The sequence below is a fragment of a genome, unplaced genomic scaffold (assembly GCF_019419815.1).
Source record: "Pyrus x bretschneideri cultivar Hongxiangsu unplaced genomic scaffold, Pyrus_bretschneideri_v1 Contig4, whole genome shotgun sequence".
NCBI lineage: Eukaryota > Viridiplantae > Streptophyta > Magnoliopsida > Rosales > Rosaceae > Pyrus > Pyrus x bretschneideri.
The window spans coordinates 11,720,053-11,790,356 of record NW_025999723.1 but is presented as its reverse complement, the minus strand read 5'-3'; the positions used below and the strand labels follow the sequence as shown (position 1 = coordinate 11,790,356).

The following is a 70,304-nucleotide window of genomic DNA, read 5'->3' as shown; positions in this document are numbered from 1 at the left end:
GGTGGCAGTATCTCAAACGTATTACAATATACTTATTTGGGAAATTGATGGACGAGAAGACTTGTTGAAATTTAGCATTGGAAGAATGAAAGGATCATCGCAAATCCATAGCACAAGTTTTTTTGAGATTCAGCTCAGCATAAGATGCTTCAATTACCTTCACAAACATACGTTACACATCTTGAGAGACCCCTAGTAGCAGTCTTGCGATGATGGTCATAGTTTACACAATCGGGCGGGGACATGGATCCTCTGAACTAAAACTAAAGAGCAGTAAAATTACCATGAGATGCAGTCCATTTAAAGCATGAAAGAGCTTCAAGTATCACAATTAGCACTACAATTAAAGCATAAAAGAGTTTCAACCATCTTCTGTTACCCTGCATCTTAATTAACAAATACTAGAATCTAGAAAACCAGCATAAGGAGAGCGATTAATTGTCCATACAAGACATAAGAAACAAGACAAAGGAAACAAAAAAAATCTGCTACAACACATACCAGACGGACCAGACCCTAGCTTCTCAGTCAATATCATTACCACTGGACGTGTGGAAGATACAGGTAAAAGCAAACACAATATTTGTGACTTGACTTTACACAGCACAAATGTCCAGGTAATTACTACACACCATCGATGTTAAACGACATATAAGTCCATAAAAAAGGGTTAAGGATTAAGCTTGAAATTCTTAAATTCAAAATAACTAAGGTTAGAAAAAAGGAAATGATAAACACACCCCTGTTGATTTATGTTTGTTGTCTTTGCTTGATTTATTCAAACTGCTAGAGTGTGTGAGAAGTTAAAAAGAGTGTTAAAATCACCACCAATAACAAAGTCTCCGGAGGCTGCAAATCTCATTCGGAGTATCTCTTGTTTACTTACCTTTTCAGGCGTGAGAATGATACCTAGGTGTTCATGTAAGAGATAAACAACTGCCTCTTTGGTAGTGACATCTCGTTAAAATTTGGTATGGTATAGCTAAACGGGAGATTCACATACTTTTTCGTAGTTTTGAGGGTTGTTAGTAAATTCATGACAAATTAGGAGTGGAATGATAAACCATATCATGTTTTGCATAACCAATTCTGATACTAAACATGCCACAAAGGAGCTACCTGCTCCATGCTCGGCGCTGTGCAGCTAACGAGTTTGGTTGGAGCATTTCGTCAAACACAAGGTGTGCCTAAACTGCCAGCAACTCAGATGAACACAGGGTCATCTTCGCCTCTCTTCTCCAGCCATCTTTCTGGTGTCCACGGTTCAACTAATCCAGTTTGACCCTTTTTGGATCCATCCTTGCAATTATGCAAATAACAGAGCTTGATTGAATAAAATCAATGGTATTGGGAGCCGTTTTATTTATTAATCTTCACTTGAAGATCACTCTTACAAAACATTGTTTCAGTCAGAGTATGTATAGAACAAATCGATGGTATAGGTACCAAATAATATATTCATGATGAACGTCTATTTATTTGACACTTTTAGATGATTAAACAATCTTCAGTTCAAATAATTTTTTGTACGGGTGATTTTCAAATGAAGATTAAGAAGTCTTAATTAATTATGAAATTTATACGGTCAAGATACGTTATTCACAAGGAGAGAATGAGTTCATCCCTCCAGAGGGAAATGCAAGTTTATCCCTTCTTAGATATATTGTACTCAACATAGAGGGTATTGTTGCAAGTACAATAACTTTAATGGAAGCATATGAAGTTCTTGAAACTACAGGAAAGAAAATGTAAATAAAACCCAAAACCATAACAGAAAAGTGGAAATTGGCGCCCAAACAAACTCAGAAAATGGAAGTCTGCTGACTCTCAAACCACCCAACCGTCCAAAGCTCTGTTACTTTCCCTCCAAGAAACCTTTCTCTCTCTCTCTCTCTCTCTCTCTCTCTCTCTCTCTCTCTTCACCAAGCAATCATCATTTTGGATTCAGCCTAGAAGCAGGTGCTGTTCTTCTGAGGAAGGCCGTGGCTGCCTTCTTCATTACAGGCTGCTTCAATGGCGAGATGTTCATCTCGAATGACGGCGTCACTCTGACAGCGGCCACATTTCCCATCCCAATGTTCCAAATCCCAGGCCTCCTCGTAACCCTTCGATTGTGACCTCTTATCAGGGAGAACTTATACTGCACCGAAGGCCTCCTCTGGCTTGTCCTCAGCTTTCGTGACTTCCATAACAATCTCAGTCATTACAAGGAGCACGATGATTTTTTCGGCATTTATGGCAGTGCAGGCCTCCGTCGATCAGATTCATAGTCAGTGCCTACGTACCAGATTAATTTAATTAACCCTTTTCGACTTCTTCAGTTCTGATTCGTTTTTATTTTTATTTTTTCCAAGATTTCAAGAATTGGGTTTTTTGATTATTTGACAGTTCTTCAACAAGTTTTCGAAAGTTTTTATATTCAACTATTCAAGAATCAATCTTGTTGATGGGTTTATCAGAAATCCTATTTTCTTGTAAACTCTATTTAAATTCGATAAGTTACCTGCAAATTCGCTTTCTAATTTTGATTTTTTGTTTTCCTATGTTCGGTTTCGAAAATGCTAGGAACTGAGATGTTTGGGGAAGTGCATATAGACTTGTTTAAAATTGACCATGGTCGGATGATCGTTCCTGAGTTCCAATATGAATATGATGTGGTCATTGGAATTCCTTCGGCCATATTTGGAGGTCTCATCATGAATCTAAGCCGTTTTGGGATGACAGGTACTATATCGGTCTTTAATTGCCTGCTGAATTTGTACTGATTGTGATTCATAACATGCCCTGTTTTTTATTTTCTTAATGCTTATGAGAACATGTTGATCAACTTCATTTCACTTTACCGACAAGTAGCAAAATGGCATTTACAAGTCTTCCAAAAGATTGAGTTATTGTCGGAGACTTTGGTTCATACTCTCTAGTTTTAAACAGATTGTGATAAACTTGTGGGTGGCGTTTGTATGCTGAAAGACTTTCAAAATGTTATACCAAGTTACTAGACATAGAAAACTTAAATCCTGAAATATTGACAATTTTTGCGGTTTTTAACCGAGTGTGAATTATATCGTTACTTTATTGTAGTTTCTAAAGGCAGAACTTGGTTTGAATGTTATAAACTTTTAATAGAATCGATCTTGTCGAACATAATGACCGATCCTAGACATTCATAGGTATCTAATGGCATTTCGTTGATTTTTTGATAAGTTGACTTGCTGCTTTTAGCAAACATCTGTTCATAAACATCTTGTATATTTCAACATCATCTTGTACATGTCACTAACTCGACTTGTATTTGTCATCTCAATTTCTGCACTTGTAATAGAAACTCATGTTACTTTCACTGTGGGAAATGCGGATGTTGTTCTCAAGAAAGAGGTGCGTGTGATTCCAAATTTATTTCTACGGTGTTTGATGCTCTGCATTATCAAAACTTACCACAATTTTGTTTTGATGTTCTGGTTTTCATCAGAAAATGCCCTTTCTTTTATTCTATAACGAGCCAAGCTGTGATTGATATTCCAACAAAATAGTGTCTAAGCATAGTTAGGATCGAATAATCACAAGAATCTCAATTTCCTTATCACAAAATATATTAGCATATCTTGTTTTCATGTCGTGCAGCTGGAGCAGTGTATTATTGGGGGATGTTGTGGGCGAAAATCCAGTTTCCTTGGTGTTCCATATCCATTACAGTAACACAATGCTGCACTCTTCATTTCTGTCAAAAAGCGTGTGGTTACTCGGCCAGTCCAATGGTACATCTCTCATGCTCAATTGCCCTGTTGGAACACTCGGTAACCTCATGTTCTACGTTGGCTGAAGCATGAAGGTGGTGATGATGAATTGAGAACTGATGAGAACAGTCGATTAAACCAACAGTGAGCTCTTACTTACTCAAATTAGATTTAACGATTCAAATTCTTTTTCTCTGTTGTCAAGATAACGAGATCTCAACCATAAAAAACAAGCAACCGATGATGTCAAATATACTGAGTTGTATGTTGTACTTGTTTTGACAATTGACATGAATGTTGAAAGATCATAAAATGTGAAGTCATTGTGCTCTGATCCTATTCATCATAACGCTTTGTGAAAAAATGCAGCTTCACATGCAGAATCTAATTGTTAAATAGGGGTAAACATTAAGGTTCTTGTCAACAAAAGTGTGGGAAGACCGATTCCACCACACACTCTCGATGTTACTTCACTGAATCTCATCTTTGTACTTTGATTAATAATTTCTTGTAAATTTCTCAAGGAAATTTATTGAAAACCATAAAGTGATACACTTAGTAAAAGGGGACAAAAAGGACCTAAAGATAATGTAAATATCATCAATGCAAAAGCAAAGTACTATTTTAGGCCTATTTGACTGAAGAATTATAGACATTGAGAGAAAGGTTGCGGCAAAGTGTAGAGAGAATTGCAATAGTCAGGAAGCTTTTCAATTTATGCAGCCTCTCAACCTTCAGACATTACTGAGGCTAGTACATAAATGGGGGAAAAGAAGACAAAAGAAACTTTCGAGCTTCGGCAATTGGACAAAAATCAAGGCACCTCCATCGGCAATCCTCTTCGATTGGAGACTCAAGGGGGACTACCACCATGTGCCATTATGCCTTAGCACTCAGAAGTTTCGTGATCACTTGTTTACTTGGATTTGGCAAGTCCCCGATCGAGAAGTTTTTCCCCACTTAGGAACTTAGGGGGAGCATCGTTTGTACCATATTATATCGACTCCAAACCACCGAGTACCGATCAACTATAACCACCGAAAACTCTCCATTCCTCCAACTTGGAGCTCACTTGCTCAAGATCACGTGGCAAACAATGTTCCTAGAGTTCTACATCCCAGACAAGGATGGGAGACTCTTCTCACCTATAAAAGGAGACTCATCTCCTACAATTAAGGCTCTTGGATCCTAGGATGCCTGTAAACACTAAGTTATTAATGAGAACTTCTCTAATCTCGTGGACATAGCCCAAATTAGGACGAATCACGTTCATCTCTTGCCTACTTCTCTATCCTTATCTCTTTACATTATCAACATGACTTAACGACCTGAGTACCCCCGCATAGGTCACTTCACCAAACATTACGTTGACTTAAGGTCCACTTGATTATGTGCATCAACAAATTTCACTGGATGTGTGGTCCTCACATGGATGCAATGTTAGCACATTAATGGAAATTTTAATGGAATTTAATGGCATGGGGAAAAGTGAGACTTAGAGAAGACACTCAATGAGTTGAGTGACTTTTGAATTTTAGGGCAGAATGAAGGGATAGTTGAGTTTGAGGGGTTGTTAGAGTAAATAAGCCATTAGACAAAGACAGTTGGAGTGGCTAGGTATTGACGTGACTTATTAATTGACTAATTCATAAAGATAGTGGTAACGGGACTTTCTTGGGTGCTTCAGAGTACCCGATGCTTCAGGTGTTCTAACTGTTAAATCTTTGTTCAAAAATATAAAAATTAAGATCTAATGGTTAAAACATACGGAGTATCCAGTACGCCGAACCGCCCAAATTTTTTTGTAGTGGTGATAACTACAGTGCAACAATGTTGAGCTTATTTCTTTTTTTATCAAACGATATCATCTATACTAATGGAGTGGTGTTAAATGATCACCAGATGCAATCCATTTAAAGCATGCAAGAGCTTCAAGTATTTCAATTAGCTCTACAATTAAAGCATAAAACAGTGTAAACCATCTTCCGTCACCTTGGTTTGAATGGTATAAAATTTTAATAGAATCGATCTTGTCGAACATAATGACCGATCCTAGACATTCATAGGTATCTAATGGCATTTCGTTGATTTTTCTTATAAGTTGACTTGCTGCTTTTAGCAACTATCTGTTCATAAATAACATCTTGTATATGTCACTAACTCGACTTGTATTTGTCATCTCGGTTTCTGCATTTGTAACAGAAACTCAAGTTACGTTCACTGTGGAAACTGTTGAGGTTGTTCTCATTGAAGAGGTGCGTATGATTCCAAATTAATTACTACGGAGTTTGAGCTCTGCATTATCAAAGCTTACCACAATGCTGTTTTGATATTCTGGTTTTCATCAGAAAAAAGGCCGTTCTTTTATTCTATAACGTTCCAAGCTGTGATTGATATTCCAACAAAATAGTGTGAAGATCGAATAACCATAAAATCACAAGAATCTCAATTTCCTGATCGCTAATATATAAACATATCTTTGTTTTCATGTTGCAGCTGGAGCACTGTATTATTGAGGGTGATGTGGGGGAAAATCCATTTTCCTTGGTGTTCCATATCCATTACGGTAGCGCAATGCTGCACTCTTCATTTCTGTCAAACAGGGTGTGGTTGCTCGGCCAGTCCAATGGTTCATCTGTTATGCTCAATTATTTTTTGATTTTCCATGTGATTTAATATAGCAATTAGACACTATTTTTTCAACAGAATGAAGGTGGTGAGGGTGAACTGAGGACTGATGAGAACAGTCGATTAAACCATCAATGCACTCTTACTTACTCAAATTAGATTTAATGATTCAAATTCTTTTTCTCTGTTGTTAAGATAACAAGGCCTGATCTGATCAACCGTAAAGAACCAGCAACCGATGATGTCAAATATACTGAGTTGTATGTTGTACTTGTTTTGACAATTGACATGAATGTTGAAAGATAATAAAATGTGAAATCATTTTGCTCTGATCCTGTTCATTATAATCCTTTGTGAAAATTGCAGCTTCACATGAAGAATCTAACTAAGAAATAGGGGTAAACATTAAGGTTCTTGTCAACAAAAGCGTGGGAAGACCAATTCCACCACACGCTCTTGATGTTAACATTTCTGATCTTGGTTGAATTCTGTCTTCATTTCTCTATACTTTGATTATAATTTCTTTTGAATTTCTCAAGAAAATTAATTGAAAACCATAAAGTGATACACTTAAGGGGATAAAAGGACCTAACAACTCAAAGATAATGTAAAAAACTCATTGCAAAAACAAGGTACAAATTGCACTATTCAATCTCTTTCTTCTCCTACTGAAAGGGAGCATCGCAAACCAAAGATTGATGCATGAGCTAAAAAGATTCAGAAAAACCAGAGCATATATTAGTTAGAAAATTAAAGACAAATAGAGAGACCAAAAACTTACAATTTACCCATCAACCATTCTCCGTCGCCTGATCAATGCCACCCTCACATAAAGCCAATCGTATATACAGTTCAAGAACTTGTAGTATGTGTATCTCCATGACCTAATGTGCCTGTGCCCATAGCCCACCAATCGTCATTGCGCTTATTACAGCTCGAGTCTCTCAAGTTGCTAACCTAACACTATAGAGTGGGCTAAAAGAGACTCATTAATAGTGTTACTTTGACTTTTTAGACCTGCAGTCATGCGAAGTTTCAAAGTTGTGCTTTGCTCAAGTGATTGAGGTATTCCCTACATCACTGAAAAATAAAGAAAACACAGACATTGATCATAAGATAAACAAACTTCAAAATTTCTTTATTGAAAAAGGAAATAGGGTTGTTAACAAGGGGGTGTGATTAAATATGAGAATGACTGCCTACATATCTCTGGAAAGGAGAATCAAATCACTGGTCTAAGAAAATATAATATAATATAAATATTACATTAGGGATTATTTTTTAGGAATAGGGCGTTAAGTACATGAGTTTTCCCTGGACTTGCTTCGCTTGGACATCAACGTGGGATTGAGTCCAGAATGGGCGGCCTACATATCCCAAGGATGGGAATCACATCACGTGTAGTTCGGATGGTGCTTGCCTAAGTGATTTGGAGGCGTCTATATGGAGTCTGCCTCTCACTGATGGGGGCTCCCTTTCCTCACATCGATCCTCCAGCTCCCATGCTTTCTTTGACGTTCCGCCTTTTGTAAATTTCGATTAGGGCTAGATAGCAAATAAGTTGTTGGTTGGTTGAGGGGACGATTCCCATACTGTGCAATCAGTTACGGGTGAAATGGCATTGTAAGGAGTTGGGTAGTCCATGACATGGAAGGCCACCAGACAGTTTTATCGTTCCCAAGGTCTGCATTGAGGGCCCATTAAAGGTTTGGAGGGTAGTCCTCTTTTTATTGATGTCATCAAGAATGCTCATTTCTTCGACTGCACCTTTAAAGAGGATACTTACTTCTGATCCATTATCTATGAAGACTCGACTAACCATAGCATTTGAGACTTGCAGTTTGACAACAAGAACACCTTCTCGAGGGAAGGGTTAACAGCTTCTAAACCCCAGTTAAATACCTCAGGGTGTTAGGGTCAACAGGTGGTAGCTCTTTGATTGGAGCCATCGTTCGGGGCTTCCTACATGCTGCCTTTTTCTCCTTTCACATCATTCTTAAGTGTGCCTACTTTCCGCCTATGCGATTGATTCTTGAGAATGGTCATTTCCCGAGTATCGGATTAAGAAAAGGTTATGAGCTTTTTAAGGCTTCTTGCATCGCATTTTGGGAATAGGTAGTTAGGGCCGCGCATCTGAGCTTAGACCAATGATTCTTGTTTGAGTCTGAGTGGGTGATGCTTGGACAGTAGGCCCCTCAAAATGGGAGACGGTGTCTTTGATGTTTTTCACTTAAGTCTTAAGTTTAGTGAGTCTTGCATACTTTTTGGCTTGTGAACTTCTTCGAAGATCCTTTACAGACTCATGTATATTTAACATGCTTTCCCACACCTGGTTCATGAAGAAAGTATTCTCGTCGAATAGGGTGATGACACAGTCACAGTGTGATCGTTTGGGAAAAGCTTCCATAGAGGTAGAGTGATCTAGTTGAAAGGAATATGAGTTCACTCTCAATGAGAGCACCAATTGTTGGAACCAAATTCAAGCACTGATGTGGATGGTGGAGGCACAAATCTGAATACTCAATAAAACATGAAACAACCATGAGCAAGCCTAAGACATCATGGGGGGAGGTGGTGGTGTGTGTTGGCCAAAGGCTCTCTAATGGTCAAGTTAGTAAGCAAGCATAAGACTCAAGCAATGGGCAAGAGAATTAGAATGCAATGATTGTGTTACTAGATGCGGGCCCAATAATGTATTTATACTAGTAGGGGAAGATACCTTTTTAGGGATAGAATTATTGTTCTAAGCTGGGAGAATCCTAGAGGATATCTAGAAGTAGATATTGCATCCTCTTTAGGAGTGTGATTACTTACGGTGCATGCCAATTCCTAGATTGTTGGAACTCCAAGACATATAGAAGATTTGGATAATTCCGCATTGAATCAGATCCTCGCATCTTGCGGAACAAGCATAGCCTTTCTCAACGAAGTCCATGATGGCACAAATGCTCCGGAATAAGATGATGATGGCTCTACTACTCCGTTAATCCATTTCTGCTTAGAGCTGTTAAGTCCATGACCAGACTTCTGAGGTAAATGTATTCAAATCCACTAACTCCAACCCTAGAAAATCATAGTCCCACATGAAGAATTGAAATATTCTAGCAAAAAAAACACTACAATTAAAGCATGAAAGAGCTTAAAGCACCTGATTTTGTCACCTTCCATCTTAATAACAACCAAGAAGAAAAATTGTTTATCCTTTGTTAATGGAAAGTAATTTGGAAGAAGATCAAAGCACAATGAAAGCATAAAACACAAGTACATGCAAATTAAGAATAAAACATTAAAGAGATCTTCCCTCTATTTGAGGGTGATTCTCATCGTTCGTGTGAGTGGTTCCAAATTGCGTCCAATTCTTGTGCTGCCGATCTTAACTGCAGTTGGGGTTCGTGGGGGTTCTTTCCTTTCTTTCTTTGTCTCCTCCTTTCCTCCCTTCCATTCATTTTTCCCATTGCTCTGCAGACAAATTTGCCCTTTTCTCACCCTATAGGTGTCTCTCCTTTTTATTCATCCAAGATTCGATCTTCAGTCAAGTTCACCACGATTTGTTGTGGTTTATTGAGTTGGTGAATAAAGATCCGGTGCTTTCACCGGCTCGGGTGTTCTTAACACCACTACCTTTTCTTTGTTGTCCATCTTTGTTGACAATATTGCTCGTAGAATCACACATGCTTCTTTCACTTGGTCGCTGCGATGATTGGGGTTGGATGATGAGATTTGACGAGATGATGCTTGGTTGGACTTGAGGATTTGTGCAGATCGACGGATATTGTTGTGGTGGTGGTTGCAATGGAGTTCTCGGTTGGCTTTAAATTTCTTTTTGTATTGGACATCTTTTGGTTTGTTTGGATGGCCAAATTTTGCTTGTTTGAGCCTTTATCTTGAAAGTTCTTGTTATTGGTAATAAATTTCATCTTTGTACCAAAAAAATAAAATAAAAGAATAAAACATTAAATTAGATTAGCCGATATGAAACTTTGAACCAATAAGAAAGATCTAATTTCAGACAAAAAGGAATACATAGAGGACCACCATGGTTCTGTTGTTTTTGGACCTTGGTTCCAACAATAAAGAAAGAGAAAATGACTCTCTCTCCATTTCCCACATGACCAACTCTCCATTTTTTTTATTTTTTATGGGAGTTTTAATGAAAAAGGCTTGGGTCAACAAATATTTAACCAAAAACCATCCTAAAATGTTATTTAACCAAAAAGGCTCAAAGTTTTATAAAAAAAAATCCAAAACTATTGTCTACCTTTTCCGTGCCTTTATCCTCATCTTCCTTGTCATCGTCCTCATCCTCATCCTCTTATCTGCACCACGAACAATTTATAGTGTTAGTATTTTATTCCAATCAGATCCAATAAGGAACTACGGTTTCGGTGATGTATGTACATATCAAGTGTTTATAAATTGAAAAAAAAAAAAAGAACCAAAACATAAAACTGTTTCTGGAGAACCTAAAACATAACACTGTTTCTGGAAAAAAAAAAAATCAGATACAGTGTTTGTTTTTTCTATGCACAAACAAACACTGTATCTGGAAAGAAAAGAACCAAAATCCAGAAACAGTGACTTAAATTCCAGAAACAGTGACTTAGATTCCAAAAACAGTCTATGTTTTAACATTTGATTGTTTCTTTTCTTTCATGCATCAGGTGATTATATTTAAGAAAAAAGATGCTTATTTTGCTTTGAATCCAAACACAATGAATTTCACTATTTCTTTTCTAGCTTATATTTAAGAAACAGTGTGTCTGTTTCATTTGGATCTAGAAACAGTGACTTAGATTCCAGAAACAGTAACTTAGATTCTAGAAACAGTTTACTTTTACAGTTCAGAAACAGTGACCTGTCCTTATTATTGAATAACATGCAGATCTCAAATTTATTTTCTGGAGAAACAAACGATGAACTCCACTAACGAAGAAAAATTGAAAAACAGTACCTCGAATACTTTATGAATAATAACGACGATCACGTATCAACGAAATAATAGAAAATATAAATTAAATAGCATGAGGATCTATAGTTTTGTTTCAAAGAAAAAGAAGAAGGTCTGCAAAACAATGATGAACTCCATTAACAACAAAAATCTGGCACTCAACCTAAAAAAGTTAAGGGTAAAATCGATAAATCATAATTTATTATAGTTAGGCCATTTTTAGTTGGACTACTTTAATATGAGTTTTGTATTAATCATTAAACAAAACTTATAACATGGCTTTTTTATGAAAACTAAAACTTTTCAAGCCATTTTCATTATTTTTTTTTTTTAATTGTTGTCCAATCAGGTTGTGACACTAGCATTTTAATTAATAAAGGGATGGTATATTACTGTCACATCCCGGCCCGGGCCCCCACCACATCCCGGGCTCGACTCTACCGTAGCACGATATTGTTCACTTGGGCCTCGACCAGCCGTCACGGTTTTGTTTTTGAGAACTCACACGAGAACTTCCATGTGGGTCACCCATCATGGGATTGGTCTCGTGCGAACTCACTTAACTTCGGAGTTCCTACGGAACCCGAAGCCAGTGAGCTCCCAAAATGCCTCGTGCTAGGTAGAGATGGGAATATACATATAAGGCATAGAGGATCCACTCCCCTGGGCGATGTGGGATGTTACAATCCACCCCCTCAGGGGCTCAACGTCCTTGTCGGCACACTTCCCGCCAGGGATTGGCTCTGAAACCAAATTGTCACATCCCAACCCGGGATGTGGTGGAGCCCGAGTCGGGATGTGACAATTACTCAACCAATACTTTTTATACCATGTTTGTCACTGTTATTTCTTTTAAAATTCACTATGAATTCATACTTCTGAAAATATTTTGTTAAATACTACTAAAATTCTATAACTTGAACTTTCATCTCAAACCATCAAATTCACTAAAATACTAAAGCAAACATTTTGATATTTTTGTACGTTTTTTTGTTAAATAATAAACCAAATTAAAATGTAAACTCAATTTCTCAATACAAGTGTAGTTTTTTTTAAGTATAAATGGGCACTTATTTATATGATATATAATAAATTTATCTAAAGTTGCCTAGTCCAACTAGGCGCATAGAGTCGGCCGCTTGACTAGCTCATAGCGTACATTGATTAAAATCACCCAATGTTAGAATTTTGGATCCACTACTATACCACCGCCTGAGGGGGGGTAAGCAAAAATGCACAAAAAAACTGAAGTTATAACAAAGGAAATGAGAAACACACATCCCTGTTTAATTATGTCAGTTGTCTCTACTTGATTTATAGAAATAAAAAGTAGTATGTAAAAATGACACATTCCGACCCGGATTGTCCACTAGGACTCCGAATTGAGTTGTGTTGGCCGACACCTAGAAAGTGACGAAGCCATAAAGTGTGGCGATGTGGAATATGTGAATAAATTTAAACCTAAAAGTGCCTAAACACGAGAGTGTGCTGTGAGCGGGAATGAACCCATTTCACATGTGACGTCAGAGCATAAATAAAGTATAGTAGAGTGGATTGAAAATCATACCTTCGAAGGTAATCTCCAATATCAAGACTTGCCACGAATCCTCGTCGATACGAAAACTCTGCTACTAGAACTTGGAAAGATAAAAAAAAAAAAAACACGAGTGAGTGGGCCTCATTATAAAGCTTTAATAAAGACCTTCTAAACAATATAACCCCTCGCTGTACTACCTGTATAGTTTCCAGGAAATCATACTATATATAATTATGAAGTCAAGTGTAAATCAACATTAAATCCAAGGATAATCCAAAATCACTACAAATCGGCAACATCATAATAAAATCAGGTGCTCATCAATCTATGATAACCCATGAGTCGGAGTTGCCTAACGCAACCTGTACGACTCATAAATCAATCTATGATAACACATGAGTTGGAGTTGCCTAATGCAACTTGTACGACTCATAGGCGACTTGTACGACAGTGTCGAAGTTGCATATTATTGCAACCTGTACGACAATGTCGGAGTTTCCTATCATTGCAACCTGTACGACAGTGTCAGAGTTGCTTATCATTGCAACACGTACGACAGTGTCGGAATTGCATAAAACATAAATATAGTCATGCCATCAATCAATCATTTCAAATAACACCACAAACTCACATGAATTTACCTACGCGTCTTGCGTTCACCTTAACACTTCAAAGTATTCACAACAATTATATGTAGGTAATATGCATATGGATATGCCATAATGCAATCTAAAACTCAACCATATCATAGTATTTTAGATTATATAAATATCTATATGACATGGCATGAAATGCATAAATCAATTTAAAAGCGTTTATGGAATTATCAATCATATATATACGATAAAAAGGGAAGGACCCACTCACTTGAGTCCGCGCTACGATTCCCTAACACGAATATTGAGACATCACGAACGATCTTCACCTAGAACAATTATTGAGTCATGTCTCAGAACTCTTATCAATAGAACACGTAACTTACATAAAACACATCCCAAGGACGTTCTAGAATGATTTGAGACCCATTGACCAAAAGTCAACCGTCGGTCAAAGATCAAAGGTATGGTCCACAACCCTATGTAGCTCAATCCGGAAAATCTGCATCTCAGATTTCTATTCCGTAACTTCCAAAGATTCACATTGTGCTTCTAAAACATCATACTTTACGATTCAACGGTTGGATCTTCGCCAATTGCCAATTCAAGTGGTGGTCAACATTTTATTTTATGAACTTACAAATCTAATTTGGGAAGATCCGCACGTTAGATTTCCAATCTGTAAGTTTTTAATATCTCAAATATTACGTACTATATTGTATTAAAGTTAGGTGACGATCCAACGGTCAGATCGTCAATTCACATAATGTTCAAGTAGCGGTCTTTATCAAAACTATGTTCAAACGATGAGATTTCATCAATTAAACTTCACCTATGGAATTGAGGTGTCAAACTTAGCTTAGAAAGGTCAGGGGATGACTCGGCTTACACGCTACCGCACACGGTGGTCGACTGCCTCGATTCGTCGGAAAATTCAACTATCTCCAAAAATTCTCAAATTTTACAGAAATGAAAATCTCAAAGAGTAGAGAAAGTTTTATACCTGTGGCCAAGTCCAATTTGGCCGGGAAAGGCTCCAATTTCACTCAAACCCGCCGAAACCCTAAAATAGGTGAACTTCAATTCTCCTACCTCGATGTTCCAATGTCTCTACTAGTGGTTGGGTCATGTTACTGGATCCAAGGGGAGTTGATTAAGGGTAATGGTGGGTGGTGAAACTCACCGGATCAGAGGAATCACCGTCGAGAACCTTTGGGTTCTCCGGTGAAGTTCTATCCAGTTTAGACCTTAAAACCCTTTGATTTTTGGTGGAAATGGTAGAGGAGAGGTTGTGCAAGAGGTTGCAGGTGATGGATGGGTGTAATTGGCCTGAAAAAATGGTGGAGATTGGCCGAAAACAACTCGGGTCACCGGTGAGTTGTGGTGTGTATGGGTTGAAGAAATGGAGAAATGGAGAAATGATGTTTCTCTCTCTCTCCTCTAATTGGTTGCTTCTCTACTCCTATTTTTCTGATTGGTCCTTACCCTTTAATCTGATTGGTCAGTCTTCCCACAAGGTGGGAGTTTAACACTTTATAAACTAAAATATAAATAACCACTTTCAAACGTCTGTAACTATACCGTTATAACCCGAACTCGCAAATGACTTTCGTCTATGTGTTCGTACCAACAAGTACTACACAAATGCGCTAAAGGAATAAGTCAAATTTCTCTAGACGATGCTCCCCGGAAGTCAAAGTCTATGCCTCTAGGGGCATTTCCGTCAATTCTCTCGATTAAAATAAATAAAAATGTAAATTTAGGGACGGGTTGTCACAAAAAAGCTAAAAATGTTGTGAAAATAACCTCTACTCATGAAAACCGCCCAACTCAACTCACCTAAAAAGGTTTTGGGTGGGTTGGTTTGTCCATTTTCTTGTATAGCAACGGATTTGGAAAACTTCGACCCAAACTTATTGGATTGGCCAACAGATTAAAGTACTATCCAACCAACTCACTGATGCCCACTCCTACAGGATCGTTTCTTAATCCGTAATTAGAATAAAAGGAATTGAATTGAGGAGGAGATAGAATGATGAGGAGTTATAATTAGGTTCCTATAGAAGTAGTTTACTAAAGTATTTTGGAAATCGGAGAATGAATGATAATGTTTTCATGTAAGTTGGTTACTAGTATACCTGAATCAGAATAAATAAATAAAAAAAAAACTAATATGATTATTATTTGATGTGGGAGTTTAGACCATCTCCAACCATTTAAAATCTAAAATTTTTTACCTAAAAAATTTAGGTTTTAATCTAAAACTGTTTTTTTGCACCAACTTTTTTGATTAAATTTTTAGCCCAAGATTACTAAAGAATTAATTTAAGATTTTTTTTTTCTTAAAACTAACTTTAAAATAAAAATTATGTAGACTATCATAATTTAATTTAGAACATTTTAACTTGAAAAAATTTGGATTCAGATAAATATTGAAAAACTAATAAACCGGCATCATGAAACTTGTAGAACACTATAAAAGAATATGAAACACGTGAAAGAAAAAAAAATCTTAATTATTTTAGCCATCAGAAAAACTTGTACATTTTAACCGCTAGATTCAATGAATTTATGAATATAAAACTAAAAAAAAAAAAAAAAAAACACACACATATGGTGGCTAGCCCACTAAAACTCATATTTGGTCCAAGAGTTGGAGAAAGTTAAGGTAGGTTTAAAATCTAAAATTTAAGTTTTACTCCAAGAATTAAAGTAGCCGAATTCTCTATTTTAAGGATTCAATTTCCGGAGTGTAGGAAGTTTGATTTCCTATTTTAAGTGGGTCTCACGTATATTTTCATTTCCAAAATGTTAATAAACACTTGAATCGAAGTGCAATTTCCATTCCTTTCAATCATGTAAACAAGCCACGGAAATAGCAAATGACATGCGCCAGATTGATTCGTTAAGCTGGGGCCCACCTAATAAGCTCAGATCTCTATCCTCCGTCGCTGAAGGCCTGGGGATTTTGATGAGTTTGCAGACTTGTGAGTCGTGACGCATCATACAAGTGGCTAAAATCCAAATACATTAATATCACCACTCATGACTCATTCATCCTTCAACCGTATTTGCACAAGATAATTACTAGTCAAGACATAAGGAAAAGTTTTATTCGTATTTTTTTTTAGAGTGGATTTAGCTTCATAATAGCTTAGTAATAATGCGATTTAAATTCATTTTTAGAGAGATCGAACTTAAGATTTTCTTACATAAGGAAAAGTTTTATTCGTATTTTTTTAGAGTGGATTTAGCTTCATAATAGCTTAGTAATAATGCGATTTAAATTTATTTTTAGAGAAATCGAACTTAAGATTTTCTTACTTACAAATATAGAGGAATACCACTAAACTGTAGTATTAAGTAGTTTTAGTTCACATTTAAAACATTAAACTCCTACTTACCCAAATTCCTTTAAGTACACTAGCCAGTCGTATAGAAGTACATAGATGTGTATTTGCATCATACTAATATTGCAAATTGTTAATTTCGCTCTTTTGCTTCTTTCTTTTCTTTTCTTATAATTCTAAGAGAAAATTTGAACATTAGTTTTTCGAATATTGGTCCAGTTAGAGCTTTGGTTCATGAAGTAATAATCCGTTAGCATACAGTCAATGAATTTGTCACAACATGAAACAATATTCATTTTTGGTCGCTCCATCAAAATTTTCAATTCAATTCAATATCTATATGATCATTGGGTATCATCTTATATAATCTATGTTTGAAATTTAGATTTTGAGGCAACTAATATTAATGTTGACCATGATATACCAGTTGGTGGGTTTTGAATAAAATCTATGTTTGGAAAATTAATTGGAACTTAATGAATATGACATTTCAATAAGTTATGTTGTGACATCTCACATCGCCCAGAGGAGTGATCCTTAAATGTATATTCTCATCCCTACCTAGCACGAGGCCTTATGGGAGCTCACTGGCTTCGGGTTCTGTAGGAACTCCGAAGTTAAGCGAGAAAGGGGGCTAGAGCAATCCCATGATGGGTGACCCACTGGGAAGTTGCTCGTGAGTTCCCAAAAACAAAACCGTGAGGGAATGGTAAGCCCAAAGCTGACAATATCGTGCTATGGTGGTGGAGCGGGCCCGGGAAGTGATCCGCCCCGGGCGGGGATGTGACAATTTGGTATCAGAACCTAACCCTGGTCGCGTGTGTGCCGACGAGGACGTCGAGCCCCTAAGGGGGGTGGATTGTGACATCCCACATCGCCCAGGGGAGTGATCCTTAAATGTATATTCCCATCCCTACCTAGCACGAGGCCTTTTGGGAGCTCACTGGCTTTGGGTTCCGTAGGAACTCCGAAGTTAAGCGAGAATGGGGGCTAGAGCAATCCCATGATGGGTGACCCACTGGGAAGTTGCTCGTGAGTTCCCAAAAACAAAACTGTGAGGGAATGGTAAGCCCAAAGCGGACAATATCGTGCTATGGTGGTGGAGCGGGCCCGGGAAGTGATCCGTCCCGGGCCGGGATGTGACAATTTGGTATCAGAGCCTAACCATGGTTGCGTGTGTGCCGATGAGGACGTCAAGCCCCTAAGGGGGGTGGATTGTGACATCCCACATCGCCCAGGGGAGTGATCCTTAAATGTATATTCCCATCCCTACCTAGCACGAGGCCTTTTGGGAGCTCACTGGCTTCGGGTTCCGTAGGAACTCCGAAGTTAAGCGAGAAGGGGGGCTAGAGCAATCCCATGATGGGTGACCCACTGGGAAGTTGCTCGTGAGTTCCCAAAAACAAAACCGTGAGGGAATGGTAAGCCCAAAGCGGACAATATCGTGCTATGGTGGTGGAGCGGGCCCGGGAAGTGATCCGTCCCGGGCCGGGATGTGACAATTTGGTATCAGAGCCTAACCCTGGTCGCGTGTGTGCCGATGAGGATGTCGGGCCCCTAAGGGGGGTGGATTGTGACATCCCACATCGCCCAGGGGAGTGATCCTTAAATGTATATTCCCATCCCTACCTAGCACGAGGCCTTTTGGGAGCTCACTGGCTTCGGGTTCCGTAGGAACTCCGAAGTTAAGCGAGAAGGGGGGCTAGAGCAATCCCATGATGGGTGACCCACTGGGAAGTTGCTCGTGAGTTCCCAAAAACAAAACTGTGAGGGAATGGTAAGCCCAAAACGAACAATATCGTGCTATGGTGGTGGAGCGGGCCCGGGAAGTGATCCGCCCCGGGCCGGGATGTGACATATGTACTTATTTGAAATGTTTAAAAATGTTGAGACCAATTTAAACTGACACGAAAAAATTGAACAATTTTAAGTACTTAATCCAAAAGATTAACATAGTCGCTTTAAAAAGACTATTACTCTATGTTATTAAAAATTCAACACCCATGCTCAAAGATTTTGAATTCATGAACCAACCGATACAATTATCTCAAATTTAGAAAATTTATTTATTAAGGAAGAAAAAACCTCTTTAAATGGGTTCGTAAGGGTAAAATTGTAATTTAACTGTAAGGGTAAATGACAAAAAGCTACCTCAACTATTGGTCTGAAGACACTTTCATACCTCATCTTTTAAAAATGATAATGTCATACCTCATCGTACAAATTTGTGCCAATGTCAAATCTCCGTCAGTTTTTCTGTTAAATGCTAATGTGGCCAGAGACGGGATCCACTCACCAATCCAACAGGATTAAAAAATAATAAAATATATTTTTAATAATTAAATATTCAAAAATTAAAAAACTAAACAAATAAAAAATGTCTAGGGATGCGGGCCTTCCTTTCTTCCATCCGCACCAACCCTTCTATCTCTCTTCTCTTTATCTTCTCTCGCATCTCTCTCCCACTCTAACTCCCTCTTCTCTCTGCAACCACCGGCGTCGAGGAGGAGAGCAGCAGAGAGAGGGAGGAGAAGAAGGGTCTGAAGGCGAAGAGAGCAAAGGTGGGAAGAAGATGAGGTTTTTGACGGCCGATAGGATAAGGAAATTTAGAGGTTGAGAGAAGGAGAGAGGTCAGAGGAGGGACTGGGTGGAGAGAAGGTAGGAGGGTGATGGGTGTGTAGGAGGGGAAGGGGATCTGGGTGTGGGTTTGGTATTTTTGTTTTGGTGTGGGATTTGGATGTGGGCTTGGTTTTTTTGGTTTCTTCAGTAGGGGTGGTGAAGATGGAGGAAGAGAGGCGGCGGTGGGGTGGTAAAGGAAGGTTGGGTTTGGAGGGACTAGGGGAGGGATGGGTCGGGTTGGGAAGTGGTGGTGAGGGAAGGACGAGTGCGAGTGAGGAGAGGGATGGAGGAGGGAGACTGCATCCCAGAGAGAGGAGAGAGAGAAGAGAGAGAGGGTGGTGGAGAAAGGTTGGGGGGACGGGGAAGGGTATGGTGGTTGTCGAAGAGAAGAAGAAAAAAGGTTGGTGCGGGTGGAAGGGAAGGCCAGATCCCTTAGGCCATTTTTTTTTTTTTTTAGTTTTTTTTTATTTTTGAATATGTAATTATTAAAAATATATTTAATTTTTTTAATCTAGTTGGATTAGTGAGTGGGTCCCGTCTTTGGCTACGTCAGCATTTAACATAAAAAGTAACAGAAAAACTGACGGAAGTCTAACATTGGCACAAATTTGTAAGATGAGGTATGACATTGTCATTTTTAAAAGACGAGGTATGAAAGTATCGTCAAATCAATAGTTGAGGTAATTTTTTTATAATTTACCCTAACTTTAAATATTGACAAATTTAACCATTATTTATTATTTTTTAGCGAGAATGTGGTGGTTGTGCGTGTGTGCATACATGGAGACAAAACGAAGTTGTATTTTCCTCGTAGGAAAAAACAAATGTATTTGTTTGATTATTTATTTATTTTTATTTCGTTGCGAGGACGGAGGAGGCGTTTTTACATTTCCGACCTTCCAAAGAGAGAAGAGGCAGTTAGACTACTGGACTGGAAGCTGGGTTTCCATTTCCTTCTCCAGAGCAGACTGAGCGAGCCGAACCAGTACCAAAACGACGTCGTCGATTGCTTCTCGCACTTCTCACTTCCGCCATTTTCCTCTCGAACTCCGCCTTTGGATTTCCCAGCTGTTTCCTCCAATCCGGCTCTTCGTAATAGGTAAGTCCGCCGCATGCACGCACGCACTTGCATACATACACATCTATGTAATACGGTTGGCTGCGTCTGTCTGTAGTTATTGGAACTAATTCGTGTTCCGATTATTCTGTGTGTAAGTGTATTTGTGTGATTAGGTACGTGTGGATTTGTTTGGGATTTTGTGAATGTGAAGGAACTGGCGTGTGTGTGAACTTATGCATGTTGTGCGAGTTTACGGATTTTTGGTGGTTTTAGGGTTTAGAGCTATTCATTTTTATGAATTTATGAGTTGATTTGATGTTATTTTATTCATAGTAGATTGGATTTGTTTGGCCAGGTGTTCGTCGAAAAATCGAGTGAGGAATGAGAGTGTCAATGTGATGCTGATTGCGGTTATAGGCGTTTGACTGTGGTTTTTTAGGCTGCTGTTCGAATATGGATTTTGCGTGTAGTTTTCAGCAGCCAAATGTGTTATATGGCAGTGAAGGGGCTAGTTATAAGAGGTTGAATTGCCTTAGTAGTTCACCGATTATCTTTGGGAGTAAAGATGTTAGTTATAACTTTCTGGGTAATTCGAGGATTGTTGTGAAAGCATGTTCAGGTAAGAAGTTGAAGAGAACTGTCTGTGTAAGTGGTTGTAGGATTTCACGTTTGACCTATAGAGAAAAAGCTGACGATCGTTTGTGGAATTTGAATCCAAAAGTGCCTTTATCTTGTAACTTTGGTAGTGTTTTCAAAGGGTCAAGAACAGTTTGGTGGTCGCGGTGTCAGAGTAATGACTCATTAGAGTATGTTAATGGAAATGGTCAGAATGTGGAATACCCAGAAGGTCATGATGAGAGCTCAGGAGTTGGGTCTGTTCATGATGCCGAGTTGAGTGATTCCAGAGAAGAGGATGGATATGAAGAACAAAAAGAAGAACCAGAGGCACCTACATTGGATGAATTGAAGGAATTGCTGCAAAATGCCATGAAAGAACTTGAAGCTGCACGACTTAATAGTGCCATGTTTGAAGAAAAGGCTCAGAGAATATCAGAAGCTGCGATATGCCTACAGGATGGAGCAGCAAATGCTTGGAATAATGTTAACTCAGCCCTTGATAGTGTCCAAGAGATCGTTCGTGAAGAGACAATTGCCAAAGAAGGTGTTCAGAAAGCAAAAATAGCACTTTCATTAGCAGAGGCAAGGCTTCAGGTGGCAGTAGAATCTTTACAGGTTGCAAAAAGAGAGACCAATTCTTCTGAAATTTCACAAGAGAATGATGGGGAATATGATTTCAAAGAAGAAGAAAAAGCACTTTTGGTTGCCCAGGAAGATATTAAGGAATGCCAGGCGAATTTGGCCAACTGTGAGGCAGAGCTAATGCACTTGCATAGTAAAAAAGAGGAGTTGCAGAAGGAAGTGGACTGGTTGAATGAGGTTGCAGAGAAAGCGCAGCTCAGTGCTTTGAAAGCAGAAGAGGATGTAACCAACATAATGCTTTTAGCAGAGCAAGCTGTTGCTTTTGAACTTGAAGCTGCAAAGCATGTCAACGATGCAGAAATTGCATTACAAAGAGTAGTCAAATCTATCTCCAACTCAATTGTTGACACCACAGAAAACAACCAAGGACAGGTGTTGAGTGATGATAATGCTGCTCTTGAGGAAGAGGAGACGGTAGTCCTAGGAAGTTCTGCTGATATCATTGTTGAAAGGGACAGAGATGGGGTAATTGATGGTGATTTGTTGGCTGTCAAGCCTTTGGCAGACAGCCCTTCTGACAAAATCAGCCGGAGTTTTGAAGACACAAATGAATTTGTTGATTTGAATGATCATGAGAATGGAAAGTTAAGTCTGGATTCTCTAAAAGATGCTGATGTAGAAGCTGAAAAGTCAAAGAATGTGGTTCAAGCCAAAAAGCAGGAAACTCAGAAGGACTTGAGTAGGGAGAGTTCACCATTAAATTCTCCAAAGACATTATCGAAGAAATCTTCTCGTTTCTTTTCTGCATCTTTCTTCTCTTCTGCAGATGGGACTCCGACACCTGTTTTCCAAGGTCTGATGGAGTATGTAAGGAAGCAATGGTCAATGCTGGTTGTTGGGATGTTCCTATTTGGAGTAGGGTATGTAGTGTTTTTTCTACTTGTTATTTCGTTTATTACTTTGCCTTGTTTTCCCCTCTTCAAAAGGGTTTTCTTTTAAAAAAATTCCTGCTCTTATAATGGTTATACGGGGTGTGACGTGTGAGCCTTGTCTTGCTTTGACCTCAAGATGTTGAAATTGATCACAGGCTCACGTTTTATGCTAATCGAGTGGAAAGGGCCACACAACTGTTACAACAGCCAGACGTCATCACCACTAGTATTGAAGAAGTTTCCTCAACTGCGAAGCCTCTAGTTCGAGAATTACAGAAACTCCCTAGAAGAATTAAAAAACTAATTGATATGATTCCTCATCAAGAGGTGTGTTGCCTAACAAAATTTTTATTTTGGTCTAACGTCTATCATAATTTCAACTTTCTGATCCGTTCCATCTTTTTCTCAGGTGAATGAGGAGGAAGCTTCTCTTTTTGACATGTTATGGTTATTGTTAGCAAGTGTGATATTTGTGCCTGTATTTCAAAGAATTCCTGGAGGTAACTGAATCTCTATAGCTTTAATTTCTATTTCACACTTGTTGGGTTTTTTGTCATTTCAAATATAGGCGAGTAGTATTTTCTAGTTGGTTTTGGTTATAGAATTCAATTACTTTTTAAGCTTTAGAATATAAACCATAAAGTTCGGAGTTCCACCAACCAAACACTGAACTTTTAATGTGTGGATTAGCTATATGCCTTTCTACTGGTTTTTTTTTTTTTTTTTTTATTTGCTTCCTTGTCATATGCCTTTCACTTTCTTGTCATATACCTTTTTATAATCTAGACTTACATTTAGCCAACCTCCGTACTGCATCACCCCACCCTATTACACTTTCTTGAACTTAGCTAAAGTAAGTTTCATTAAGAGGGTAATTCTATTGGATTTGATCACAAGTTGACAAAATACGTTTTGGTTCTTTTCCACATCACACCATCATATCATAACTGCCTGGGCTTATAATGCCATTTCACTGATGGGTATCATCTGTCTTTTGCTATCTTTAGGCAGTCCTGTTCTTGGGTACTTAGCTGCTGGCATCTTGATTGGGCCTTATGGCCTTTCTATTATTCGTCATGTACATGGGACAAAGGCAATTGCTGAATTTGGGGTTGTTTTCTTGCTGTTCAACATTGGCCTCGAGGTGGAGTGGACAAATTGGACATATTGCTATTTCAATTTGATCAAAAGAAAATATTATGCTTAGTTTGAATTACAATGAGGAAAATTAACAAGACTCTGGTTTGCATTTTTTAGCTTTCTGTTGAAAGGTTGAGTTCAATGAAGAAATACGTATTTGGATTAGGCTCTGCTCAGGTGATTTACTCATACTCGTTTCGGCCTGGTCATTAGTAAGATTTTCTGTATTGGTAGTGAGAAACAAGTTTTCTATCAGTTTGTTAATATGCATAACCAATGCAGGTTTTGGTGACAGCTGTTGTTATTGGTGTGGTTGCTCATTATGTTTGTGGGCTGCCTGGTCCTGCTGCAATAGTAATTGGCAATGGTCTGGCTTTATCATCCACTGCAGTTGTTCTGCAGGTAATGATTGGCTTTGTTTATTTGCTCATTCAAAATGTAATTATATGGGTAGATAGATGATGAAATACAATATTGAGTATCTGGATATGTTCAATACAGATATATTCAGTTACTAAGTGTTTTTTGGACCTTATAATAAATACAAAATTCATGATAACTATGATGAAGTGGGTAACTACTGTGGAAATTTTCCTTCTTTGAGAAAAAAAAATTGAAAAAAAAAAAAGCCTTGTTCTCTTGGAAAGGGGTCTGGGGTGTGAATGTTCCAGTAAAAGCAGCCTTCTTCATGTGAGAACTGAGAAGCAGCTCACCATAACAGTTTAATTATTGATGGTTTGTGGGTTAGAGGCACAATATTGGTGAGTAGGTATTGTTTGTGTCAAACGCAGCAGGCCAGCACAAAGAATGATTTAATTCTTCTGCATTGTTCAGTGGCTTCAAAATACTGGTTTTTATCCTATATACGTTTAGTATTTCTTGTAGTTCAGTTTCTGGTTCTCCATCAGGTTGACATGTTTAGTTCGTTAGAAGCACAATAGAGCAGTGTGTATATTGTTCATCATGTGTGGATTCTGGTGTGGTGGTCAGAGTGGTACGTAAGAACTTTTGAAGAAGAGGAATCCTATGATTATTTAAGGATGTTTGAGTGGATGACAATGACATCGAGTTTTTTTGTTTTGTTTTGTTCTTCCTAGATTTCTTGCTTGATCTTATTTTAGTCTATCCATGTTATTTATAGTTTCTGTTCATGGGTTGCACTTCTCTGCACTTTTTTCCCAATAATTTATTTATTTTTTTTTTATAAGAAAAGACTGCAAGAGCCTTCTAATGAATATTGTTTTGACAGGCAAGTAATTAATATGCTTCAACTTATTTTCAGGTCTTGCAAGAGCGGGGTGAGAGCACTTCGCGTCATGGCCGTGCTACGTTTTCTGTCCTACTTTTCCAGGTCACTTTGAATTTTAAAAAACATGTCAAGGGTCCATTGGTTTCAAAAGAATTCATTTTCTGGAAAATGACTCGGTACATTTTTTAATATATTAATGGCATATTTGGTTGAATTGAATGTCAAACTTAGAGTTTGTGGTCTAGTTGGATCAACTAAACATCTTGACTCATGCTGACACATAGATCCATGATTTTAGAGTCCTTACATTTGCATCTTTACAGTGAGCAATTATGGTAGGGTCATCAGCTTCAGCAATGCATATTGCATAATTTGGATATTTGAGTCCTCCATACAGCCAATACCCATCAAAGCTTTAAATTTAGTGCATGGTTAAGTGATGTTATGGTTACGTACTATGTGTTGATTCTTGGCAATTAAATTGCTACCCGTTCCATCATTATTTTAGGCTTTTCTTTGCACCTCTGGTTATTTCATATCATCTAGGTTTGTTTCACAAATCATTGAACTAAATTAGTTACATTACTCACTTTTTGGTTAATTTTCAGGATTTGGCTGTTGTGGTTTTGCTGATTCTTATACCTCTGATTTCACCAAATTCATCCAAAGGAGGGGTAATACTACTTATCCTCTCCCCTTGCTGTTGAGAATCTAATCGTTGTTCACAACTTCAGAGCCAAACATGCTACTTATTTTTATGATACTAAGTAACTTCGTCTTCTACTTGTAGATTGGTTTTCAAGCCATTGCTGAAGCTCTTGGACTTGCTGCTGTAAAGGCAGCAGTTGCCATCACGGCCATAATTGCTGGTGGACGCTTGGTAAGTCTTTGTACATCCAAAACTTTCGAGAATTATGTCAATGAAATGGGTGAATTCCCAGGAAAAGTAACTGCACGGTTGGTTTAGGCATTTACAGTTGAAGCTTCAAATGGTTCAACAGACTACCTAGTCTCCATTGTTGCAATCTTGATTGAAAGTAATGCTAAACCATGTTCTCTTAGAGTAAAGGACTGGGAGGAGAGGAAACATATATTTCATATTGCTTGAGAAAACAAGTTTGGAACGTTTTCCAATTTTTTACAAGCTCTGTTGTTTTATCTCATCAAGTTCTTTTCAGAGTTAAGTTTGTGTGTTGAACATAATGTTTCTTTTTGTGGTTTTGCAGCTGCTTCGACCAATTTATAGGCAAATTGCAGAAAATCAAAATGCAGAAATATTTTCCGCCAATACTTTGCTTGTTATTCTAGGAACAAGTCTTCTCACTGCCAGGGTAGATTGTGCATTCTATGTCTTTTAGTTAATTTATTTTTGGGTCGTTCCTGAGAGTTACAAAGTTTTGTGCTTTTCTTTTGTCTCTTGAATAGGCTGGACTATCCATGGCATTGGGAGCATTTTTGGCTGGTTTGCTTCTTGCAGAAACTGAATTTTCTTTACAGGTTGAGTCAGATATTGCTCCATATCGTGGTCTTCTACTGGGCCTCTTCTTTATGACGGTATGTGGTTTCTGGTGGCAATTGTTTGAGGTTGAATTGAGAGAATAATTGAGAAATAGAGAGGGAAGACCTTCCCCCAAAACTACTTTTTGTTCAAAAACAGAAAAGAAACCCCTGACATAGTCAGTCCACTCTCGGGTTGATCGTACACGTCTTTAATTGGTTGGGATGTCAATCCATGATTTCCTAGCATTTCTTTCCATACCACCTCAAGAATTTTGAACAAATATTACATACCGTAATCTAAAAGTGAGTCATAAAGTGTCACTCTTTCTGTAATGTTAGATGATACTGCTTGTAAGAAACAGTTCTCTGTGATTGCTTGAAATGGATTTTCTTCTGGATTATATGATATCAAGGAAACTTAGCGGATTGTTTAAAACGAAATTATCCAATTTCTAATTTAGAGAAGGATGTTACTTGATTTCTTGACTTTGAAGTTGTTTTTAATTTTAGTCAAATGATCCTGTCAGTCTATTGTCTTTACAATGTCGCTCTTATATCTGCAATTTGTAACAACTATTTTTATGGGTTTTCAGGTTGGAATGTCTATTGATCCGAAACTTCTTCTTTCAAACTTCCCGGTTATAGCTGGATCATTAGGACTTCTGATTGGTGGCAAATCCTTATTGGTTGGTTTGATTGGCAAACTGTTTGGCGTTTCAATAATATCTGCAATAAGAGTTGGTCTTCTTCTTGCTCCTGGTGGAGAGTTTGCATTTGTTGCATTTGGTGAAGCTGTTAATCAGGTTGATTCCTTTAGCCGTTGATAGTGCTTCTGAGAATTGCTGGTTTGCATATAGCAGCTATAAAAATTTACCAAGTTTATATGGTCTTTTTGGTGTTTATTTCGTACAAGTAATGTAGTTGTGGATAGTAGCCTTCTTTTAATGCATTAAAGGTGTTAACCAATATTACAAATTAAGATTCATAATGTTAAGTTGACAGGGTAAAAACAATACTGAATGTTTTTATTAAATTGCTATTGAAAATTGACTAACTACTTTGCTAGTTGGTGTTATATGCAGCTTTATGTCTTCTCAGCCATTCTGCAATGTTAGAAGTATCGTATTAACTGTGGCATCTGCAGGGAATAATGACTCCTCAGTTATCATCTTTGCTCTTCCTTGTCGTTGGAATTTCAATGGCCATCACACCATGGCTAGCTGCTGGAGGGCAGTTAATTGCATCTCGTTTTGAGGTGCATGACGTTCGAAGTTTACTACCAGTTGAGAGTGAGGTAAAATGCCTGACGAAGATGTACTGTTGTCACTCTTGATGCTCTGCCTAGACTTATTGTTAAAAAGCATTGTCTCCCACCCAGAAAATCCTTTTAATTAGAATCTACAACATTATATTTCCCTGTTTATTTAGGAAATTGATTAGCATATAATAACTGCAACTATGCACTTGATATTTGTTAATTCTTATTTTCTTGTTGTTTAGGTTGTGTTGGAAATGAAACAAATATAATTCTTCATTAATCCTCGACATTTTTTGGCAATTACTATTTACTGATAATTGGTGTCTCTTGGATTGCTTACATTTTCAGACGGATGATTTACAAGGTCATATAATCCTCTGTGGATTTGGCCGAGTTGGCCAGGTTGTAAAAAATTGCAGCTATCATACAATTAATTCTATATCTTTCAAGCTTTTACATGTATTTGTACCGTTTGTAATTTGTTTTTTCCCTCCCTTTTTATTTTCAGATAATTGCGCAGCTTCTTTCTGAGAGTCTAATTCCATTTGTAGCTCTTGATGTGAGGAGGTAATCTTGAGGACATTTCGGAATTTGCTTTATAATTGATATTTCTAGAATTACTACTTTGGATGTTTACATGCTAGATTCATGTGTATTTAACAACTTCATGTTAGTCTAGTTTGTCTGTACATCTCAACGGATGGTTTTTGGAGTTTATTTGTGTTCTTAGCCAGTACCAAGGATGTGATAACAATAAAAGAGTATATTTCAAGGCCTGAAAATCTTTGGAATGGTTGTTCTCCAGAATTAGGGTTATAATTCTGCAAAACACTGCAACTCATAATGCCTCGTTATTTTGTTCTTTGTTGTTCAGTGATAGAGTGGCAGTCGGACGCTCGCTGGACCTTCCAGTCTACTTTGGAGATGCTGGTAGCCGAGAGGTATGTAAAATAAGTTGAAATTATAGTTATTTCACATGCGAGTTTATGATTTGAAAATGCTTTCTACCCCATGAGTAGGTGCTCCACAAAGTTGGTGCTGAAAGAGCATGCGCTGCAGCAATCACTTTAGATTCTCCTGGTGCAAACTATAGAACTGTTTGGGCTCTGAGCAAGTATTTCCCTAATGTGAAAACTTTTGTTCGTGCTCATGATGTTGATCATGGTCTTAATTTGGAGAAGGCTGGGGCTACAGCGGTAATAGTTTTATGCCTGTTCTTAATATGCTTTCTGTTGCCTGCACCTGTCCAAAGTTATTTAATGGATTAGTATATTATTTTATATATTCTTAAGCAAGATTTTCTGTAATGGCGAATGAGTGGCTTAAAAATTGGAATGTTTACTTATAGGTTATCTATCATGCGTCGCATTCATGAGTTGACTAATTCTCACGAAACTTGCAGGTTGTCCCAGAGACCTTGGAACCTAGTCTACAGTTGGCAGCTGCTGTTCTAGCTCAGGTAAATTAGTTGATTGTCGATATTTCTTTTGACTTCCATCTAGATGTAAGGATCTAACAGTTGGGACACTAGTGATCTCCAATTGCACCTCTTTTTAAGCATCATAAGCCAATGCCGTTGGGAGAAAAGACATTAACCCACATAGTATATCATCGAGCAGAGATTGGTTGAATGGGTCGTGTAAATGGCGTGAGCTTGGTTTTATTTCCATAAATTTGTACATTTCATCATTAGATGGCCATCGTGGTGGATTCTTTTTGCTGTATTGTCTTCAAATGTTCAACAGCTTTGCCCACATTCTTCTTTTCTTGTTTTTGAACTTGACATTGCAGTTTTATGATTGTAACATTGTTTTCGCTGGAAGTGTCTAACGTCATCGTCTCCTCTTATTTTATCTCCTCCGCAGGCTAAGCTACCCATGTCAGAGATCGCATCAACAATCAATGCGTATAGGTCCCGTCACCTTGCTGAGCTAACTGAGGTACTCCACGTTTAATTTATCTCATCGTCTTCTCCTTTTGTTTTATTTTATTTTATTTCTCTTCATCCCGATACTTGAGATAATTGTATTTATGTTTTTCTTCTACAGTTATGTGAAACTAGCGGAAGTTCTCTTGGCTACGGGTTTTCTCGAATGATGAGTAAACCCAAAACTCCAACTCCGGATTCCACAGATGAGAACCAGTTCACTGAAGGAACACTGGCAATCTAGATGGTGGCACTGGCAAGCAAGGTAAATGATAAAAGGAAAATGTAGAAACAGCTCGACAACTGTATAGCAGATTACTTCTTCGATTTTGTGCCCGAAACGAAAACTATTCATCTTCCAATGGGTATACATTGTACAGAAAATACACCGAAGAGGCAATCAATGGCAAACAGTTGGCTGACAAACTTTTGTTCGATAAACTTTGTTGAACAAACCTATATTCTTGATGCATCCTTCTGTCTGAAGGCACCACCATTAGTTCGTGTTTCTTTATTTCCGGACGAAAATACGTTGTTATGCGGTTTATGGCTTTGCGGGCTGTAGAGCGAAAATTATGTAACATTAAATGATTCGAAAAATCAATGCGTGAGATTAAAAATAAAAAAAATGAAAAATAATAATTGTAAAAATTAAATTTAACATTTGTAATATTGAAACCACGTCAAAAAATTATGCATTTTTACTTTTAATTTATATATATATTTTTTTTTTTGAGAAATGAAATTATTTGAGGTGGGTTTAGTCTCATAATGGACTAACAATAATATGGTTCAAATTCGTCAACGAGAATCGAACCTAAAACCTTACTTACAAGTAAATAATTTGTTCATGCAAGCATAATTTGTTCTTTTTTAGAATGGGGTGTGATATCTTTATTTTTTTGTACTTCTTACATATCTCTTATTAATTTATGTTTTTTTTATTTCCTTTAATTATGTGTATAGACCTAAAAAGCAGAGTGTGGACACCGCTTTTAGAATTTCACCGCACTGTTTTTCTACTCTTTGTGACACACAGCTAAAAGCCTAAAACCCCAAAAGGGTTTTTTGAAGTTTGATCATAACGCACCGAAAACTCCTATGTTCTTCATCTCGTTGTCTGATAAAACATCAGATGGCTTCGATGGTATTCACGGACTGCTCCTCCACAACCACGCCTCGCCTCCTCCCCTTTCGGCGGAACCCCCTCTACCGCAACCACGGCGCCGTTTTCCTTCGCCCCCTCGTAAATCCTAGCTCCCCTAGACGCCTCTCCCTGCACTCCTCCTCCGCTTCTTCTTCGCCGTCTCCGTCGCCCACCGGTACGCCTTTCTTCCCTCTCATACATACCTAATTGGAGTTTTGTTGTAAGAGTGTAATTAACTGTTTGAGAGTGTATTTGTTTCCCTGACGCATTTCATCGAACACGTAGAGGGCTATGAATAAAACCTTGGCAGCATTCTAAAAGCAATTTCTGTAATTTGGTTGTTGAATTTCCATTTTGCAGTTTCCTTGGCCACTGAAGCATCGGCAAAAGTGATCGATGGGAAAGCCATTGCGAAGCAAATCAGAGATGAGATCAATGCAGAAGTGTCGAAGATGAAGGATGCAATTGGCATTGTTCCGGGTTTGGCAGTTATTCTTGTTGGGGACAGGAAGGACTCTGCCACATATGTGCGCAACAAGAAGAAAGCTTGTGAGTCCGTGGGTATTAATTCTTTCGAAGTGCGCTTGCCTGAGGATTCCCCGGAACAAGAAGTGGTCAACTCCATCGCGGGGTTCAATGATGATCCTTCAGTTCATGGCATCCTTGTGCAGCTACCCCTGCCTTCTGTATGCTTCTAAATTCCAATTTTGCTTTCCCTTTGTGAAATCATGTTTCAGTCATAATAGAAATAACAAGTTATTCAAACGTTTTAAAGTTAAATCACCAATTTTGCATAATTTCAAGCTCTTTAGTATATTCAATTTCGCCAATATCCTTGTTTAGAAAATAGAGAACTGTTGGTCATGGAGGTTGGTGTTGTAGGGCACGTTTGGAAGTGCTTTTAAAATGACTAGAAGTGCTTTTGGTGAAATTGATTTTGGGTTCCAAAAGCACTTTAAGTGCTTTTTGGAAGATGCACCAGATATGTGATTCTTCCAGGAAGCACATAAAGTGCTTTCCAGGATTCACTTGGATTTTTACTAAATTAGTTTCAAAAACATTTTCACCAAAAGCGCTTTCAGTCATTTTAAAAGCACATCCAAACGAGCCCTTAGTTTCTTGAGAATGATTGACTTTGTTGGCTGTTGTCGATGGAACTCTAGGTTAGTAGGTTATTTTGCTATGTGGCTTCAGGGCTTATTCATTTTAATATTTCCTTGGGGATTTTGTCATATACACGTTTTGTGTACTTAGCTATGAATTAGATAAGTACATGTTGGTTCCCCATTGATTTGCCTCCCTTCTGTCCTCATTTTGTCATTAAAACATGAGTCATACAGGATGTATGTGGAGTTCTGTATAACTTTTCACGAACATGGAAATGTAGATGAATTTGCAAACTTATTATAACTGCATTTGTTCCGTCATGATTTCCGACTAACCAGTCTAATTGTTTTTCACGTGTATGTTTCCAGCATATGAATGAGCAAAACATCTTAAATGCTGTTAGTATTGAGAAAGACGTGGATGGGTTTCACCCGCTAAATATTGGCCGTCTTGCCATGCGTGGTAGGGACCCCTTGTTTGTTCCTTGCACGCCAAAAGGATGCATAGAGTTGTTGCATAGATATGGCATCCCTATCAAGGGAAAGAGAGCTGTTGTAATTGGCCGGAGCAATATTGTTGGGATGCCAGCTGCTTTATTGTTGCAGGTGACATTTCAGTTGACTTAGTTATAAGTTATTTGTTTCGCTTCTTGAGCTAACGTAATATGCATGTGCTGGTAGAGGGAAGATGCTACAATCAGCATAGTCCATTCCCGAACCAAGAATCCTGAGGAGATCACAAGACAAGCGGATATTATAATCTCTGCTGTGGGGCAACCAAATATGGTGAGGGGCAGCTGGATCAAACCTGGTGCAGCAATTATTGATGTCGGAATCAATCCAGTTGAGGTGAGGAATGCTTTGTTGATACTCCCTTCTATCGTGCATTGACAATTAGTCCTTAAGTACATCTCTCCCTTTCTCTACTTCAACTTTGTTAAATTTGTTGTTGATTTTCCTCAAGATTTGTGAACGAAATGAAGCACTGACTTCGTTATTAGAGAATTTTCAATATCAGTGTTCTGAAAAATTGAGATTAGATGATTCAGTCATGCCATGTTGATGTTTGTCTCTGATTCAAGGTAATAGGTTTTGAGTTCGTTGTGTGTATTTTTTACAGGATGAAAAGAATCCTCGAGGTTATCGGCTGGTTGGAGATGTGTGTTACGAGGAGGCCAGCCAGATTGCTTCAGCAATTACTCCAGTTCCCGGGGGAGTGGGTCCAATGACAATAGCAATGCTTCTCTCCAATACTCTCGTATCAGCAAAAAGAATACACAACTTCCAGTAAGATGTTCAGAATTACTGTTGTGAGTCCAATTCAGTTGGAGAAGCCATCTTAACCTACCTAGATCCAAGCAACTGTATTTTATTTTATTTTATTTTATTTTGGTATCGGGAGTATGTTTCCTTTGTGCACTTATCGGTTGTGAGAGCTGGTTTATCATTTTCCCAGTCAAACGAGAAGGCCAAGCCTTTGTGCACTTTTCGGTTGTGAGAGCTGGTTCATCATTTTCCTGGTCAAACGAGCGAAGGCAGTAACTGCTGTGTGTCATCTGATAAAAATCCTGTGAAGGCATCCTCTCTACGCATTAGTAGAGATGAGGTTTGCAGACTGAATGTAATAAGTGCAATCTTATTAACTTTCGTGTTTAAATCTTTGCAAGTGCCGCATTCAACTAAGTATAGATGAGTTTATTATGTGCAAGTGCAATTTCATCGAATTGGTGACCGGCGAGGTGAAACCTAATATGTTGTTTATTAAATGTTTACATGCACCTGCTGGGACAAGTTACGGAAGAGCGTACTTTTCTTATTCTTTTGGTACAAGGAAAACCTCACATTAGAGAAATTGCGAACATCCAAATGTAGTTTTCTCAATGAAATAGGAGTTACCAACGGCTAAATCCAGATAACGACGGAAAAATTTAGAATACAGCTAGTAACCATTTGAGACCGACGATCTTCTAAATCGAAGCTCGCTGCATGGGTGGGTAAAATAAAACACAACTGCAGGTTTGCAGTCACGACAGCTTTCCACCCGAAAGATCAATTCGTGCTTCAAAATGGTCCACTCCAGTTTTGCTTTGCAATTTTGTACTCCTAAGAATTGAAACCTGAAAGATGGGAAATAAATTTAGTCCAAAATCTCGGATTGGATCCCCAGTTCCCCACAATCTTTGCTAGAAGTCAGATCTTGAAGGCAGAAGATGAAGCCAGTTCATGATAAAACGATCACAAAAGATTACGAAACATACCTTAGGCCGCTCCATGGCGCTCCCAAAATATCCTATTCCAAAGGATAAAGAAGTGTAAGCAGCTGCAATCTCTACAGCTTTCAACTTTGGGGAACTTCCTGCAACCTAAAAAGCAACATATGAACATACACTTCTTCCAGACAAATAAAACAAAACAAAAAATTCATTCAGACAACTAACACGAAAGGTTCTAGCTTGGAACTCACCATTATAGGAGCATCAGCTTGCACAAGTAGAATTCCGGCACTTCTATCAGTACAATTGTTATTACTGTCTTGAATAACAGAACGTAAAACTTTCATGCAAGCAGAGGCAGGGCCTGCCTGTGAACTAACCAATGAATATGACTGTCAAGTTCACATAATGGGTGTAAACCATAATAGATTTTATTTTCTACGCAATTGATATGGTGTATAAACTACGCAATTGAATAGGGATTGTAGGTCAGCCAACTCTATAGTTCTAATTATAACTTCGAAGAATCATGATCGCTTCAAACATTGGCCAATTCAATGTGCATTAAAGCAGGCTTGTTGGTGTGTGCGTCAGTGAGTGAGAGAAGGAGGCTATCTTCAATTTCAACATTCACGTCAAGGGTAACATCTAAGAAAAATTTATATAGCAATAAGACATACACTGATAAAGAGACGCAGGACTCACGAGCTGCAAATCCTTTCATTAGATATTCTCCAGCACCACTTACACAACAGCCAACTATACATGGAGCCCCAAAAACACCTTTGGAGGATGCCCAACAGCCTGCACCATGCATAGCTGCTAATCCCACACGCCCACCAACCTGTATTTTTTTCATACAAAAAACCTGTTGGATTTTCATTCACTAGTTACTCCAAAGAGATGACAAAGAGTGCAAATTCTTATAACCATCTGTCACCTTCAGTGCAATTCCCCCACTTGAGGCACCAGATGCTATTTGTCCTTCAGCATCCATACAAATAACACCAACAGTATCCATGATGCAATCCTCTTCAGCTCCATTATGCTTCAAATAATCGCATGGTTGAGCTTCTGATTCTAAACACGGATACAAAGATAGTGTTGGTACTCGGAAATTAGGAAATGTAGATGGTAAGTTGCACTATCAGCTTTGAAAGGAGAGGAACAGATTTTCTTTTAATATCAAAAAGCGATGAAATACCTGACATTCCAGCGGTCTCTTGAGGACTACAAGAAAGTCTAGAATCAGAGTTTTCTGTCTTTGCTCTTGCATCATCAACCATGGCTTTGTACTTTCTCCATTGTGCTTTTGCCCTTTCTGTCACCAGCCACTGTATTGAAATGCACAAGATTTATTCATCTTTTATAAGAATAAATCCACAGTAGAACTCTAGAGCCACTAAATGGAAAATTAGATATGTATCTTTCACGTTGTTTATTTCACGGAGAACATAAGCATATAAAAAAATAAAGATTAGTGATTGAGATGAAAATGATTTAAAGGTCTAAAACATCACAGTTAAAAAAAAACTAAAATATATTACCTCATCATCGGCTGTGGTACTTGGTGCCAAAGCAAGGCCCTTGGACTTTGCCCACGCACGGGCACCTTCACCAACCAGGAAGCTACACAATGACACATTCGCTCCATTATTAAAGGAAAAGAAAATAAGGGAAAAGGAAATAAGAACAGGAGGATCAGAAAAAAATACTATTACAGTATACAAATATAGAAGGAATGAAATAATAAAAAGAAAATATTGCCGAGCTTAACACAGTGATTAGAATGAAAGCTATAACTGTCTGATTAAGAGAGATGAATTAGTACATGGGAGGTATTCGGCCCAACAGAGGGGATCCCATCATTTGCTCCTTGGCCAATAAAGCAGCGACCTGGATGGGGTTTCTGACACCTGGTCTACAACATATGCAAGGGGATATTCAGTGCCGCAAGGGACAACGTATAGTCTAAATCAGTATGGAAACGGTAATATGTAAGCAGAATCAGATAAACAAAGCATCTTAAACCTGGAATTGCTCCAACAGCTCCAAATACTCCAGAATTTCCGTCCATAATACTGGCATCGCATTCTACACGACCATCTTCAGTCAAATTGGAGCCTCTGCCTGCATTCGTGCTTGGATCATCCTTTAAGACAATAATGTGATTAAAAACACAATCAATAAACAATACATTATATAGCAGGGATTGAATAGTGCTCTTGCAGAAAGGAAAGAAACCTCTACTGACAACCTCTTCGTAATTGCATATAAAGCAAATAAGAGGCACAATTCTAATCTTCTTTTGAACCTGAATCTTCTCTACTAAGTTGTTCTACATACACATTGGTGCTTTCATGAAGCACTCTGTCCTAGCTACTTGAACTTAATTCAACTGAATTCTCCAAAAAATCTATGTGACTCCAAAAGTACGCGTCAAAGTACCAAAGTTAAACCAGTTGAAACACGATTTTATACAGAACATGAGCTAAAATCCTCCTTAAATTTCCACGGATAACTCCTTCCACGCGATTTTATACAGAACATGAGCTAAAATCCTCCTTAAATTTCCACGGATAACTCCTTCCACGCATACATAACCATTGCACTTGCGCAAGAGAAGAAACAAATTTTAAATAGCACAAATACTAGATACAGACATGCATTCCCGTAGCTAACATTCGAATACACAGCGCCATATTACGAATTTCTGCTTCCAAATATACAGTCTTCTAAGAATACACAGACATACAAAGAGAAAATGTACCTCCAAGACCTGAATAGCTGCAGTAACAGCATCTATGCATCTACCAGAACCCTGAAGCAAGAATAACAAACAAAAGTTACAAAACAAAAACATTCAAATTACAAAAATGACACTACCAATTTTTTCAAGTTTCAATCTTTCCTTCTCTAATCATCCTCAGGCTTTCTGGGGAACCAAACAGTGGCTGGAACGATACAAATAAGAAAAAGAAAAAAGGTGCGTGAGAGAGAGGAACCTTGCGGAGGATTGAACCGGCGGCTAGACAAGCGCGTTTGACGGCGGACTTGAGGGCTTTCTCGTTAGATGGCGCGTGGTATCCAGCGCCGACGTGAACCGCCACGAAGAACGTGGCGTTTTCGTCTTCTACTTGCATTTGGTTCGCGGCGGCCATGGACTGGACTGGTTGACGGACCTAAACACTGCGTTTTAGCGTCTCAACTGATTTGCTTCAGTTTCTTATGGCTTACTTCATTAAAAAAACTAACGAAAACTTCTATTTAATTATCAGGATATGCAACAGTTTAGTACTATTGGGGGTTTTAAATTCGATTTTCTCCAAAAATAAATTTGAATTATATTCTTGCTAATTTACTGTGAAGTTAAGTTTACTCTTATCCCTTAGTGTAGATAACATTGTTTGGTAAAAAAAAATATATTATTTAAACCCATGCAACCTCATTTTACACTCAACTTAAAATTTTGAATGTTAATTGTCTATTTTACCCTATTGCATAATTACTATTAAGTACAAAATGAAATTAATAATAAAACTCAAATTTATCAATAAACCCAAACACTATAATTAAACCCTACGATCATTATTTGTTTATCCTACGTTCATTCCGGCTAAAACCCTAATAGCTCTCATAGAGAAAAATAAATTTTTCTATAGATGGATGATGATTTTGAAGTTTGAATCCTCCAACCAAGGTACGACTCCATTTATGAATTTTTTGTTCGTTCGATTTCAATTTTTTAGAGTTTAGAAGATAAGTATTTTGGTTATAATTTTTTTTCAATCAATCCTGCATAGTTTGTTTATCTTTCTGCAACAGTAAATTGATGATGTCGGTTTCCCTGTCCATCTGCACTCCAAAGAACCTTGGATTTCGTTTGGTGCTTCTGTTTTTATATTCTTTTTTTTCTCAAGAGTTTGGTTTCGAACTTTTAACTGAGATGCTTATACTTTGTATTGCCTGATCTGATGAGAGCTTAATTGCGGCCACAGTCATCAAAACACGAAAATAAAGCAACATCATGTGTATTTACAAGTCTATTTACAAATAAAGTTCAACGCTGATGAACTAGCCATCACAAAGGTGACTGACTGACCTCAAGCTCCTCGTCAAGCATGTGCAACCGAAACAACATGAGGGACTTTTTCGTTGTCGAAGGGCAAGATCACATACTCCCTACCAAACTCCTCTGCACCATTCACAGCCCGGAAATACATATACAACACCGTATTCGCAGCGGCATTGTAAAGCATCAGCAACACGAGAGAAGTCGCAGTCACCACAATTTGCATCAGTTGAAGCGACATCTTCTGACTTAAAATTTTAATGGGTGTAAAAATAAATCTACATATTGAATTGGGTTTATGGGGGTATATTAGGTATTAAATTTGAGTTTAAAGAGATATTAATAGTTTAGTTAAAAATCAAATAGGTGCAAAAAGTAAGTTGGGTGTATAAATAGGTTAAAAGAGTTTAAATAAAATTTCCCAAAAAAAAATTATCAGGATTTGCACCCTTCTTTCAACTTCGTACATTTTTAATTGCTATCCATGAATATCGTACTTCAATTTCTGAAAAAAAATACATCAGGATTATTAAGTTACGCGATAAAAACATATGGTTAAAAGAGTCCTCACATTAAAGAAGACAAATAATAGAAAGCACAGCATCAATAAGTTGTCCAGGAAAAAGCAAAAGGCACTAGAAGAAATTTCACATCTAAAAACAGTTTGCAGAAATGTCCAAAACAGTGCATTTCAGAAACAGTTCATATTTTCAAGGGAGTTTTAACAAACACTTCTGGTACTGTTCACTTTTAACAAAAATGACATTTTTACTATAAAAAATCACTCTTGGTACAATTCACTTACAATACCTTTTTGTCTTTTTGATTAAAACTCAAAGTTTTAAAGTCTTTTTCATTAATTTTCTTTATTTTCAAGAGCAATGACAGCCAAAAAGAAAAAGAAGATAATTTATAAATAATTGTACATCATTTTTAAAAGGTTTCTGTGTAACGTAGCACCTTATTCTTGTATATACAAAGGGTTTTCCTTCATTGTAAACACACGTTACACAACTCAGGCTCACAAGCAGAGAAACACAGAGCCTTCCTAACATGCTTTCCATCCTTGTAAAAATCCTTTGTAATCATCTTTTGTACATCAATAAAAGAGCAAGTGTACATATTCAAGCAATTCTTCAGTCTAAAGGAAGCTTTCTTTCTTTCTTTTAGTGTGTTCGTTGAATTAGACTTCAAATCCAAAGCAGGGAAACACTATTTTAGTTATATTATTAGCTTGCTAAACTAATGATCATACTTTATTCGAGCATTCTGTTATAATTTAATGTTTGTCATACAAATAACTGAACATTAACTATGGTATCTCTGAGTTCAGCCTTTGTAATCTTATACCAGTATTGTGAGTGACCGTCATGTTGAAACATGTCGAGTTCCATGTGCAAAGTTTTATGTCTAGTTGTTATAATGGTCACTCGACCATTTAACTAGGTATTTGCTCTCGAATTTGGTATCAGAGCCTAGTTTCTATCTAGGGGTTTGTGGGCCCATTCTAATGATGAACCATCTGTTTCAACTATTTTGTAAGTATCATCTAATGGTAGCGTTCATGGTTTAAGTCTAGTAGTTTCTCGTAATGACCATTATAACAACTAAACATAAAACATTGCACATAGAACTTGACATGTTTCAGCATGATGGTCACTCACAATGCAGTTATAAACCCACAAAGGCTTAACCCAAAGATACTGAGAATTCAGAGGTACTATAGCTAATGTCCAGTTGTTTGTATGGCAAACATTCAACTATAGCAGAGTGCTTGAACAAAGTATGATTATCAGTTTAACAAGCTAATAATATAACTACAATAGCATTTCCTGTTTTGGATTAGAAGTCTAATTAGCGAACACACCCAAAAAAAAAAAAAAAAAGCTTACTTAAGACTAGAGAATTGCTTGGATATGTACATTTGCCTTTTTATTGCTATACAAAAAATGATTACAAATGATGTTTACAAGGATGGAAAGAATGCAAGGAAGGCTTTGTGCTTCCCTGCTTGTGAGTATAAGTTGTGTTCCGTGTGTTTATAACGAAGGAAAGCTCTTCTTATATACATGAATGAGGGTGCTACGTTACAAAAAAACTTTTGTAGAATATCTTCTTTATATTTGGTGTTGTCACTATTTCTAAAAAAATTGGATGTTTTTAAATTGCACTATTTTTGGACATTTCTGTCAACTATTTCTAGATGTGAAAGTTTTTTCTTCTTGTGCCTTCTGCTTTTTCAACGACCACTTATTGTTGCACGTCCTTTTTGTGGATGCAAATTTCTTCCTCCTTGATCTTGGACAAAATTACACCTACAAAACAAATAACACCTTTGGTTAAGGCCAAGAGCCTCACGCGCCCACGATGAATGAGGGGGACTTTGGCTGAAAAACCTCCGATGCTAAAGTTAGAATTTTGATAGAAAAATGTTTGGGGAATTTTTTAGTGTTTAGCAAGAGTCAAGACCTAGGTTTTTAGAGGAAATGAGGTTGAATATATAGTGCATGGTTGGTCCCTTTGGGAGAGAAGGTGACCGGCCTTTTGTGTATTTTTTGGGTGTAATTGGTGGTTTAATTGGCCATTAATAGATTAATTAGGTAATAAATGTATTAATCAGCCAATTAACATAATTTAAAAGAAATGTTTTGGGGGTTACCTTGTGGAGAGAATTTGATGAGGATGGATGAAATAGGTTTAAAAATAAATACCTATTTGGGCACTTTTGACTTGATTGTAGGATGTTTGTCCACTGCCCGCGCATATGAATTATGGTGCTCCTCAACGGTAATTTTGTCCTTTTTGCCCAAAAATCCACATGTTGCCTCTTGATTATTTTTGGCTCCACAAATGTCCCCACACCTGTTGGGCTGCTCGTAGGAAAAGGCAACAGGTGTAGCGATTTTCTTGCTTTAGGAAACGTAGGATTGTTTCCTATTTTGATGTTAATTCCCTCTTTAATAGGAAATTATATCCTTCTAGGAAAGGGAAATAAATTTCTCTCAAAGCCTATTTAAGTCCACCTTAAGTGGGTTATTAAATCAACTTTGGAGAGCGATTATTCTACCTTACAAGAGAGAGATAGTTAGAGGATATTTGTTCCCCCTCCTCTAGCAATCTTCTACATCTTGCCCGTGCAAATAATCGTCTTTCGTTGCTTTCTTCGTCTTCTCCACGCTGCATCGAGGTAAGAAAAAATTCATTTTCCTTGTCTTCTTCTTAGATAGTGTTGTTGCGGGGCAGCTGTCGGGGTGGTGCGGCACATCGTTTGGCAGGGGCCAGGAGTCGGCTCGATATGGGCCAAGGAGGTGTTGTGGTAGAGACCACTGCTTGGGCTGCTCAGCTTGGCTAAAGCCAAAGGCAACTTGCGCAGTTAGGGCCACAGATTGAGGCGCTGGGGCGCAGTGCTAGGCGAGCCGCATGGCTTATGTTCTTTAGGCTTTTGGACCTGACGGGGGCCAGGCTGGCGATTGAGAAAGATGAGAAGGTCGTGGACCTCATGGGCTGCTAGAATGCAGGGTATGCATGCCTCCTACTTGCTGGTCTGAGAGAAAAAATAAGGGAAAAACCAATATGGGTTAAGTTCCCATACTGAGTACAGTGAATAACGTTGGCTGCTTAGATCTCATCGCTGGGAGAAATGTGGGTTACTCCCAAGAAAGAAGGTAAAGAGGATCTAGGCGGATACTTTGGCTCGTTTGATCACTGTCATGGAACCTACTGTGAATGAAGGTGAAAAGAAGAGATATTCCCCGTCTGCTCAAGAGATGTTGGTTAAGAAAAAACTGAAGATTTCTTTCGATGCTCGTGAGGGTCCGCCTGCTGTCGAGAGGTCTATGATTGACATGACTTCTTCCAATGGGAAGAAAAATGAGGCTGCTAGATTTGAGCCTGTGGCGCCTGCTATGTCGAGAATGGCTAATTTGATTGCTGCTAGTATTGCTCAGTGTAGAGGTCTTGTCATGCCCCCAATGCCGAAGTCTGTGTCAAAACGTTCGTTGGGAGCTAAGTTCGGCTCTTCATAAAAAGTGCTTGCTATTATAAAGAACGATAAGGTGGACTATGCTGCTAAAGTGGCGCTAAGGCCCACTCCCTTTGTTGCTGAGACTGATTCACCTGCTGGGAAGGAGGAGATTGCTCGCATGGGCAGCTGTGAGAAATCCACTAAGCCTGCTTTTAGGGAGGCTATTGAGATTTGTGTGCTCTTGAAACCAGATCTGCTTTGAAGACATGAATGCTTGTGCCAAGTTTGTTGATGGCGTTAGAAAGGTTTGTTTGCCCAAGTTCCTTTGCGAAGTATACAACCCAATTTAGAAGGATTGCTCTACTTACTATGATGTAGATATAGCAAGGTTGCCAAAGAGGTGGCGAAGACTATGGCAACTGAAACTTATTCCTCGGCCGAGGGGATCAAAAGGTTGAATTTTGAGTTGCTTTGAAGGGGTCTAATATTTTTGCCCTCACTTCTTTGTAGCTTGAGACCACTTGCCAAGAGATCGTTGACTAGAAGACTAGGCTTGACGCAATCCAAGTTAACTATGAAAGTGCAGAGAAGGAGATTGGATGTTATATACCTCAAATTCAAGATCTTGAGTTTGCAGTTTCTGAGCTTCGTTTCGCTGCTTATGCAAAGGATGAATAGTTGATTGTTGTTTATAATCAAGTGATCCACTTCAAGAGAATCATCAATAGGCTTGAACCCCAAGTGTTGGAACTTCAAGGTGTACTGAAGATTAATGAAAGTCTAAAGAAGGAAGTGGATAAGCTGCAACATGTCCGTATTGGTCTACTCAAGGAGAATAAACAGCTGAAAGGTGAGAAAAAGGGGCTCGAGGTTTCGAGGTCTTCTCTATTTCTCTGGAAGACTTGCTTGCTTTTACTTTTGAGGCTTCCATTGGTAAAGTAGTTAAAAAAGTTGGTGTCCAGGCTAGGGCAACTGGGGGTGAAGCGCTGATGATGTTGCTACTAAGAGCGTCGCGGCTACTGAAAGTACGACGACTGAGTAGTTGTAGGATGTCCAAGCTGCTGAAGTGTAGTCTTCTAAGTAGCCTTTAGGATTTTCTTTGTTTTTCCTTGTAGCTCTTGTTTTCCTTGAACTCCTTCGGCCTTTGCTAGTTGTTTATAAACATGCTTTATTCGCTTCTCTTCATTTACACTTCTTTTGTTCATGCCCTAACCTTTAGACTTTATAAACCAATGGAAAACATGCTACTTTTCTATAAGTAGACAGGCCCGGGTAACCTATGCAGCCATAGGTGTTGGTGTAGAATTTGCAAAGTTGTTAGCCATAGGGTTGGTAAGGTAGGAACTGCATAAGAACTGGATAGTCATCGACTTGTGAAATGGTGCCCGTCGAGTTGCTTAAGTCTTCGGGCTTTAATGTAGTAGGAGGTTACACATAGTACTTCTTCAGATTGTAGGCACTCCACTGCTTTTTGATCTTTTTGTCGTTTCATGGTGGCGAGGGTGTAATTACTCTTGCCGCCTACTTTGTTGATCTTGTACGGACCTTTCCAGATGGGATCCATCTTTTTGGAGCTTTCTCTACGGGCAGTGATGAAGGCTTTTCTTAGGACTAGATCTTCGGGCTAGAACTGCTGGATTTTGGCCCTTTTGTTGTAGTTAGAGAGGAGCTGCTGCTGGTAGGCTACGATGCGAGTAATGGTCTGCTCGTACTTCTCCTCTACCAGATCTAAGGTTATGGCCATCTCCTTATTGTTTTACTCAATGCTTCGTAGTAGAGCGATGATACTTGGCTTGATGACATTGGGATGAATGATTGCTTCTGAGCTAAATGCCAAAGAGAAAGGAGTCTCACCGGTTGCTCGTCTTTTGGTGGTACGACATCCGGGGACTTCGTCTGGCCATTTTCCCTTCTTGTTGGTGAGGGATTTCTTGAGGCAGTCGAGGACCATCTTGTTGGATGCTTCGGCCCGCCTATTTCCTTGAGGATATCTCGGAGTGGACATGTGCTGCTTGATGCCATACTTTTGAAAGAATTTCACCACATCTTTGCCCATAAATTACGGGTCGTTATCTGTGACGATGGACTAAGGAATGCCAAATCGGCGAATGATGTTCCTCCATATGAAGTGCTCTATGTCCGTCTAAGTCGTGGTCGTCTTGGGCTCTGCTTCTACCTATTTGGTGAAGTAGTCGGTTGCCACAATCATTATGCCTCTACCCCCAATAGCAGGTGACATAGGTCCTACTAGGTCGATTGCCCACTGCATGAACGGCTAAAGATTTTTCTGCTCGTGTAGCTCGCTGAGCAGTGCTGGTATGAGCTTGTAGCGTTGGAAACGGTCGTATTTTTGTACTAACGCCTTAGCATCTTGGTGCGTGGTAGGCCAGCAGGAGCCTGCGTTAAGAGCTTTTTGTGCTAAGGATTAACCTCCGGAATGATTTCCACAAACGCACTCGTGGATTGAGCTTAGAACCTTCAAGTCATCGAGAGGCGCTAGGCAGTGGAGATGTGGTCCGGTGTAGGATTTTCGGATGAGAATGTTGTTCCACATGTAGTAGCGTGCTGCGTTGATTTGGAGCTTCCTAGACTCCAATCTTTCCGTGGGGAATGTGCCATTGACCATGTAGTTTACAATGGAATCTTGTCAGTTTGGAGTGGTACTAACCTGTGACACCTCAGCTACTGGCTTCGCCTTTATGCTTGGCTCGTCTAGATGCTCCACCAGAATAGAGCGTTTAAGTTTATGGTCGAGGGCGGAGCCTAGGCCGGCTAGTGATTAGCTGGGAATCGGAATGAATTGCGAGCTTTTCACCGCTAAGTTTTTTTCCATTCGAAGGCTTGCTAGTAGGGTCTCGTTCTCTGCTTTGTTATTAGATGTTTTAAAGCCTAGAGTGATTTCTTGTTTGGGTATTGAATCATCTGGGGTGACAAGGACTACGCCTGCTTTCGGACCTTTGTAGTTGGACGCGTCGTCGGCATGTAAATGCCAAAAGTCTCCATCGGGTGGAACAGGCACGGCTAAGGTGTCCTCGGCTACCTCCGGGGCGTCGTTGGGCCACTCTGTTACGTCGTGAATGCGTGGTAGGGAATCGTGGAGCTGGGGCGATGTTACACGTAATAAGAAATGCTCAACTACCAGTATTGGACCATTCTAGAGCTAAATTATGGAGCAAGGGTCGGCTAGGGCCGTGTGACACGCAGCATAAGGTGGTGCTCAACTGCCGGTTGCTCATATGTAGAATCTTTTGGGGCGACGAGGACAAAACTTGATTTCGAGTGTGTCTTTCCGGTGTTCGTCTGCCCTTGGCGTTTCTTTTGGGCCAAGTTATTGCGTTCGTTAGAAAATTTTGCACCGGCCAGTGTCTACGCCTTTATCGTCGTGCTTCTGGATTAAGCGAAATAGTGTGTCATAAGGATGACTGCGTGAGTCTGAAGGTAAAACCTGAGCTTCCGGGTTGCAACAACTATCACCAAAGTTAGCTTTTAAATTTCTGGTAACATCGAGGATACCTTTTGAACTGTGGAATACAGGTAGTCAAGCCCTCAACTCTTTTCGTATGATGGTAGAGCTTATTATTGCTTCAGATACCGTCAAACATATGAATAAATCCTCCACTGCTTCTGGTTTGGATAGTAAGGAGGTGATGTTGGGTACTTCTTAAAGTCCTTGAATGTGCATTGGCGAGCCTCGTCCCAAAGTGTATGCTTCTCTGCCAGAGCGAAAGAGTCTACCAAAGTTAGATCTTCTTTCATGATCAATTTTCCAAATAGCGGGTGGTTTGCTAGAAATCCTTTTTGGAAGGCTACTCTAGTTATCGAGTCGTTGCATTCGACTATCCTTGCCTTCTTTGCTTTGAACCTCTTCACATAGTCACAAAGTGACTCTTTTAGGTTCTTCTTAACGTTGAACAAATGGTCGAACTTCTTTTTGATCGAGCGATAGGATGAACATTCTTTGGTGAAAACCAAAGAAAGTTCATCGAAACTCCGGATAGATTGTGGCAGCAAGGTGTAGAACCAATCTTGCACCTCACCTTGTAGAGTGGTGGCGAATATATTACACATGAGATCATCGTTGGTTTGATAGAAGATCATTGCGCTTCAGTAGTGCTTTAAGTGTTTCTCCGGGTTTTCATCCCATTTGAAAGATGTGAAATGTGGCATGCCAAACTTGCGTGGAGGCTCTGCCTACTCGATCTCGTCCGTGAAGGGTAACCTGCTTATGTTGGTCATGTTTCGTCGTAATGCCTCATCGGCGACCTCGTTGTATTGGAAATTACGCAATTGCTTGGTCAAGAGTCTCTCTACTTCTTCCTGAATTTGCCTTTGTTGGGGGTAGAGAAGTTATCGACTGCCCCTAGCCGTGACTTGCTGGTCTAAACTGCTCTTCCATGTGTTTGGTTCGTCTATGTCGTGGATACAGTGCGTGTAGTGCATTCCTAGCAGGCGAGGGAGTTCTTCATAGGTTGCCGGTTAAACTTGAGCAGAATTGAGTGACTACTTCTCTATATCCATCGTGCTACCTACTCCGATGTGAGGTAGAGGATGCTCTTTGCGGGCTTAGCCGGGAATGAACATTTTGCTTGAAAGGTTGCTTATGTTGACTATCGGAGTGTGACCCCAATCGTGAATGTACGCTTATCCGTGAGCCTAGTCGAGAGTGCACGCTTCTCTTCGTGCTAAAACAGGAGTATACGCTATCTCGGGGACCCAATCCGAAGTGTACAATGCCCGAACGCTCGGTTCATAGCTGGTCAATCGTCGGTCCGAAAATTTGAAGCCAAGATGGTTAAACTAATTTTGGATCAATTTGGGCTGCTTGGAAGGCCACGGGAGCAGACTGGGCCGCATGAGCAGGCTGGGCCACGAGAGTGGGCTACTCGACGGGTGACGCACGTGGGTGCGAGGCTAGGGCTCGGCTTGGCAACCCGTTGGGCTCACGTTGGCCTTAGAGTAACATGGCTAAAGTCGTGGCTTTGGTGCCATGGGCCTTGGATGGCGGCACGGCTCGGGCCATGGTGGTGACACCATGGACCTTGCCCCAGGTGGCCACCGCGATGGTTCTCGTGGTGGTGATGCCGCTCCACTTATTGTCACATTTAGCCTCATGGATCGTAATGGTCCCATCTCTTGAATATTGAAATTTTCACTTGTTGAATTTTCTAAATTTCTTGCAAATAAAAAATTCTAATAATAAAAACGTACGAAAAATCTACAAATGGACAAGAAAATAGAAAAACCTTGGACGCGAAAGTCTTCTACGAGTGTGGGACTCAACTCTCAATGAAAGCCCCAATTTGTGGATGCAAATTCCTTCCTCCTTGATTTTGGACAAAATTGCACCTACAAAACAAATAACACCCCATGACTATTCCAGAGGTGATTTCACGATCTTATATATGACTAATCGAAAAGACTCCTTGATATGACTTTCCCTTTATTCGGGCGGACTCCCATGATTCCTTTCCCAGTGAGCCCACGATGATTTTTTAGGGGGGGGGGAGACGCTTTGGCCAAAGAACCTCTGATGCCAAAGTTAGAATTTTGAGAGAAAAGTGTTTGGGAAAATTTTTAGTGTTTAGCAAGAGTCAAGACCTAGGTTTTTAAAGGAAATGAGGTTGAATATATAGTGCATGGCCGGTCCCTTTGGGAGAGAAGGTGACTGGCCTTTTGTGTATTTTTTGGGTGTAATTGGTGGTTTACTTGGCCATTAATAGATTAATTAGGTAATAAATCCATTAATTAGCCAATTAACATAATTTAAAAGAAATGTTTTGGGGGTTACCTTGTGGAGAGGACTTGATGAGGATGGATGAAATATGTTTAAAAATAAATACCTATTTGGGCACTTTTGACTTGATTGTTGGATGTATGTCCACTACTCGCGCATAGGAATTTCAGTGCTCCTCAAGGGTAATTTTATATTTTTTGCCCAAAAATCTACGTGTCGCCTCTTGATTATTTTTGGCTCCATACTTTTTTTATTTTTCTTTTTATACCACTTTTTTTAGTGTGGGGAAGATTTTAACTTTATATTTCTGTTTGGTAATTTGATGGTTCTGATGGTATTTTGGAAATTATAAAAATTTCATGTCCTGATGATTAAATGAAAGTTTTTTTTAGGGTATTTGGTTTGTTTTCCTAAGTTTTTATTGCACTTTGTTTTTTATATTCAAGGGGTATTTTAATTACTTTGATTTACATAAGGCTTTTTAGCCAAAATGGTCCTTGAGATTTGCATAACTCCTCACTTTGGTTCCTGAGATTTCAAATCAATAGAAGTGGTCTTTGAGATTGTCCACCATCCATCATTTTGGTCCTTCCGTTAAAAACTTCTTTAAGTGTCCCGAAGCTCTTGGCCGGAAGTTTTGGCAATTTTCAAAGGTTCGTAATTCAATCGTTTGTTAAGCAAATTCGACCCATAATATATCAAAATGAAGATAGGAAAGTGTAGAATAAGATTATACCTATTTGGAAGCCCAATGGTTGCCGGAGATGGTCAGAAAATAGCCTCAAAGTTGACTGGTCCGAGGGAAAACTGGAAAACTCGCCAGAAACTGGGTAAACTTTAAATGTTCATAACTTCTTCAATATTCAATGAAATCAAGTGATTCAAATACGAAAATCATACTTCTCAACGAGATGAAGATAATGGTACCCTTTTCAATGGCTAACTCACCGTGGTTTGGCCGGAAAATGGCTCGAAAGTGGTTGTCTTGGTCCCAAGTTAGCCACTTTCGAGCCGTTTTTGGGCCAAAACACAGCGAGTTAGCCGTAAAAAGGTACCATTCTCTTCGTCTCGTCAAGAAGTATGATTTTCGTTTTTGAATCACTTAATTTCGTTGAGTATTGAAGAAATTATGAGTGTTTAAAGTTAAACTAGTTTCCGGCGAGTTTTCCCTCGGACCAGTCAACTTTGAGGCTGTTTTCCGACCATCTCCGGCAACCATTGGACTTCCAAATAGGTATAATCTTATTCTACACTTTCCTATCTTCATTTTGTAATATTATGGGTCGAATTTGGTTAAAAAAGATTGAGTCACAAAGCTTTAAAAATTGCCTAAACTTCCAACCAAGAGCTCCGAGACATTTAACGGAATTTTTAACACTCATAATTTCAGGGGCCACTTCTATTGATTTGAAATCTCAGAGACCATTTTGGCTAAAAAGCCAAAAAAAATATTATAAATTGAATAATTTGATAACTTGTTGCTCCACCAACTATTATAAAACACAAGTAGCAGAAGCAATGCGAAAAGGAAGTGAAGGATGCCTTTCAGTATATAAATTTATATTTGTACGAATCAGTGTGATGACAAAAAATACAATGCAAATATGAAAATTCTCAACCAAGATATTTGCGTCTATAAATAGTGTTACATATTACAGATTTCTGCTTAAGCATTTATTCTCAAACATAGAATTACAAATGGCATTTAACTTTTCTTTCTTGTTCGAAAAATGGCATATAACCGGAAATTCATGGGGATGGTTCGAACTCAAGGGTTCAGGAAGAGAGCAGTGCACTGCTTGATTGTATCTTCAGGGCTCGTAACTGCAAAAGGGTCGAGCATCAGATATACATATTCCATAAATATGTCCGAAATATGGCCATAAGTAACTTTAAACCTGAGACGAGAGCTTACCTGTATGACCTACGGTTCTTTCAGATTCATAGATTTCATGGTCATTTCCACCCTGCGGAAAAGGATATTCACAAGTCTTAGGGCCCGAATATGAGAAGGTTGAAATGTAAAACAGAAAACTTCATCGAATACAATAAACGTAAAACATAAAACATGAACAGACTACTACTCATGAATTCATAGAAAAGGAAGTTGTAGGACGAAGAGGGTTAAGCCATCAAATTATGGACAAACCTTGTAAGTTTTGTCACCAAAGAAATGGATTTCTTGAAAATCATCTAGGTATCTCAAGCAGTATGTCTTGTCCCAACCTTGCGGGAAAACCTGGTTCAAGCAGTGTAAACCATCGGCGTTCAATTTCAAAAGTCCTAGTCACCTTTTACTCGACTATTCCGAGAATGGGCAGGCAAAATCTAAATAAATGTAATAGGCATTAAAGCAAACATGAATATCAACTATCGCTTACATCAAAGCTTATCTGCCCTCCTATGGAAAACGTCAAGTTAAGGTGACCAAACTTTTCACGGAGCATGGAAACCATTTTTGGGCGTATGTTCTGAACCTGCAAATGAAATTTCGTCTTTCAATTTGTACACAAGCAAAAAAGAATATTGATATCACTTATAATAAATATAAACTCACAATTTAATTTTATGGTGTAAGGTATCTAACCTTGTCATATCTTTCAAATTCATCCCTTTCTTCTTGGCTACAGTTTCGCCCAATTGGTGAAACATTAAGCATCCCATTTCGGAACTCTATAAATGTACCCCTGCAGTTTAGTTAAAATGAAAGTATAAGTTTACAGTCAATAGCTTAAGATTTAACAAGGACTTCCACTCCACTAACCTCTTTATCGGTATGTCCAAGTCTGCGATATAATGAAGCGTAAAATTGATAAATTCCTGCACAATTGTATGCCAATCAGATCAATCTCAAGAACAACGTAATTAAGTTTCTGGGTGCTTTTTGTATGTTTAGCTTAACTGCCTAAGATATCTTCCAAATAAGGAATTTGAGAGTCATAGCATACAACAGAGCATGGGCTTTACCTTGAGTTTGTCTTCTCCAAGATATGTCTTCAAGCTCTACAGAATAAAAACGCAAAACGCATCAGTTTGGAGTTATTATTGAAAGAAATAAACGTATGCAGGAAAAAGGACAAGAAATGCAACTCTGTCACAAATCCTATCAGAAACAAATGATGCCTATCTGGCACCTACACTACGACCCAGAAAAAGTGATTTTAACTCAGGTATAGTGTGTTCAAGACGTTCGAACTGTAATAGAGGACAATGAGGTGAAACATTTATATGGATCAGAAGAAATCTGAGGGCAGAGAACTACTTTGTTCTAAGATGAAAGTACTTTCTTTAGCCACAAATAATTTCTTAAAAAATAAAAGAAGAACGATCCCCCTAAAAGATACCACAAAACAAGATTGTAACATGGAAATATTTATCTTGATTATCCAGTTTTTCTTTGTTCTTCAGGAGAAGATTTATATCATTACTGATATATATACCTTGCTCAAATTCTGGGTATCAGATCATTACAAATTTAGCTTTGCTTATTATTTCAGCCAAACACTAGGCCAGAAAAGGAACATAAATTTACTTGTACAGAACATTACTTTGACATAATTAATTCAAACATCACTTTCACACAATCGATTCAAACCTCACTTTTAGTCAGGACACTGACATTATGAATGTGAAAACATGTTTCATTATCACACTAAGCTGTATTATACCTGGGTGCCAATCAGCGTCCTGTCTTTGTGAGCAACAAGACCATTCTCAGAAAATACATAATCATAGTCATCCATAACTGCAAAGACAAAGACGCATTTAATACGCATGGCCAAGAAAAGATTTTCAAAAATAGTAAAATAGACAGCTATAGATGTGTCCACAATGTCCCTTGATAACTAACATTGGAGGATAAGAGTTGAAGGAAAAGGAACAAGGCGCCAACCTAGCATATTGTGTTATTAAGACAATCTAAATGGCCTCTAACAGATGCAACAAAACAGTTTCAATTGCATCCTAGGAACAAATATTAATTAACGATATATACGATGAGTAAATATCCAAACTTGAGCTCCAACAACTGAAGCTTGGAATTGATGTGTCATATGCAGAATTAAATGTTCAATACATTTCTAGTTTAATTTTTATACCATCTACAAGACTACAAGGAAAAAATATACACCTGTTTTGCCAAGCTGCTCCGTTATCTTTGAAAGGTCAGACCCTCCCACAATGCCTACTGTAACAACCTGCACTTCAGTAAGGCAATTGATCATTCACAAGAAACTAACAAACCATCCTCAATACAGATATACACTTTGGGCTGATGGGTTGCGTACCTTCCTAAGTTCTCGCATCAACTCCAACATTTCTGGAGTAACATCCTGGGATTCAAGCGAAACACATTCAATCAGAAAACTTTATGCACGTAAGCCGATTAAGGAATCTAAAACATCGTGTTCTTCAAATCGATAACCCATATGATCAACTAGTCCATAATCTAACTGAAAAATAAACAGTGATTTAAGAGGAAAAGTATAAATCAGAGATTCATACCTTTCTTGGAGCTGTGAGAGTATCATCAACGTCAAACAAGGCAATCACACCAGGCCTCCTAACATCCATTTACACTCAATCTAGTACGCAATAACACAATGCTCATTTAACAATTTAATCTCTTGAATTTCTGTGACCATCAGTAAATCCAGCAAGCAAACAGCAAAACGGAGATTACCCAGATGTTATAAAGGATTAAGATCCAAAACCCAATAATTATTTACTTACAATAATTAAAAAAAAAATTGATTGGATGGCCTATATTGTAAGCAACAGAACCAAAAGGTGATTAGAGACTGAAAATGGGGTCAAAATTATGTGCACCCAAGAAAGAAGAAAACTTCAGGATCTAAGGGCAATGAGGTTTTCAGATGATGAGCACTAATCAACGGAAACTGGCAAAAGAAAAGTAAATTACCAAATGAGAAGAAAACGAAAAAAGAGGATGTACCTTGTAATTGGATTAATGAGAGAAAGTGCAGGTTAAAGAATGAGAGCTGTGAAATGAAATGAAAGTTTGAGGAGCAGAGAATTGTCAAGCAGATTTTTTTCAGTGGCGGAACTTAGCGGTTATTTGGATTCTACAAGGCGATCTAAAGGGTCCCAGCAGAATATTACTCGTTTTTATTTAGTCAACTTTTGCGCCAGTTTATACCAAACTCGTTAACCCGACTCAATTCACCTGTTAAAATTAACAGTTGGGTGGACTGATTAAACGATCATATGTCGTTAACGAATGAATTCGTTAATTACATGTTAAATAACAGGTCATTTTGGGTTTACTTGCGATACCTGCTAGCACTGTTAATGGGTTGGATTTAGCTAATCTATTAGCTTAAGAGATTGTGTTTGAGTGTTCCGTTATCTTAATGAGTTAGGTTGAAACTGACCGACACCTAATAAACCGATCTGTTTACATGTCTACTTGTAAGTGATACATTTCAAGTTCGATTCACATGGATGTGTTGAGGTCGATACCTAATAAGTGATTGACTTATTGTGTGGCTGCTCAATTCTTTATCCCCTTAGATATAAATATAATTGTATCAAAAAATTGTGCTTCAACTAACATTACGGTTTTATCACTTATATTAACTGAAAACCTTGACTCTTAAGTTTAATAATCATAAATAACGACTCGGTAAGTTAGATATCCAATTATTACTCGTATGATTTAACATAGCAGAAAACTTTTGTAGGAGTTGTATTTTGTATTTATACGTAGAAATAACGTTTCCCTTAACTTTTATTTGTGTGGGGTTGCGAATTGCGATAGGTTGTGGATCTAGTTCGAGATGTGTACAAAAGGTGCAGAAATGAATGCAAAATGGGACATCTATGAAAGACCTTTCCCCCTCGATTGAACGGCTTCAGGGGCATCTTCCCGACACTCTCTGTAATTTGGCACACCTTGTGGTTCTCCATCTCGGTGGGTGCACAAATCTTTCTCTATCTCCGTTTATGTCCGAGAAACTAATCTCTGTGTGTTACTATGTCAGAGAAAATGGGCATACTGACATTTTGACACGTGTACTACACTCCAAAAATGAATAATCTTCAGGGGTTTTGGGTACACTCTGGCTGTGCCGATAAACACATGGATATGAAGCTCTGTTTTGAAGAAATCAATCGGTCACTACGCCGCATGCGGCGGCTTTGATGGAACTAATGTGGTGCGGTCAGACGGCTAGCCACCGCTGGATTCTTTGAAATCCCATCTCGAAAAGTTGGTATTTTCCAAGGAGAGGTATTCTTTACATGTGGAATACATTTGTTGACGATCTTTTCATTCGGGTTTGGCGGGTTCAATGGCTTACGTGCTGCTTTTCTTGATACTTTTGATTTGTGCTTGTGCAGAAACTGTGAAGATATTGCTTTGTCTTTTCCCGTTGTCCTAATGCCACTGGTGCTCCTCCAATTTGGGTGGAAGGTAGTTTGCATTTCCTTACCTTAACATTTCTGTATCGGCAAATTACGGTGGATGAGCCGCTGAATTTGCGTAGCTTAGGCTTTTTGTAAAAGTTTTAAGCACCTTTGCCTGTGAAGGATATCAAAGAGAAATGAAGTCTTTCTCGCCAAGCGAAACCATTGTATTCAATACAACGAACAAACCTGTTAAGTTTTACGGAGCTTTGCATGGTTGACATCCATCTCCCCTTAACAAATACAATCGAAAACTAACAACTCAAACTGTTTAAAGTTTCCCAATATGTGGACAGATTACTTCGTACATGTTGTGTCGTGAACTTGTGATTGCTTCCCTTTACGATTTTCCACCACTCTTTGTGCACCATTGATAGTGATGCCAGTTTTAGTTGCACGCTCACATAAAATCTCCCAAAGATGCACATATTTCATGATTTTAAATCCCTTTGTGCACCATTTATTCCGCTAATGAGTATGATCTTTAAGTTTCTTTTGTTCTAAAAATTTGATTTTAAAGTCTGGCACACATGCTTTTGCAGGGAAGATGTATGGGATTGGATCGTCTGCAATTAGCAGTCTAAAAGGGCACAACAAGAGGAGGAATAAATAAGAGCCTCAACGATTTCATCTCCCTCTTCGAAAGAATGTCTCTTGTACCAACTAATGCTAAAGCTAAAGACGCTAGAATTGAATGGTTCTGGTAGTTTCAGGTCAGATTTACATATTTCTTGTATCTGTATATATACTGCTTGGAGAAGGACGTTATCGCTAATAGAAGTTAGGAACGTGATGATACTCCTGAACCAGAATCCAGATTTGTTTACTGGCCAATTTCCAGAAAGAATACAAACTGATAAAAATATAGTTAACTCAACAGGCACAAGTTACAGTCATAAATAACTGAACAAGTGCCAACTTCCCAATACATACGAGTAAGTAAATACTGACCACGTACCAGTCACTGGATAAACGATGAAGAAAGAAATACACGAAAAAAGCAAAAACCTAAATAGAAGAGCTCTCAAAATACAGAAACCAACTCAAAACTCGAAAGAGTCACGAACTCCTTGTGTTTATGTCCAAATGACAATATTAAGCTAGATTAGATTGCTTTTATGGCGTAACAATTGCCTTAGAAAATACAACCGAAAGTTAGCAACTCAAACTTAAAATATCTCAATCTGTGGACAGATTACTTGGTACACGTTGTGTTGTGATTGCTTCCCTTTATATTTTTTTGCCGAATCTTTGTGCAGCATTGGTAGTGATGCCAGTTTTAGCTGTATGCTCACATAAAACTGACTTTATTGACTTTGTCTGATTGGAAACGTAGACCAGGGATTAAGGTAACTTTATTAACTTTGTCTGATTTGATTTCTTAGCTAGTTAGCCGGTCTAGAATTCATAAGTCACACTCACACCTCTGTCTAGCCAATTTCTCCAGTTATTGGTAGCGGACATATTAGCAAAGCTTGACCGACTCTCTTCAATTCCTCCCCAAATACTCAAAGTTCCCTTAGCAACCAACGTTTGTCTCTCACATAGTCACGCACAATCCACCAAAGGAATATGTTGCACGACTCAATCCACTGCAAACAGACACACTAAAATAAAAAACCCACCCTCACCATCAACCACCACAAAAAACACCCACCATTAAAGTTATCAAATTTTCCCCAGTTTCACTTGTGCTTTTTTGGAATTGAAGTGCAGTTCACTTCTCTGGAGTTGTTCTGTATTATTGAATTTGACGATGATGTAATAATCCCTTCTCCCACATTGGATTTCGCTTTTGCCGTCTGGCAATCCGCGTCCAGATGCCATTTGGAAAAATAAGCTTCTCCTAAAAGCTGCATTCTTTCATAGGAATACATTTACAGTCTATCTTTTTGTTTGGCTTTGTGGGGTTCAATTGCTTATGTGCTGCTTTTCTTATACTTTTGATTTGTGCTTGCGCAGAAACTGTGAAGATAGTGTTATGTCATTTCTCGTAGCTAGTGCCACCGGTGCTCCTCCAATTTGGGTGAAAGGTAGTTTGCATTTCCTTATCTTAACATTTCTATATCTGCAAATTAGCCCTCCGAATTTGTGTGAATGTCCAAATGACTATATAGTCTAGATTAGATTGCTTTTTAGGAGTAAGTGGGGTAGCTTGTCGTATGCATCATCAACACACTCTGCATTCATCAATAGCTTAGGCAGTTATAAAATTTTAAGTACCTTTTCCTGTGAAGGAAATTAAAGAGAAATGAAGCCTTTCTCTCTGAATGAAACCATGGTATTCAATACAACAAACAAGAGCTGCTACACAGCCTTTTAAGTTCTACGGAGCATTGCATAGTTGACATCCATCTCGCCTTAACAAATATAATCGAAAACTAACAACTCAAACTGTTAAAAGTTTCCCAATATGTGGACAGATAACTTGCTACATGTTGTGTTGTGATTGCTTCCCTATACGTTTTTCTGCCTATCTTTGTGCACCATTGATAGTGAAGCCAGTTTTAGTTGCATGCTCACATAAAATCTGCCAGAAATACACAGATGTCAAGATTTTAAATTCCTTTGTGCACCATTTATTCCGCTAACGAGTTTGATCTTTATGTTTCTTTTGTTGGAAAAATTTGATCTTGAAGTTTGGCACACATGCTTTTGCAGGGAAGATGTATGAGATTGGAGCATCGGGAATTAGCAGTCTAAAAGGCCACAACAAGAGGAGGAATAAATAGGAGCCTCAATGATTTCATCTCCCTCTTCGGAAGAATGTCCCTTGTACCAACTAATGCTAAAGCTGTAGACACTGGAATTGAATGCTTCTGGTAGTTTCAGGTTAGATTTATACGTTTCTAGTATCCATATATACTGATTGAAGAAGGATGTTATCGCTGATAGGAAGCTAGGAACATGATGATACTCTAGAACCAGAATCCACATCTGTTTGTGTACTTACCAATTTCCAGAAAGAAGACAACAAATTGATAGCATAAAAGTTAACTCAACGGACAAATTAATACAATCATCGTTAATTGAATAGGTGCCAACTTCACAATACATGTCAATGTTATATTTCTTAATTTGTAATTTTTGTTGGTAGAATTTGATGAATGATGAGCGCATATTTTACTACTTATTTTATCTCGAAAATTATATTTTCTTGTGATAAGTTGAATTTAGATGAAAGGAATTGCATGTTCTTTGTGTTTTTGTGGCAAGATTAATGAGATGGAAAAATTCAAATTAAAATTCTTTAATTTCTAGTCAAGTTAATCTCGAGAATGTTTTGAATGTCATTGATCTGTTGCTCTAATTATGAAATCATTTGTGTTTTGGCATATTAAGAGTTGGTCCATGTGCCGTTGGATTATGTGATATGTGATACATCTCTACCATTTAAAGGAAGTATAAGACTTGGTGGAGTCATCTGGGTTGGTTTTTTCTTTGTGGCTTGATCGAGCAGGTGGTGGCGGTGAGTGGTTCTGCATATTAGACAGCTCGGGAAGAAACGTGTTGAAGTACATGTAACTGAGAAGCCAGAAATTGGAATTCGGTTGGTGGATGCGGGGATGCTTATCCCTCATGCGAATAGCGACATGCATACTTTTAACATAAAATTGAGAGAAAAAGCCGGGAATTGGAATTGGCTTTTGGTACTGAGACAAAAAGCCGAGAGGTGCTCCGCAGAAATGGTGGTAATGTTCCTTCAGCTGCAAACAAACGCAAAGTGTCGTGCCAAAGCTCGTGGTTAATATATGAAATATAATGTTGATATAACATCGATATTTGGTGACATTACGTTAATATAAAGTTGTGTATATATAAGAGCTGTAGGTTTAATCAGCTTGGCTATAACAATGTGCTCTTCCGTTTATAATCAAGTTCAAATTCACTTACGTGTAATTAAGATAAATTTCACGTAAAATATCGTTTGTATTGAAAGAAAAATTATCCCCGAGAAGAAAGTACTTCATGCCCTTCTGCACCCCGGAGAAGAAAGCGTTGCAAATAGAGTAACTCTATAAGAAAATCTCACATTATTCACACGGTACGGTCGTATAAACACTACGAGTATTCAAAATGGTGTCACTTCTCTGCGGACAAAGTATAGGCCAGTAGGACCGCCGTTCAAAATTTCTTTCAGCTCCGAGAACTAATTTGTTGTGCCCTGAAAGCGGAAAGATTCTTCATGCAAGAAAACTAAATCCAAACGATACACAGCTTCAAGAAACACTACTTAAGTATCTTGATGGATTCTGGAATGGCGCTCGGCTTTTAGTTCTTAATAGCTATGTCCTAACCAGAAGCAAACAGCATCAGCTATTATGCTGCCACCATTCCTCAGAGATGCATCATCTTCACAATGCTGTGGAAACAAAACCCGAAAACAAAGTTCGAATGTGAAGAACTTAACTCAGTTGCAGGATTTGCTGAGGCTTAAGAGCATCAACATCTATTCTGACTACACCAATCCCTGCATTGTTCACCTATGTAGAGCCCAACTGTCTCATTATCTATTTTGTTTTGAAAAGAGAAAATACATTTAGAAAACTTGGCAACAAAAATGCTGCCCTGCCGAACACCTTAACAAAAAGTAATATTTGTCAGATGTCGAAAAGAACTTGAAGACGGAGTAAAAAGAATCCGATCTGGACGAAGATAAATCTTCCACAATTAAAAGTGGTTACAGATTTACGGTAAGCATAATATGTTCCAATCATTAATAGTAGTAGGTTTAGTCACATCTAGTTGATGAAAAACCACTTGATCTGTGCTGTGAGGCCAGTCTTTGAGGTTTTCACCCATGTCATTAATAGTAGTAGGTTTAGTCACATCTATGTCGAAATACTAACAATAGTATTAGTATTAGATTCTTCAATTTCTGTCAGATGCTGGAAGAGTTTGACAGAGTTATGATGCTATCATACTCCAATATACATATAAAAAGTTGAAGATGCTGCCCAAATACATAACATGCCTCTGCAACTTCTGCTTAAGTCGGTCATCTTCAATTAAAAATCTGTCACCTTAAAATGAGCAAAGAAGGAACCAGAAGGGCAATCATTGGGCAGCAATGCTAACTTCACAACCCTTGCAGCACCTTCTTCAACAGGCAAGATGCCGGCATTGAAGTTAATATCTGTTTTGACAAAGCCAGGGCAGACCGAATTGACACAAAGATTGGGGTACTTCTTGGCCAGAAGCCTTGTATATGCATTCAATGCTGCCTTAGAAAGTGTATAGGCAGACATAAAAGAAGGCCAACCTTTGCTTTCAAGTGAGCCTTCCTTGAAGTCTTTTAGAAACTCAGTCAACACCTCATCTACTCTCTCTTCTGTGAGGTTTTCAGCATCACTGAAAACTCCTTTAACCCAATCATTTCGTATGCAGTTTAACTTTCCCAAAGAAGATGAAACGTTAATAACTTTTGGTGAATCAGATAACTGGAGGAGTGGAATAAGCGCTTCAGCTGTTCTTTTAGCACCATAATAGTTTGTTTGCAAGCATTCTTCCGCTAACTCATACGTTTGAGTCATTACTTTATTCGAATCAACTGTTCCTCCTTCCTGCATTACACCAACCCCAAACAAGAAAATTGTTGATTACAGTGTGACATGCATATCAATTAAACGCAGAAAGTTTTCGGGCACGAAAAGAAAAACTCAAAAGGTTGCAGCTTGTCAGTAAACTTCTAATTACTTCCAACTCATATCCGGGAAACATCAGATTCTTTTACAACAAAGTACTACTGAGTGAATTCTTGAATGACATTTCACAGATAATTTCCTCTAGAGAACCCAACTAGACTTTGGCCAAACAATAGATAGGTCCAAACTTCAGCACATTGAAGCTTTTGAGAAAAAAACAAGTGAAAGACTTACCGCAGCACCCGAAACTATTGAAGCCCTGAAAGCATCAGCATCCACTATTGCTCCACCGATCCCTGCGTTGTTCACCTGTGACACCCCAACTCTTTCTATATCACTTCTACATCAGCCACAAACAAACAACTAAAAAAGTAAAAAAAACCTAGAAAATGCGCAATAAAAGGGAAAGTTTGTAGATCCTTGATGTTGCTAATGCCAAACCACCTAGCTTTGAGGCCATGGGGCATGGAACTTAAACCAGGAAAGCCATCAACCTTTCCCCAGTATCTTTTCTTGAAAATGTGAGCATATCTTGCTCCAAATCTGTTTGCTTGCAAATTTGACTTAGTGGGGTTTTTACAGAAGAACTTATGCTTACAAGCGCTTATGGTAGAAGTGTTTTTATCATGAACATGCAGAAATTTTGATGCTTTTTTTATAATCTGAGCATATCATGTTGCTGATCCGATTGTTTGCAAATTTGATTTGGTGGGTTTGATTTAGGACATATTTTGTACGATTTGGTGATGTTTGAGTTTGATAGAGCGAATTTGCATCCGGATTGTTTTAATTTTGACACCACTAGGAGTTACTTTATTCTTTTCTGGAAAACGAACACATATATTGTTGAAGAATGTAAGAAGTCTCGTGTCGAAAATTGACAACATAAAACAATTTAAACCGTTTACCCTGCACCTCATATCCTGTGTTCTAATCCCCAGATTCCCCAGTATCTATCTTGTACCAACAAATTATAAAATAAAATTAGATGCAAATAACAGAAACATTTTAAGAAACCAATTCCGATCGTACCAAGATATCGAGTTTTCCGAACTGGGTTTTGATGAATTCTGCCAAAGGAGCAATTGTTGCAGGTTTAGTCACATCAAGTTGATGAAAAACCACTTGACCTTCTGCTAGGCCTGCAGACTCCTTGAGTTTCTCGACAGCTTCAAGACCCCTCTTCTCATCTCTGGCAGTTAGGACAACAGTGATTCCATCTAATGCTAACTGCTCCACAACTCCCAATCCTATGCCTTTGTTTGCACCTGTCACAACTGCGTACCTGAAAACATCACAGAAACTACAAATTCAGAAACAAAAACACAAAACAAATGTAAGAAACAAAACACAAAATAGAAGAGAATTGAAGAAAATTAAGTGGCCACCTTTTTTTTGCTTCTGCCATTTGATGGGGAATCGATGTCGGATGAAGTTTGCTGGAACTGGGATAACAGTTTGAGGATTCATCTATAATGTTTGAGTTTTGACTAACCTTAAATAAATAAATAAAAAGAAGAAAATCGGACAATTATCGGGGACGAGCAAAAAGGACATTTATCTTTTCAAATTTGAAAAACAATTTTCTTCTAGCACGTGCACGTCCCTATTTATTTGTCTTTTAATTATCTTAATTTTAAAAACGTGCTGTCAAATCTAACCTAACCTCTTTATCAATAAAAAAAAAAAAAAACAATGAAATTGTTGTAAAAGTTGTGTAAATCAATACCCACATGTTTTAACCAAAGATGAGAAGTGAAGAAGACTTAAGAATAATGATATTGTTGTTGTTGTATGAAGTTTTTCAAAATGTACTCATTTCACTTTCATGATTCTTCATGGATATGACTCTATTAACTATTTGCGATTTTGTGATAATTGTTCTAATAGGATCCTCTCCGGATCTTTTTGGTGAGGATTCTAGGGATCTATGAATCGCGTCCGTTCATCGTACATCGTGCGGTCAGTTTTTGTCAAATACTATTTATGTTTAATTTTAAATAAAAATATTTATAATAATTATGACCACATGATGTACGATGAACGGACACGATTCACGAATCCTTGAGATCTTCACAAAGAAGATCCGGATTCATAATTGTTTAGGCCAAATCGCAGATTTTGTGACTTTGTGATTTGTAATGATTGTTTAGGCCTTGCTATTTCTTCCATCCCATTCTAAACCATTCTATTTTATATGGTTCCTGCAATACTTTCAATCTGAGCTTAATCACTCAAGGAGGAACCCTAATTTGGGTTCATGCCAAATATTCTTTATCTAGGTTATAACTAATAAGTGTTTATTGACAAGAAGACATGCATTGGCTCGGTCAATTGAATTACAGAGACGCAAGGCGACATTATAACTAATAGTGTTCGTTATTCTTCAAAAGTCTCGACTATTATTTCACTTCTAATATATTCCCATCTTTTCGAGACCTTGAAGCATCATATCTCAGACTTGCTGGAGATAGTTGAGCTGTTGAAGTCCGAACTAGTATGATAGCCACTGTTTTGTGGTAATTTTGATGCAGGTCATGTAATTTGTGTTTTCGTAATATATATTCTTCTGATGTTATTTTAGGAGGAAACTAAAAAGGGAAAATACTTTAAAATTCTACGTAATTCATGAAAGAAGTCCAAATAAATCTATAAAAAAAAATCCATACAAATTCGTCAAAATTCATATGAAATTATAGAATCTATTAAAATCCTTTAAAATTAGTCACTTATAAAAAGTTTTTTAAAACCTATGAAATCCAAATTCATTACACTCCCTTAATTAATTAGGAAAATGTAGTAGGCAACCAAGGCTTTAAGATGCTAGTATTTCATCTTGAAGAAAAATGTTGGGAAGATTAGAGTTTGTATGATACTCCATTTGAATTTTTAGATCCTAAAATACATTTTTAAGTTATACATTAAATACTTGTTTGGTAAGATTATTTTAAAGAATTGAACTAAAAACTAACTTAAAAATTAACCACTCCCAATAAATACAAAAAAATAAAATTTTAAACTCAACACACTACTTTCTCTCTTCTCCTCTCTCTATCTCTCTCTCGATCATTCCTTGCCTAACTCTCTATTTATATTCTATTTTTCTCTCTCTTCTCTATGCTTTTTCTCTCTCATCTCCCTTTTGTACATTTTGTATCTCTCTGTCAGTCCAATTAAATTTAGTAGTAATTTCATAATCGATAATGAGTTGTTGTAAGGTGTTTTTTCTTTTCTTTTTAATTATTAAAATTGAAAAACAATTTTGAATCTCATACCAAATAAGTTTTTGGGTCTTAAAGAAAATTTTTCTTAAGAAATGTTTTGAGAAATTATGAATTTTTTTTTATACGATACCAAACATGCTCTTATGTTTTTAGACCATTTATGTAAACTACATGATGTGGCGTTTAATGATTTTTGTTATTTTAGTAAAAATGTTAGGGTTAATGATTAAATTCTTTCTTTAATAATTTAAAAAAGATATCCAACCATCACTCAACTTCGTGAAGAACTCCATTCTATTTCTCCCTAGTTACGAACAAAAAAGGGGAGGTGTTGTACACTACACCTCATTTGTTCTATGTTCCTTTAGCCCTTTTTCTATGTGTTGGTGTTCTATATGACCAATTTTCCTTCTTTTTGACAACCAATATAGAAAGTAGCTCGCCCTATGTAATTCTTATTTGTCCCCGGACACTTGGAAGCATCTTACTATCTGTCATAGGCAAGAACAAACCGTTATTGGCTGTTGCACCTCTTTATTCCCAACAGATAGCTTGCAAAATGTGGTTTAAGTAGATCGTCTTTCTATCATTATCTATAAGAGAAAATTGTAGTAATGGTCCCTCAATTTAACTCAATTGGAGCAATGGTCCTTTAATTGATCAAAGTGTGCATTTGTGGTCCTTTTTGTCAACTTCATCACAACTTTCGTCATAATATCACATGTCACTGAATCAAGGGGAAACTATGAAAAACCAAATATACCCCTACAACTGTGACGCGCGTCCCTCAATACTCAACGCCATGCCTCCTTTACACCTTCTACACATCCAAAACGACGCTGTCTCATTCTTCCCCGTCTCCATTGGCAACCTCTTCCCTCCTCATCGATTCCTTCCACTACCGCCAATTCTCTTCTAGCAACCTCACGCGCGGCAAGGAGCCATGGTGGAAGGATTCCGTGGACAAACTAATAATTACCTCACAACCATGAAGCGCTTCCCTTTCCCTCCACACCACGCCTCTTTTACACCCTTTACACTTCTGAGGATCGAAGATTGGTAAGACTTATGAATTAGAAACCATAAAGTGTTGATTACCAATCCCCACTGTTCCAAAATTTGACTACATATCCTTTTTTTTTCGAGGAAATTGAAGCAATGGTCCCTAAACCAATTTCGATGTGAGGGTGGGATCTTGTTACACATGAGGTTTGGAACATGGAGTATTCCCACCATGGCTGCTTCATTAGTTTGTCCATGAAGTCCTTCCACCATAGCTCCTTGTCCTCCTTGGTGCGTGTGAGGTTGCTTGAAGTGACTTGGAGGAAGTAGAAAGAATCAATGACGAGGGAAGAGGCTGTCAATGGGGTAGGGAAGAATGAGGCAGCTCCTCTTTGGATGTGTAGAGCGTGTAAAGGAGGTTTAAATCATTTTGATGGAAGTTTTGACGGAATTGACAAAAAAGACCATAGTTGCACGTTTTGATAAGTTAAGGGACCAATAGTCACTGATTTTTAGTTGAGGGACCATTACTACAATTTCATCTTTTTGTTTTTCATATTTGCCTTTTGATTTAGCCTCACATGCGTGGCACATGACTCATTTTGATGGAAATTCTGACGGAGTTGACGAAAAAAACCAAAGCCGCACGTTTTGATGTATTAAGGGACCAATAGTTAGAGAATTTCATTTCAGGGACCACTGCTCCAATTGGATTAAATTTGAGGGACTGTTGCTACAATTTCCTCTACCCATAATTGAAGGATAATACTTGCATGCTTCATAGGATAATGCACATGTCACATCCTTCGCAAACAACGTATCTTCATTTTATAAATTCTATAATCGGAACCATTAAATTTCTCTTACAATAAATCAGCCATAATTAGGTATTCATGCAGTCAAACATGAGACTTCTCATATAAATATAGCAAACATCCAAATGTGCAAAACAACAGTTTATATATCTCCCTCAAACATTATATCTAGAACTTTTTGTTACAAGTTGAGAAATTGAAGAAATCCAAATCAATTCAACAATTATCCATTTTGTTTAAATGCATGAGATTTATAACTTTGGTAGCCATTGCAATTGGGTTTTATTAAGGAGGGAGAAATTGAACCTAAGATCTCAGATGAAGGGTAAGTTTTGTCTCTTTATTAAACGTTTGGCCTACTGTATATTCTTTTATTAAGCTTCGAAATATGGTTAAACCATACTGATTTGGAACATCTAGCAGATTTTCCCCGTGCCACAATAATAATGTATCACAGTTTGATTCTAGACGTGACACCCATCTGCGGAGAAATGCAAACAAACACTAGTATTAGAATCATGTTCCAAATATACTTATTAAGTTGAAATGCTGCCCAAACCGATCACTTGCATTTGCAACATTCGCAATCGACCATCTTCAATCAAAAGTTTGTCAATTCAGACTGTGAAAGGAAGAAGCCAGAAGGGCCATCACAGGGCAGCAATCGAGTTTATGTACCTTCTTTGACAGGCAAGACGCCAGCATTGGAGTTTATGTAATATCTGTTTTGACAAAGCCAGGGCAGACAAATTGATGCAAAAACAAGGGTACTTCTTGGCTAGAATCCTTGTATGCGTTCACTGCTGATTTTGAGAAGCCAACTCTCGCCATTTCTCATCAAGTCATTCACAACACTCGATGTTGACTCATCCATTCCATTTAAAGCTCTCTAGCGCTCTATCTCTCTTACATGAATTTCTCTAGTTGTTGAGGAAGAAGAAAGAAGAAAGAGGTAAGTAATGTAGAAGTAAGAGTACTCATCCTTTAGTACTCTTCTTAGAGAATAAAGTGAGGTAGTGTACTTTTCTTGGAGAGAAACCAAACACTCATCCACCGCTTCATAGTGCTGTGCAAAAGAAAACAACCGAAAGCAAAGTTCGAATGCGAAGAACTTAACACAATAGTAGGATTTGTTGAAGCTTAAGAGCATCAACATCTATTCTGACTGCACCAAGCCCTGCATTGTTCACCTGTGTAGAGCCCAGCTGTCTCATTATCTATTTTGTTTAGAAGGAAAAAAAATATCTAGAAAACTTGGCCAACAAAAATACTCTGCAAAACAACTTAACTCAAAATTAATATTTCAGTGTCAATATCGAAAAAAACTTGAAGACATTGTGGCAAAAATTGAACACGATCTGGACAAAGATCAATCTTCCACAATTAAAAGTGGTTACAGATTTAAGGTAAGCATGATATATTCCAATCATTATGTTTTGCAGTCTCAATTCCAGCTTCATGTATGTGAATATTGAGCAGGGTAGTACTGAAACACATACAATACTTAAAGCAATAAACCCAGTTTGACAATTTAAACTTAAAAGATAGAAACTTTCCAAGAAATGAGCTTTGATCATACCAAGATATCAATTTCCCCAAACAGGGGTTTGATGAAATGTGCCAGAGAAGAAATAGTAGTAGGGTTACCACATCTTGTTGATGAAAAACCACATGATCTGTGCGGTGAGGCCAGTCGTTGAGGTTTTCACCCTCGTCAAACTATGACTTATCTTGTAACTGTTGGAACCCTATTGGACTCTAAACTTATCACGTAAGGGTTTAAGTTTAGTAGAAACTGAAATCAGTTAGAGTTAATATTTGAATAAATCATTTTTCTTTTAAAGTAGGATAATAAGGTCGAACATGTTGGTGAGTGGATATCCCACATTGGCATTTAGTGGACTTGCAGTTTTTGCCGAACTGTTTATGTGATAGGATACAAAATGGTTTAGTTCCTGCTTAAGAGGAATGATGAACAAATTATTTTTCTCGCAAATGCACAAATCGATATGATAGTATAGCAAACAAATACGAGTGTCGTACCCACAGAGATTTGTAAAGTTACCTAATTAAGTCCAATTATGCAGTACCCACAAGAATAGAAATGACAAAAACAACTAAACTACGAAGTTTAAATAATTAACCAAAAAGAAGTTGATCAAGTAATCTAAAACGCAGTAAATTAAAAAGAGAATGTGTGTAAATAATTTTTGAAAACAATGGTTGAAACACTAGGTATCTGACTTCACCATATCAATCCAATTCCATGTCATTAGATAACTCAGTAAGAACAATTCAATTCAGGTTCTAGGGTCCATTCTTTCTTTATTATGATTGTCTGTTAGGCATTCAGGTGTAACCAAGTACTTTTAATCATCAACTTAACCATGGCGTCTAGTCTAAGCCAATAATAAAAAATCCATTAGGTACAAGAAGAACAAAGAAAACCAAAAAGTTTCTTAGCATGGCGTCTGCACCAACAACAATTCATTCATCCAAGAGATCTATCTCAAGGCTAAGCATATGACATCTACTATAACCTTGTCTCATACATCTAAAAATTCATATTAAAGGTAGCTAATCAATAACTTGAACATAAAGAATGAGTTAAGCACAATGAATGAAACTAGAAACCTTTGAATTGATAAAAGAATAAAGTTAACTAAGACATAGAATCATCATGAAGGCTACATCGGATTCCTAATAAAGAATTTAGTTACTCATAGCCATCAAATTATAGAAAGTCATAGTTATGAAAATCATAAATACAAAGTTTGAAAAAAATATTGAAAGACCCTTAGAGAACCCTTGGCATCTGGCTTCCTCCTTAGGTCAATCGGCTCAAAACTATCTGATACAAAGACATACATACACACATACATAAACCATCTGGTAAAACTAAAGTAGGATCCTTAATCAATCCATCCTTGTGAATCTCACCATCTGGTAAAATATATCTGACCCATGAAGAACAAGCAAAAAGCTTCCTCAAGTTTCAGATCAGCACCTTCTAATGCAATCAAGCATTCACATATAGAATTTGCTTTCTCAATCTGCCCAACCATATGATAAATATTGAAATTCACAAAACGAAACACACAACAACCACCCCGATAAAATTTGAAGAGAACTATTCCATCAGCCTTCATATTCAAAACTAATTATTTCAAAGCCAGTAATCTAGGAGAATAATGGACTTACTAATTCCTTTTGCTTGCTTGAAAAACGCAGTGCAACGTGAGCTATTAACACCATGTAGAAACAATTAAAATCAATTACAACCCGTTGATTCTGTGATTCAAGTGATTTCTTATTCTTCCTTGTAATAGCTAACTCATCCCATGGAAGAAGATCAACTATCTCTGAAGCCATTAGTCTATTAAGTGATTTCTTATACTTTTGTGATTATTATGTAGATATCTGGTCACTACTTTGCAACAGAAAAACAAGAGTCCCATTCTAGAGTGACAAACCATATAACAAAATATTAACAAAATAGAAGATGAGAGTATTACCTGAGACAACAATGCTATTTTTCCAAGAGACTTTCTACTCCTTAGAAGACATTGAGCATGAGCTAGAGCTTCATCTGTGTAGACAAGCCCACAACATGCATTAGAAAACCTAGACTTTAAATATCAGAAAACCCAGATACTAAGAAATAGTTGAAACAAAAAAACCCAATAGTCAAAACCCTTTGAATTCTCATTACCCCATAACAATTCCACATATCCATCCACATCTCGCATGAACAAATACAGGGAAAAAAGGATTACAGAGTAAAATAAATCTGATTAAGATGAGGTTTGGTTTTTCCCTGTGAGACTGAGTGCAGTGTGCACCACAAGATTGCACTGTGAAACTTGCGAGAGATATGACAAATCGAGAAGATGGGTGGTGGGGTGCCTGGGTTCTCTAAGTCCGGGATGTCATCGAGGACTCAAGGTCGAGGGACAATCGAAGTTGCTGGGCCATCGTGATGGTCGCTAGGGCCGTCGTGATGTTGGGGTGGTGGAGGAGATGACAAGGCAAGACGGCGATAGAGAATTGAGTCGAGTTGAGTGACAGAGTCGACGAGCTTGAGGAGAGATGCTAGGGTAAATATCTTTCAGGTTTTGATAACTTTGTATTTTGGGATATTTTGATACAGACGCTTCAATTTTGAATTTTCTAAATCAAACATTCATGTCTTTTAGTGATTTAATTAAACTTTTTTTTATCATAATTTTGGTGCTTTGCACATTATGTTGTAACAAATTTCCTATAATCTAACTTTTTTATTACACTCTCCTCCATTAGAGATAAATGTAAAAAAACAAAAAAACAAAAAAAAAAAAAAACAAAACAAAACAAAAAAAAATTGGTTAGATTCAATTTATTTTCACAATAATGCTACAATTTAGCAATAATTATCTACAATTTAAGAAATTTTCTTTCCAAAATAGTTCAAAATATTTTTAAATCCCCCAAAATCAAACGTACCGAAATGAGTTTTTCTTTTAGTATGTTAAGAGAAAATAGGATTGAGAATAATATAAACTACCAATACACAATGTGACATCCCACATCGCCCAGGGGAGTGATCCTTAAATGTATATTCCCATCCTTACCTAGCACGAGGCCTTTTGGGAGCTCACTGGCTTCGGGTTCTGTAGGAATTCTGAAGTTAAGCGAGAAGGGGGCTAGAGCAATCCCATGATGGGTGACTCACTAGGAAGTTGCTCGTGAGTTCCCAGAAATAAAACTGTGAGGGAATGATAAGCCCAAAGCAGACAATATTGTGCTACGGTGGTGGAGCGGACCCGGGAAGTGATCTGTCCCGGGCCGGGATGTGACAATTTGGTATCAGAGCCTATCCCTGGCCGTGGTGTGCCGACGAGAACGTCGGGCCCCTAAGGAGGGTGGATTGTAACATCCCACATCGCCCAGGGAGTGATTCTTAAATGTATATTTTCATCCCTACTTAGCACGAGGCTTTTTGGGAGCTCACTGGCTTCGGGTTCCGTAGGAACTCTGAAGTTAAGCGAGAAGGGGGCTAGAGCAATCCCATGATGGGTGACCCTCCGAGAAGTTGCTCGTGAATTCCCAAAAACAAAACCGTGAGGGAATGGTAAGCCAAAGCAGACAATATCGTGCTACGGTGGTGGAGCGGGCCCGGGAAGTGGTCCCTCCTAGGCTGGGATGTGACAATTTGGTATTAGAGCCTAACCCTGGTTGCGTGTGTGTCGACGAGGATGTCGGGCCCCTAAGGGGGGTGGATTGTGGCATCTCATATTGC

The 70,304-nt window shown here is 38.1% G+C and overlaps 5 protein-coding genes and 1 long non-coding RNA gene across 10 annotated transcripts; 3 read left to right on the top strand and 3 right to left on the bottom strand.

Moving 5' to 3' along the window:
• The first annotated feature begins 20,309 nt into the window (after positions 1–20,309).
• Positions 20,310–30,174, top strand: LOC103939487 (K(+) efflux antiporter 2, chloroplastic). The gene is made up of 21 exons (XM_009349581.3): positions 20,310–20,511; positions 20,828–22,592; positions 22,760–22,931; positions 23,014–23,104; positions 23,612–23,748; positions 23,862–23,921; positions 24,027–24,146; positions 25,027–25,095; positions 25,602–25,667; positions 25,784–25,873; positions 26,220–26,324; positions 26,419–26,547; positions 27,087–27,296; positions 27,638–27,787; positions 28,100–28,153; positions 28,260–28,318; positions 28,626–28,692; positions 28,771–28,947; positions 29,154–29,210; positions 29,617–29,691; positions 29,800–30,174. The coding sequence occupies exons 2-21, from the start codon at positions 20,926–20,928 to the stop codon at positions 29,920–29,922; spliced, it is 3,678 nt and encodes a 1,225-aa protein (XP_009347856.2). The 5' UTR covers positions 20,310–20,511; positions 20,828–20,925; the 3' UTR covers positions 29,923–30,174.
• A 606-nt stretch (positions 30,175–30,780) lies between these two features.
• On the top strand, positions 30,781–33,632 carry LOC103939490 (bifunctional protein FolD 4, chloroplastic-like). Its single transcript, XM_048565576.1, has 5 exons — positions 30,781–31,000; positions 31,186–31,511; positions 32,301–32,537; positions 32,613–32,780; positions 33,052–33,632. Exons 1-5 carry the CDS (start codon positions 30,814–30,816, stop codon positions 33,220–33,222), a joined length of 1,089 nt encoding a protein of 362 aa, XP_048421533.1. The 5' UTR covers positions 30,781–30,813; the 3' UTR covers positions 33,223–33,632.
• A 91-nt stretch (positions 33,633–33,723) lies between these two features.
• Positions 33,724–37,391, bottom strand: LOC103939488 (putative threonine aspartase). 3 transcript variants are annotated; one of them, XR_666138.3, is made up of 11 exons: positions 37,150–37,391; positions 36,915–36,965; positions 36,176–36,296; positions 35,976–36,060; positions 35,692–35,773; positions 35,349–35,478; positions 35,085–35,224; positions 34,825–34,988; positions 34,396–34,519; positions 34,190–34,287; positions 33,724–34,048 (listed from the first exon to the last, which is right to left on the bottom strand). XR_666138.3 is itself a non-coding variant. In XM_009349582.3 (11 exons), exons 1-11 carry the CDS (start codon positions 37,303–37,305, stop codon positions 33,956–33,958), a joined length of 1,251 nt encoding a protein of 416 aa, XP_009347857.1. In that variant the 5' UTR covers positions 37,306–37,391; the 3' UTR covers positions 33,724–33,955. The 3 variants fall into 3 exon arrangements, 2 of the variants coding, with proteins under 2 accessions (XP_009347857.1, XP_048421531.1); XM_009349582.3 differs by having other exon boundaries at positions 34,190–34,294; XM_048565574.1 differs by having other exon boundaries at positions 34,190–34,294; positions 36,176–36,274; positions 37,150–37,289.
• Positions 37,392–49,446: 12,055 nt separating this feature from the next.
• Positions 49,447–53,021, bottom strand: LOC103939494 (phosphomannomutase). 2 transcript variants are annotated; one of them, XM_009349587.3, is made up of 12 exons: positions 52,869–53,021; positions 52,418–52,497; positions 52,201–52,245; positions 52,044–52,110; positions 51,583–51,659; positions 50,882–50,917; positions 50,679–50,734; positions 50,502–50,601; positions 50,296–50,391; positions 50,064–50,153; positions 49,830–49,881; positions 49,447–49,738 (listed from the first exon to the last, which is right to left on the bottom strand). In XM_009349587.3, the coding sequence occupies exons 2-12, from the start codon at positions 52,484–52,486 to the stop codon at positions 49,683–49,685; spliced, it is 744 nt and encodes a 247-aa protein (XP_009347862.1). In that variant the 5' UTR covers positions 52,487–52,497; positions 52,869–53,021; the 3' UTR covers positions 49,447–49,682. The 2 variants fall into 2 exon arrangements, with proteins under 2 accessions (XP_009347862.1, XP_048421461.1); XM_048565504.1 differs by having other exon boundaries at positions 52,418–52,547; positions 52,869–53,015.
• Positions 53,022–53,693: 672 nt separating this feature from the next.
• On the top strand, positions 53,694–58,159 carry LOC103939493. 2 transcript variants are annotated; one of them, XR_007251275.1, is made up of 7 exons: positions 53,694–53,846; positions 53,917–54,164; positions 54,275–54,347; positions 54,883–55,053; positions 56,303–56,373; positions 57,002–57,172; positions 57,801–58,159. It is a non-coding gene; the product is annotated as an uncharacterized LOC103939493 (long non-coding RNA). The 2 variants fall into 2 exon arrangements; XR_007251274.1 differs by having other exon boundaries at positions 53,694–54,164.
• Positions 58,160–59,175: 1,016 nt separating this feature from the next.
• On the bottom strand, positions 59,176–61,533 carry LOC103939491 ((+)-neomenthol dehydrogenase). The gene is made up of 4 exons (XM_018645551.2): positions 61,374–61,533; positions 61,018–61,270; positions 60,220–60,294; positions 59,176–59,904 (listed from the first exon to the last, which is right to left on the bottom strand). Exons 1-4 carry the CDS (start codon positions 61,391–61,393, stop codon positions 59,350–59,352), a joined length of 903 nt encoding a protein of 300 aa, XP_018501067.1. The 5' UTR covers positions 61,394–61,533; the 3' UTR covers positions 59,176–59,349.
• Positions 61,534–70,304: the final 8,771 nt, after the last annotated feature.

Bases quoted from the DNA above. Each gene is read 5' to 3' on its own strand.
- LOC103939494 (XM_009349587.3), bottom strand. From the start codon at position 52,486: ATGGATGTTAGGAGGCCTGGTGTGATTGCCTTGTTTGACGTTGATGAT. The intron at 50,735-50,881 runs GTAAAGCCCATG...ACAATTGTGCAG, and splicing joins TTGGAGAAGACAAACTCAAG to GAATTTATCAATTTTACGCT. The intron at 50,602-50,678 runs GTTAGTGGAGTG...ACTAAACTGCAG, and splicing joins TTGGACATACCGATAAAGAG to GGGTACATTTATAGAGTTCC.
- LOC103939487 (XM_009349581.3), top strand. From the start codon at position 20,926: ATGGATTTTGCGTGTAGTTTTCAGCAGCCAAATGTGTTATATGGCAGT. The intron at 28,319-28,625 runs GTAATCTTGAGG...TTTGTTGTTCAG, and splicing joins GTAGCTCTTGATGTGAGGAG to TGATAGAGTGGCAGTCGGAC. The intron at 29,692-29,799 runs GTACTCCACGTT...TTTCTTCTACAG, and splicing joins ACCTTGCTGAGCTAACTGAG to TTATGTGAAACTAGCGGAAG.
- LOC103939490 (XM_048565576.1), top strand. From the start codon at position 30,814: ATGGCTTCGATGGTATTCACGGACTGCTCCTCCACAACCACGCCTCGC. The intron at 31,001-31,185 runs GTACGCCTTTCT...TCCATTTTGCAG, and splicing joins GCCGTCTCCGTCGCCCACCG to TTTCCTTGGCCACTGAAGCA. The intron at 32,781-33,051 runs GTGAGGAATGCT...TATTTTTTACAG, and splicing joins TCGGAATCAATCCAGTTGAG to GATGAAAAGAATCCTCGAGG.
- LOC103939491 (XM_018645551.2), bottom strand. From the start codon at position 61,393: ATGGCAGAAGCAAAAAAAAG. The intron at 61,271-61,373 runs GTGGCCACTTAA...TGATGTTTTCAG, and splicing joins ATGGCAGAAGCAAAAAAAAG to GTACGCAGTTGTGACAGGTG. The intron at 59,905-60,219 runs GTAAGTCTTTCA...GGTGTAATGCAG, and splicing joins CAATAGTTTCGGGTGCTGCG to GAAGGAGGAACAGTTGATTC.
- LOC103939488 (XM_009349582.3), bottom strand. From the start codon at position 37,305: ATGGCCGCCGCGAACCAAATGCAAGTAGAAGACGAAAACGCCACGTTC. The intron at 35,225-35,348 runs GTATTTCATCGC...ATCCGTGTTTAG, and splicing joins AGAGACCGCTGGAATGTCAG to AATCAGAAGCTCAACCATGC. The intron at 34,520-34,824 runs GTATGTCTTATT...TTCATTGGTTAG, and splicing joins TCCTGCGTCTCTTTATCAGT to TTCACAGGCAGGCCCTGCCT.